This window comes from Hemiscyllium ocellatum (assembly GCF_020745735.1).
Source record: "Hemiscyllium ocellatum isolate sHemOce1 chromosome 27 unlocalized genomic scaffold, sHemOce1.pat.X.cur. SUPER_27_unloc_37, whole genome shotgun sequence".
Classification (NCBI taxonomy): domain Eukaryota; kingdom Metazoa; phylum Chordata; class Chondrichthyes; order Orectolobiformes; family Hemiscylliidae; genus Hemiscyllium; species Hemiscyllium ocellatum.
Genome location: NW_026867506.1, coordinates 247,511 through 313,807, shown reverse-complemented (window position 1 = coordinate 313,807; position 66,297 = coordinate 247,511). Strand labels below are relative to the sequence as shown.

Below are 66,297 nucleotides of genomic sequence, written 5' to 3'. Positions count from 1 at the left end.
CGTGATTGACGATGCCCTCCACCGCATCTCCTCCACTTCCTGCTCCTCCGCCCTTGAGCCCCGCTCCACCAACCACCACCAAAACAGAACCCCACTGGTTCTCTCACCTACCACCCCACAACCAACCTCCGCATACAACGTATCATCCGCCGTCATTTCCCCGCCACCTCCAAACGGACCCCACCACCAGGGATATATTTCCCTCCCCCTCCCCTATCAGCGTTCCGCAAGGACCACTCCCTTCGTGACTCCCTTGTCAGGTCCACACCCCCCACCAACCCAACCTCCCACTCCACTCCGACACCTTCCCCTGCAACCGCAGGAAATGTAAAACGTGCGCCCACACTTCCCTCCAAGGCCCCAAGGGATCCTTCCATATCCGCCACAAGTTCACCTGTACCTCCACACACATCATCTATTGCATCCGCTGCACCCGATTGGCCTCCTCTATATTGGGGAGACAGGCCGCTTACTTGCTGAACGCTTCAGAGAACACCTCTGGGACGCCCGGACCAACCAATCCAACCACCCCTGGCTCAACACTTTTAACTCTCCCTCCACTCCAACGAGGACATGCAGGTCCTTGGACTCCTGCACCGGCAGAACATAACAACACGACGGCTGGAGGAGGAGCGCCTCATTCTTCCGCCTGGGAACCCTCCAACCACAAGGAATGAACTCAGATTTCTCCAGTTTCCTCATTTCCCCTCCTCCCACCTTGTCTCAGTCGGTTCCCTCAACTCAGCACCGCCCTCCTAACCTGCAATCTCCTCCTGACCTCTCCGCCCCACCACCCACTCCGGCCTATCACCCTCACCTTGACCTCCTTCCACCTATCACATCTCCATCGCCCCTCCCCCAAGTCCCTCCTCCCTACCTTTTATCTTAGCCTGCTTGGCAAACTCGCCTCATTCCTGATGAAGGGCTTATGCTCGAAACGTCGAATTTCCTATTCCTTAGATGCTGCCTAACCTGCTGTGCTTTAACCAGCAACACATTTTCAGCAGAGCTCAGAAATACGAAGGGTGCAGTAACAATGTTGGGGCTATACTACAGGCCTCCCAATAGTGAGCGTGAGATAGAGGTACAAATATGTAAACAGATCATGGAAAGATGTAGGATAGGTGGTGGTGAGAGGAGATTTTTAATTTTCCCAACATTGACTGGGATTCACTTACTGTTAGAGGAGCAGAATTTGTAAGGAGAATCCAGGAGGGTTTCCAGAGTAGTATGTAAATAGTTCAACTCGGGAAGGGGCCATATTGGACCTGGTGTTGGGGAATGAACCCGGCCAGGTGGGTGAAGTTTCAGGTGGGGATTACATTGGGGGTAGGGATCACAATTCCGTAAGGTTTAGAATACTCATGGACAAAGACGAGAGTGGTCCGAAAGGAAGAGTGCTTATTGGGGAAAGGCCAACTATACCCAAATTCAGCAGGCGCTGGGGAAGTGTGGATTGCACTTTTTGAAGGAAAATCCATATTCAATATTTGGAATGCTCTTAAAGAGAATTGATTCGAGTTCAGGAGAGAGATGTCTCTGTGAAAATGAGGGATGGAATTGGCAAGATTAAGGAACCATGGATGACAGGTGAAATTGTGAGACTTGCTGAGAGGAAAAAGGAAGCATACATAAGGTCTAGGCGACTGAAGACAGACTAAGCTTTGGAAGAATAACGGGAAAGTAGGACCAATCTGAAATGAGGAATTAAGAGGGTTAAAAGGGGCGATGAGATATCCTTAGCGAGCAAGGTTAAGACAACCCCAAAGCCCTTATTCATATATAAGGAGCAAGAGGGTAACTAGAGAAAGGGTGGGCCCACTCAAGGACGAAGGAGGAAAGATGTGTGTGGAGTCAGAAAAAATGGGCAAGATTCTTAATGAGTACTTTGTGTCAGTATTCACAGAGGAGAGGGACAGGGTGGATGTTGAGGTTAGGGATAGATCTTTGAATACTCTAGGGCAAGTCGGCATGAGGAGGAGGAAGTGATGGGTATTCTAAAAAGGCATTAAGGTGGTCAAAGTCCCCAGGTCCTGATGGGATCTATCCCAGGTTACTGAGGGAAGCAAGAGAGGAAATAGTTTGGGCCTTAACAGATATCTTTGCAGCTTCCTTGAACACAGGTGAGGTCCCAGAGGACTGGAGAATTGATAATGTTTTCCCCTTGTTTCAGAAGGGTCGCAGGATAATCCAGGTAATTACAGACCTGTGAGCTGGATGTCAGTAGTAGGGAAGCTGCTGGAGAATACTGAGGGATAAGATCTGTTTACATTTGGAAGAAAATGAGCTTACGAGTGATAGGCAGCATGTTTTGTTCAGGGAAGGTCATGTCTTAGCAACTCAATACAATTCTACGAGGAAATGACAAAATTGATTGATGAGGGAAGGGCTGCAGATGTCATAGACATGGACTTTATTTGGGCATTTGACAAGGTTCCCCATGGTAGGCTGATGGAAAAGGTGAAATCACATGGGGTCCAGGGTATTCTAGCCAGATGGATAGAGAACTGGTTGGGAAACAGGAGACAGGGAGTAGTATTGGAAGGGAGTTTCTCAAAAACTGAGAAGGTGACCAGTGGTGTTCCACAGGGCTCCGTGCTGGGAGCACTGTTCTTTGTGATATATCTAAATGATTTGGAGGAAGATGTAGGTTGCCTCATTAGCAAGTTTGCAGTTGACACTAAGATTGGTGGAGTAGCAGATAGTGAAGAGGATGTCAGAGAATACAGCAGAATGGAGAATAGACTGGAAAGTTGGGCAGAGAAATGGCAGATGGAGTTCAATCCAGACAAATGTGAGGTGATGCATTTTGGAAGATCCAATTCTAGAGCAAACTATACAGTAAATGGAAAAGTCCTGGGGAAAACTGATGTAGAGAGAGATCTGTGTGTTCAGGCCCATTGTTCCCTGAAGATGGCAATGCAGGTCAGTAGAGTGGTCAAGGCGGCATATGGCACACTTTCCTTCATCAGACAGAGTATTGAGTACAAGAGTTGGCAGGTCATGTTACAGTTATACAAGACTTTGTTTTGGCCAGATTTGGAATACCATGTACAGTTCTGGTCGCCACATTACCAAATGGATGTGGATGCTTTGGACAGGGTGCAGAGGAGGTACACCAGGATGTTACCTGGTATGGAGGATGCTAACTATGAAGAGAGGTTGAATAGATCAGGATTATTTTCATTGGAAAGACAGAGGTTGAGGTGGGACCTGATTGAGGCCAACAAAATCATGAGAGGTATCGACAGGGTGGATAGCAAGAAATGTTTTTCCCCAGAGTGGAGGACTCCGTTACCTGGGGTCATGAGTTCAAAGTGAGAGGGGAAAGATTTAAGATATGTATGCAAAGTTCTTTATGCAGAGGGTGCTGGGTACCTGGAATGTGTTGCCAGCGGAGATGGTAGGGACGGGAACAATGGTGTCATTTAAGATGTATCTCAACAGATACATGAAAGGGCAGGGAGCAGAGGGATACAGATCCTGAGAAAATAGGCAGCAGGTTTAGATAGAGGATCTGGATCGGTGTAGGCTTGGAGGGCCGAAGGGCCTGTTCCTGTGCTGGAATATTCTTTATTCTATCGGGAAAAGACACCTGCCACTCACCTCCTCAATGGCCCTCCTGATTTTACAAAGTGTTATAAAGTGTGCTGGACACTTGATGGAATAGAGGCTATTGTATTTGACTTTGATCTATCTGTGGCCATTGGGAAGATGTTTCCATTGGTAGGAGAGACCAGGAGCCGAGGGCACAGCCTTAGACCTTTTAGAACGGAGATAAGGAGAAACCTCTTCAGACAGAGAGTGGGGAATCTGTGGAATTCACTGCCACAGGAGGCTGGGAGGCCAGGTCACGGAGGGTATTTAAGACTGAAATAGATGGGACAAACATGATTTACCATCCGGTGTGAAAGGAGTGCACTTCCTCAGCTCCTGCAGATCTTTGGCCCGGGGAACGTGCAGTCCCAGCCTCAAACAGCATCGGTCCCACGGGAAGCAAAGGGAGCGAGAGCGGCCAGTCCGGCAGAAAGGAAGCCTCGCTCCCTTCCCGCTTCACCCACTGTCTTCGAACGGGGCACAATCCCCCCACGGGCACGATCCCCCCAGTCCTGGGTGGGATTCGCTGCAGACTTCAACTCCGTGCGATCACGTTGGGAAGGCGCCTGTGCGTCCGCAGGGTCGGCGATCGATTGAAGGCCTTGCCGCACTCGGGGCAGGTGAGAGGCCTCTCCCTGGTGTGTGGAGGCGCCGGTGCGTCTGCAGGTGGGACAGCTGGGTGAAGGGCCTTGCCACACTCGGGCAGGGGTACGGCCTGTCCCCGGTGTGGACCCGCCGGTGCCTCAGCAGCTTGGAGGACCCAATGAAGGCCTTGCCGGACTCGGGGCAGGAGAACGGCCTCTCCCCGGTGTGACCGCGCCGGTGGATCTCCAGCTCAGAGGGGACTCGAAACCCCTTCCCGCATTCCCCACACTTCCACGGTTTCCCCACGGCGCGGGCTCCCTCCAGGTTCGACGCTCCCTCTGACGTCCTACTCTGCTGCGGGTGGCCGGCTGGCTAACTCTCCGCTCCAGTAAAGCTCCCTCCACCCTCGAACAGCGGCATCTCAGTGCTTTACCAGTCAGATCTCTGGAAGCAGGCGGGACAATCCTCCTTCTCCACTCAAAAGATCGATAAAATTCCAGTCCCAATGAGTCAAGCTGGCTGAGGCAATTAGTTCAAGATATGCAGGTAAATCCTCCTGTGAAAGCCTGTCAATTAGAAAGTCATCGCTGTCAGTATCACGTAGAATCTCAGAGTTTAACAGATCGATTTCACGGAATATTCATTCCACGCCCATAACCCAAAACCTGAGAGTCTCCATCCCACACACTCTCCCTACTGCCGTACCTGATACGCTCCCTCCCAATTTTTCTGATTCCTGACATTTGGCAGATCTAGCTCCAAGAAAAGTTAAGAATTAGAACCCCTACAGTGTGGAAACAGGCCCTTCGGCCCAACAAGTCCAGACCGACCCTGTGATGAGTATCCCACCCAGACCCATTCCCCTATATTTACCCCTGACACGTGCACCTAAGCTACACATCCCTGAACACTCTGGGCAATTTAGCACGGCCAACCCACCCTCACCTGCACAAGGTTGGACTGTGGAGGAAACCGGAGCACTCGGGGGAACCCACACGGAGAGTCGCCCGAGGCTGGAATTGAACCCAGGTCCCTGGCACTATGAGGCATCGGTGCTACCTACTGAGCCACCATGCCACCCTCATGCAGTTTGCTAACCTAGTTATCTGCCCCCCCCTCTCTTTCTACCATATTGACAGACCAAGATGGGTGGGGGGGGGAAGAGAATCAGAGCAAGAACTTTGCTTTGGTAACAAGACCTAGAACATGCTCGCTCTGAGGATGACTGTAGTGGAGTCGATCAATACGCAAGTGAGACTGGAGGGATCCTATAGAGGAATACACTTACAGGACTCTGTGGATATAGAGAGGAATGAGTCTGACTAGATTCATCCACAGAGTCAGCATTGAGCCCAGTATTCTCCTGTCCTGTAACGGGTATGACTGGAAATACATGACATGTTGTGGTTCTGTTCGCCGAGCTGGGAGTGTGTATTGCAGACGTTTCGTCCCCTGTCTAGGTGACATCCTCAGTGCTTGGGAGCCTCCTGTGAAGCGCTTCTGTGATCTTTCCTCCGGCGTTTATAGTGGTTTGTCTCTGCCCGCTTCCGGTTGTCAGTTCCAGCTGTCCGCTGCAATGGCCGGTATATTGGGTCCAGGTCGATGTGCTTATTGATTGAATCTGTGGATGAGTGCCATGCCTCTAGGAATTCCCTGGCTGTTCTCGGTTTGGCTTGTCCTATAATAGTAGTGTTGTCCCAGTCGAATTCATGTTGCTTGTCATCTGCGTGTATGGCTACCAAGGATAGCTGGTCGTGTCGTTTCATGGCTAGTTGGTGTTCATGGATGCAGGTCGTTAGCTGTCTTCCTGTTTGTCCTATGTAGTGTTTTGTGCAGGCCTTGCATGGGATTTTGTACACAATAAGGACTGCACAAAACACTACATAGGACAAACAGGAAGACAGCTAATGATCTGCATCCATAACACTACTATTACAGGACAAGCCAAACAGAGAACAGCCAGGGAATTCCTAGAGGCATGGCACTCACCCACAGATTCAATCAATAAACACATCGACCTGGACCCAATATACCGGCCACTGCAGCGGACAGCTGGAACTGACCATCGGAAGCGGCAGAGACAAACCACTATAAATGCCGGAGGAAACAACACAGAAGTGTTTCACAGGCGACTCCCAAGCACTGAGGATGTCACCTAGACAGGGGACGAAATGTCTGCAACACAAATTCCCAGCTCGGCAAACAGAACCACAACAATGATCAGCCGAGCTACAAATATTCTCCCAAACTTGAATACATAACATGGCTATAACACTATGATATAACTAGAAATAATTGTAAATCAAATTTATACAGCCGTAAATAAATACATATTGCATAGTAACACTATGATATATCCCTGTCCAGTATGACTTTTACTGTTCAGTTAAACAAAACTTGAAAGGGTTCAGAAAATGTTTACAAAGATGTTGCCAGGGTTTGAGCTATAGGGAGTGGCTAAATAAGCTGGGGCTGTTTTCCCTGGAGCATCGGAGGCTGAGGAGTGACCTTATTGAGGTTTATAAAATGATGAGGGGCATGGATAGGGTGAATAGACAAGGTCTTTTCCCTGGGTTGGGAGAGTCCAGAACTAGAGGTGAGAGGGGAAAAGACATAAAAAGGACCTATGGGGCAACTTTGTCAGTCAGAGGGTGGTGCGTGTATGGAATGAGCTGCCAGAGGAAGTGGTGGAGGCTGGGACAATTGCAACATTTAAAAGGCATCTGGATGGGAATATGAATGGGAAGGGTTTGGAGGGACGTGCTGGCACATCGGACTAGATTAATTTTGGCTATGTGCTCGGCATGCACCAGTTGCACATAGGGTCTCTTTGTGTGCTATACATCTGTATGACTCTCAATGCTGTCCAGGCGAGTCAGTGATGTTATAACAACAACACTGGACCAGCAATCCAGAGGCCCCAGGCAAATAATCTGGGCTCATGGGTTCAAATACCAGTAAGAAAAAAACCTTGGGGAATTAAATTTATTTTTTTTAAATCTGAATTGAAAACTAGTCTCAGTCATTGAGAGAATGAAACTTTTCTGAAAACCCATTTGATTCAATAACGCTCTTCAGGGAAGGAAACCCGCTAGCATTAACTTGGTGCTGCCTGCATATGATGGCTCACATGCTTGACTTTTAAAATGCCCCCTAAAGTCTGGCAATCTGCTTGTCTGAAGGGCAGTTAGGGACGAAAACATTGTTGGCCTTGCCAAAAAAAAAAGCCCACATTCCCTGAAGGAGTTTATCTCGAATGTGACTTCACATCTGCGAAGGGGTCACATCAGAACATCCAGACAAATTAGCACCAAAATGTCTGGTGCTGCAAGAGTACAGCAGGTCAGCCAGCATCTGAGGAGCAGGAGGTTTGACGTTTTGGGCATAACCCCTTGATTAGGAATGTGGGGTGGGCCCAAATGGACTGAGAGATAAATGGGAGGGAGGTGGGACTGGGGGAAGGGAGCTGAGAATGCTATGGGGAGATGAAAGTGGGGGAAGGTGGTGACAGGTCAGACAGGAGGGTGGAGCAGATAGATGGGAAGGCAGATGGACAGGTGGGACAGTTGAAAAGAACAGTCCCAAGTTCGAGGGTTGTATCTGGGATTGGGCTGGGGGGGGAAAATGAGGAACTGGTGAAATCAATATTGATCCTGTATGGTTGGAGGGTCCCAATGCAGAGGCATTCTTCCTCCAGGTATCAGGTGGCCTAGGACCCTGCAACCACATGGCATCAACATCGATATCATCAGTTTCCTCACATTCCCTCCCCCCTCCCACCCCAGCTCCAACCCTCCAACTCAGCACCACCCTCTTGAACTGTCCCACCTGTCCATCTTCCTTCCCACCAATCTGCTCCACCCTGTCGCCATCACCCCCCACCCAACCTGCATCTACCTTACCCCCAGCCCCACTCCCACCTTCCTATTTATCTCTCAGCACCCTTTCCACCCCCCTCCGCAATTCCTGATGAAGGACACGAGAGAGACAGAGAGAGCGATCCAGCATATGCACCTTTCCTAAGTTCACCTCCTTTCACTTCACTTCCTACAAACCAACAGTTTAATCCCAAAATGAGAAAAGAAATGGAATAGGAGGGGTGAGAAGAGAGGGTGCTGTACTCACAGAGGTTGGTGCAGTCTGGGGTAACACTCAATCTTCATTCAGAGAGAGAGAGCAGCAGGAGCTCATGCTCCAACTTCCGCATTCAGACAATGAGGGGATGCTCTGATTGGTAGGAGGACCAACCTTCCTTCCGGTCCTCCAAGGCTCCCCATTGGTCATGCCTCCCCGTGTCAAGGTGAAGGGAGGGGCGCGTTGGGGGTGGTGGTGGAGGAGAGAGGTCACGTGGGCGTGGGCGTCACAAAGACCAGCGCCGCCGCGTGACGCACGGCGCGGTGGACCAATGGGAAAGGCTGGAACGCCGCACGGGCGGGCACTCATTCCAATCAACGCGCGGCCTTTGTGACGACGGCGGTCCCTCCATTCACGTGACCGGATGCTCCTGCACATGCGCCGTTACGGGGGGGGCGGTTAAGGGGAGCTGATGTTGTGTTGGTCTGGAGGGTCCCTGTGTCCAGGAAGAGGTGAGTGTGGCTCAGTCAATGAGCATCAGTCAGACCCTGCTGGAGCATGGGGGGAGGTGGGATATTAGGTACAGCAAGAGTTAAAGAGTATGTGGGATGGAGATTTACAGCTTTTTTTGGTAATAAGTCCCTTTCTGGACAATACTGGGGGATGGGTAATATCAGAGACAGCAGAGTGAGAATTGAAGAAAAGTGTGTGTGTGTGAGAGAGAGAGAGAGGGGGTGGAGATTTGCAACACTTTTTAAAGTTAAAAATCACACAACTCTAGGTTATAGGAGAAAATGAGGTCTGCAGATGCTGGAGATCAGAACTGAAAATGTGTTGCTGGAAAAGCGCAGCAGGTCAGGCAGCATCCAAGGAACAGGAGATTTGACGTTTCGGGCATGAGCCCTTCTTCAGGAATGAGGAAAGTGTCCTCATTCTTTCCTCATTCCTGATGAAGGGCTTTTGCCCGAAACGTTGATTTTTTTTGTTCCTGCTCCTCGGATGCTGCCTGACCTGCTGAGCTTTTCCAGCACCACTCTGATCTCCAGCATCTGCTGTCTTTTTCGCCTGGAGGTTTTACTAGCTACCTGATGAAGGTGCAGAGCTCTGAAAGCTCGAACTTCTAAACAAATCTAATGGACTACAACCTGGTGATGTGATTTTTTTTTAACTTTGTACACCCCAGCCCAACACTGGCATCTGCATATTGTAACTTGATTGTTTTAGGGAAGTTCTACAGAAACTAGAATGATCTGTTCTGAATTCCTGTCATGTGCAGGCAGCAATGACTTTTGTAATCCCCTTTTCACAGGATATGAGAAGAGCAGCTTTGCAGGTAGAGCTTCCCAACTGAGTACCATGTGAAGGTCTGACAGAGCCCCTTGATTCGTGGGACAGGAGAGACGTCCCTCTTTCAGTCCAGAAGGGGAAAATTCTTTGAACGTTTTTGTCTGCTTCAGTAGGCTCTTAAAGTATCATCTTTACCTGAACCACAGGGGCACGTGCCTGAGCCAGTTTGCCCACTGTGGGGAAAGGAAGTCTCAGGAGGCATTCCGCGCGCCATGGAGAAACCGTGGAAGTGTGGGGATTGCGGGAAAGGATTCCGCTCCCCCTCCGTGCTGGAGATCCACCGCCGTGTCCACACTGGGGAGCGGCCCTTCACCTGCTCCGTTTGCGGCAAGGGCTTCACCCAGTCGTCCCACCTGCTGACCCACCAGCGGGTCCACACCGGGGAGAGGCCCTTCACCTGCTCCGTCTGCGGCAAGGTCTTCTCTGACTCGTCCCACCTGCTGTCCCACCAGCGTGTCCACACCGGGGAGCGGCCCTTCACCTGTTCCGTCTGTGGCAAGGGCTTCACCAAGTCGTCCAACCTGTTCTCGCACCAATGGGTCCACACCGAGGAGAGGCCGTTCAGCTGCTCCGTCTGCGGCAAGGGCTTCTCTCACTCGTCCCACCTGCTGACCCACCAGCGGCTCCACACCGGGGAGAGGCCATTCACCTGCTCGGTGTGCGGCAAGGGCTTCTCTCACTCGTCCTACCTGCTCAAGCACTGGCAGGTCCACACCGGGGAGCGGCCCTTCACCTGCTCCGACTGCGGCAAGGGCTTCTCTCACTCGTCCCACCTGCTCAAGCACTGGCGGGTCCACACCGGGGAGCGGCCCTTCACCTGCTCCGTCTGCGGCAAGGGCTTCACCCAGTCGTCCCACCTGCTGCGGCACCAGCAGGTCCACACCGGCGAGGGGGCCTTCACCTGCTTCGTCTGCGGCAAGGGCTTCACCCAGTCGTCCACCCTGCTGACCCACCAGCAGGTCCACACCGGGGAGCGGCCCTTCACCTGCTCGTTGTGCGGCAAGGGCTTCACTCGCTCGTCCACCCTGCTGCGGCACCAGCGGGTCCACACCGGGGAGCGGCCCTTCACCTGCTCCCTCTGCGGCAAGGGCTTCACCCAGTCGTCCAACCTGCTGCGGCACCAGCAGGTCCACACCGGCGAGGGGGCCTTCACCTGCCTGGTCTGCGGCAAGGGCTTCCCCCACTCGTCCGGCCTCCAGATCCACCAGCAGGTCCACACGGGGGAACATCCTTCCGATAGACCAGAAGTGCACATAATACAGAGGAACTTCGATTATCCAGAATTAGATGAACCAGCACGGTGGCTCAGTGGTTAGCGCTGCTACCTCACAGTACCAGGGACCCGGGTTTCATTCCTGCCTCAAGCGACAGACTGTGTGGAGTTTGCACATTCTCCCCGCGTCTGCGTGGGTTTCCTCCTAGTGCTCCGGTTCCGTCCCACAGTCCAAAGATGTGCAGGTCAGGGTGAATTGGCCATGCTAAATTGCCCGTCGTGTTAGGTACATTAGTCAGAGGGAAATGGGTCTGGGTGGGTTACTCTTCGGAGGCTCAGTGTGGACTGGTTGGGCCTGTTTCCACACTGTAAGGGATCTAATCGTCAAGTGACTGAAATACACCCTGCATGTGTCCTTTGGATAATCGAGGTTCCTGTGTATTCCAAAAGTGGCCGAATCAATGTCCTGTCCAGACCCCAACCCCTATACTCAGTGCTCTGGCCAATAAAGTGATCTGCAGAATCTGCGGGACTTGCTTAATCCTGGAAGGTAAATCACGTGTTTCTCCTTCTCTTGCAGGTGGATCCAAGATTTCACTCTCTGTCCCATTGAGTCTCCAGTCAGGTCCTTCAGCTCAACTGGTCTCTCTCTCTCTATTTCTGACCCATGTGAGCCTCTACGCACCTCCCCTTCACTCGCTCACACTTGATTTCCCTTACAGCAGCATTCCCTTCAGTTCCTTTCTCCCTGACGTCTGTATCCAGCTTCTCTTTAAATGCCGTCCACCTCGACCTGCTACTGTGGGGGTCATTCCCGCTGCAGACAGAGGTCTCTCCTTTGTAACCTCTTCAAAAGATTAACCGCTGACTTCCCCCTTCAGTCTTTTCCATTTCTGGGTCTCCCCGCTGTTGCGAAACTTGGAATGGTTCAGAAAAGATTGACAAGGATGTTGCCAGGGTTGGAGGATCTGAGCTACAGGGAGAGGCTGAACAGGCTGGGGCTGTTTTCCCTGGAGCGTCGGAGGCTGAGGGATGACCTTATAGAGGTTTACAAAATTATGACCGGCATGGATAGGATAAATAGGCAAAGTCTTTTCCCTGGGGTTGGGGAATCCAGAACTAGAGGGCATAGGTTTAGGGTGAGAGGGGAAGATATAAAAGAGACCTACAGGGCAACGTTTTCATACAGAAGGTGGTGTGTGTACGGAATGAGCTGCCAGAGGATGTGGTGGAGGCTGGTACAATTGCAACATTTAAGAGGCATTTGGATGGGTATATGAATAGGAAGGGTTTGGAGGGATATGGGCCGGGTATTGGCAGGTGGGACTAGTTTGAGTTGGGATATTTGGTCGGTACGGACGGGTTAGACCGAAGGGTCTGTTTCCATGCTGTACATCTCTTGACAAAGCCTTGTCTGAGGGTGAAATGTTGTCATTCCCGTTGATGCGGGTGGTCCCCTGTCTGTTGTCCTTTTTGTTTCCTTTCTCGGAAAGGACGTCGCGGACATGGGCAGCGTTCCCGAGCCCCGCTCCGGAACGGGCTGTTCCGTCCTCTTCCAGCCCCCGGGGGGGTGGGGGAAGGGGCAGCTTGAGTGTATTGGGAGAGTGGGCCGTTCACCGGGAAGGTGCCAATGGGACGGGAGAGCGGTACCGGTAATGGGGCGAGGGGGAGATGCCTCAGACCGCCAGAAACACTGGGGCAGCTGCTCGCGTGCTCCTTTTGGATCTCACAGCACAGGGAGGCCTTTCATCTGATTACCTCCCCGTCTCTGGCTCTGTCTCTCTCTCTCTCTGCGTCTGTCTGTCTCTCTGAGGTGACAGCGGATTCCAGCGTATTGCTGCTTGCTGGGTAAACCTGTTTTTCCTCTGTTTTCCTCCTCTCTCTCCTGCTCAAACCCCTGACCTTCAGGCCGCCCCTGACCTTGTCACTATCAGTGAATAGGGAACAGCTTTTCTTCCTCCACCTTATCTGAACCTATCACAATCTTCCCCACTTTCACCAGTTGTATCTGTGTGTGACCCTCTCTTTCTGTGTCTCTTTCTCTCCTAAGCCCCCTCCCTCACCACATCCCATTTACCCACCCCCTCCTGTCATGCTCCCACTTTCAAACGGTCTCGTTGTGTTTTCACTGCCTCTTCCCCATCGTTTCTGTCAAGCACCTCATCTCACGCTTAGAACCCCTGCAGTGTAGGAGTAGGCCCTTCAGCCCATCCAATTCACACCAACCCTCCCTCACCCAGACCTCTGCCCGTAACCCTGCAATTCCCATTGGCTAACCCACCTAGCCTACACATCCCTGGGCACTATGGGTAATTTAGCATGGTCAATGCCCCCTAACCTGCACATCCCCAAACACTATGTAATTTAGCACGGCCAGTCCACCCAAACCTGCACGTTCCCTGGATACTATAGGACAATTTAGCCTGGCCAATCCTACACTAAGGGTGGATTGGCCATGCTAAATTACCCATAGTACCCAGGGATGTGTAGGTTAGGGTAGATTGGCCATGCTAAATTACCCAATCCTACATATCCCTGGGTACTGTTAGGATAAAATAGGTCAAGGGAGGGTGGAGCTATAGCTGCTGTTTGGGGAATCGAAACTGTAGCTGTAGCTGCTGATTGGGAAATTGAAACTGTTGCTTACGTGGCCAGCTCAGCTGCCAATGCCCAAATGAGCTCAATAACAGGAAACGCCTAGCAATCGCGAAATGTCCTAATAAGGCAATGCTTAGTAGCTCCGCGAAGCTCTGCTTAGCAAAGAGTATAGCAGGAGCAGATTTGGGAGGGGAAGGCAGAACGCGCCTTCTCCAGTGAATGCATGGTGATTCACTGTATCAGCTACGATTCTGCAATAAAGTCTGCTTGTGCCAAACAATTGAGCGTCTGTTGTCTCTCCTCCTAAAACGAACATGCAAGGACAAATTCCGTCCTAACAGTACTATGGGTAATTTAGCATGGCCAATCCACCCTCACGTACACATCCCTAGGTACTATGGGTAATTTAGCATAGCCAATCCACCCTCACCTATGCATCTTTGGATTGTGGGAGGAAGCCGGAGCACCGCAGCAGGCGCAGGCTGGAAATGTGTAAACTCCACACGGACAGTTGCCCCTGAGGCTGGAATTGAACCCGGGTCCATTGGCGCTGTGACCACTGAGCAACCCCTTATAATCCGCCTGCGTTAAGTTCCTTTTGTCACCTGGAGGAATGTGACAGGGGGGAGCGGGGTTTAAGTCTTCTCTGAGCTGAGAGAGGACACAGGAGATGCTCCTCATCATGCTTTCATGTGTCACGTTGCATAATTCTTAGATTTTACATGTAAATGTCTAGTTGGGGTTAGAATTCTTGTAAATATAGACAAACGGAAACACTTGTTGAGACATTTCACCAAACCCCAAGTAGGCAATTGACATGCCCGCCCCTGAAAAGAGAACCTTTCGTGGGGTCAGAGTTGACATTGAGAATAGCGAAATGAACACTGTCCCCGTCGTGTTTGTATTTTTGCTGACAGAAGGACAGTTTGCAGTCAGCAGGACCTGTGGGACTAGAGGCTGCGGGCCAGGTCTGCGCTCGGGAGCGTAAATCCCAACGGGAACCAGAGGCGTTGCTAACGTTTAAGCCAGCTGAGCTTAGCAAGAAAAGGCTGCGACCCTGTGCTTGAACTGATCAGCCGAAACTTTGGGCGTAGCCAAGGAGATCTGAAGGCGAAGCTCACGGGAGGGTCTCCTTTCTCAAAAAAACCAGAAAACATGAGGGATACCAGGAAGAATTCCGCTGAATTCCAGAGAGCTGTGGCATGCCGTTGATTTGGTACAATGAGCTTTTAATGTGAACTCTCATGAGGGAGTGCAAACGAACTCAAGTTGAAATGTAGCTCCGTAAAGTGTTGTGTAACAGTCATAGCGTTGACCGTTGTTGAACGTTTTGATGCGGTCCAGTTTTTCTTTTGTTTTTTAAAGATGAGATGATGTTTTGTGGTTTTTGGATGGGTTGGGTACAGAGTGGGAGGTAGGGTGGGCTGGGATCTTCCATGTTGATGGGATTTGACAGTGAATTTTGCTTCGTCAATTATTCAGACTGTGTGCCTGGAGAGAGGGAGGGTCTGACCCTTGGGAAGGGTGCTGGCGGGGTGTGGGCGGGAGGTGAACCTTTGCAATGTCCAATCAGAAGGCTAAGTGTTAAGATAACAAGAGCCGATATTTAGCAGTCGATAAGTGCAACATGTAAGCAGTTTGTTCATATGCAGCTCAAAGGCTGTCCCCAAAGTTAAACTTAGTATGGCGCCTACCCACTCAATCCAGTTACCCACCCCATTTCAGGGTGGATATGTGAACTATCACTAATTTTCTTCTAACGAATAAAACATTTAAACCTAGCTGTTCAGGAAAGCAAACAAGTTTAAAACTACAGCCGTGCTGCAGTTAAACTCAATAGACTTACTCAGAGCAAAATACATGTTCCCTGAACGCAGTTGAAAGTTAACATCGTTGTATCAGATGTCGGAATATCTGTTTAAATGGAGCGGTGAGCTTTCCCAATGTAGACAGGGCTCCTCGAAACGTGGCAGTGTCCCCCCTGCAGCTGCAGAGCGAGACAGGAGAGTTTGTTTTTGTGAATGAGCAGTTGTAGCGCGAGGTGGCTGTTGCTTGGTGACGGTGAGGCTCCCCCGGCCCCGCCCATCCCCCCGTGCAGACGTCACGCGGGGCGAAGGCGGTTGGGAGGAGAAGTCGCTCGAGCGGGGAAGCGGCGGCCGTTAGGAAAATGGCGCCGTGCGGCCCGGGGCAGACCCCCGTCACTGGTCACCGCCGCCTTCCTGGCGCAGCTGCTGTGTCACGGCCACACCGGCCGGCTGTACAGCAGGCAGGAGCCGGTGACCATTCTGGAGGCGGATGGGGTTAAGGGCCTGTTTGGGAACTGGTCGGCCGCCTGGGTGGTGGAGTTCTACTGGTCGTGGGGCGGCCCCTGTGTCAACTATGGGCCACCTGGAAGGTACTGGGCCCGGGAGGTGAAAGGTGAGGCAGGTTGTGGGGGGACGGAGGGGAAGGAATGTGGGGCCTGTCCTGTCATAGTCACATTTTACACTCACTTTCCATCTGCTTTTACTGGCGCTTGTGCTGTTTACCCTCACTGTGTTTTAATCCTTGTGCTGTTTACCCCTCACTGTTACTTGTGCAATTGCTGAGGGTAGTGTGTAAATACTAGTGAAGGATACTATGCACCAGCATGTATATGTTCCTCAGTTATTGAAGGGGCAGGACCTGTTGAGAACGGGTAGTAAAGCAGGTTGTGCACTAAGCCTTGTTAACATGGATATGTTCATTGGAAAAGTTGACTTTTTATTATTTAGAGTCGTAGAGATTTTCAGCACGGAAACAGATCCCCTCAGTCCAACCTGTCCACGCCAACCAGATATCCTACATTAATCTAGTCCCCATTGCCAGCATTATATCCCTCTACACCATTCCTATTCATATACCCATCCAGATACTTTTTAAAGGCTGTAATTATACCGGCCTCCTCCACTTCCTCTGGCAGCTCATTCCATACACACACCACCCTCTGCATGGAAACATTGCCCTTCAGGTATCTTTTATATCTTTGTGGCCTCACCCTAAACCTATGTCCTCTAGTTGTGAAGGTCACCCCAACACAGAGGAAAAGACTTAAAAACATTGAGCAGCCAAACAAATGCAAAAGCAATCAAATATCAAGCCACATGGGGGAAAAATATCGCTCTGCCCTTTTTGATCTCCAGTAGACATTTGGAAACTGAAAATCTGTCAATAACACCAGCATTGCTACAGAGCATATTGTGTACACTCCTCGGTGTCAACAAGCAGGGCACATGTTTGCCAATGTCATCAAAACATTGTGCGTGTTCCTCATTGTCGGCAGAAAAGGGGCAAAACCTACTTTTGATGGACAAATAAGGCTCACCGGAGGACCGGAAGGAGATTTGTCCTCCTGCCATTCGGAGCTCCCCTATTGGTGAACGCGGAAGTTGGGCCATGAGGTTCTGAAGTTCCTGCCCCTCCCCTCTCTCAATGAAGATTGAGCTTCACTCAGACTGCAGCTTCCTTCCTCTGTCCAACATCTGTGAGTACAGCATTCTCTTTTCTCACCCCCTTTTCCATTTACATTTCATTCTGGGGTTCAATTGTTGACTTGGAGCAACTGAAAGGAATGGGAGTGAATCCAGTGAGGGGACAGACTCTGGAAAAATTAGTCCAAGCCTTTGTCTCAATTGACAAAATAGACAGGCAGGAGACTGGACGAATGCAGCAAGCCAGGCAGTATCAGTAGGTGGAAGAGTTGAGGTATCTGGTGGAACCCTTGTTCAGGATTGGGGGTGGGAATAGGGAGAGCTGTGGAACAAGGGTGTGCTGGGGGCAGGGTGATGAAGTGAGGATAGGTGGAGACAGGTAGAAGGTACAATAGATGCAGGAGTCAGCTCTTCTGCCCTTTGAGCCAGCACCACCATTCATTATGATCGTGGCTGATCATCCTCAATCAGTATCCTGTTCCTGCCTTATCCCCATAACCTGGTTGGTGAATGGGAGGAAGGAATCTAGTTGGCAGGGAAGAGTGGAAAGGGCTGGGAAGTGAGTTGGGGGATGGGATGGGAGATTATTTGAAATTGGAGAACTCAGTGTCGAGTCCTCCGGACTGTGGACTGCTCAGACAAGATGAGGTTTTGTTCCTCCAATTTGTCAGAAGGGGAGTGGGAAGGGGCATTAAAATGGGTGGAGACTGGGAAGTCCGCTCAGCCTCTGTGGACCTGGCTGTGATGCTCGGCAAACCATTCCCCAAGTTTACGCTCGGTCTTCCTGACGTAGAGAAGACCATAACTGGCAAAGCACAGTGGGTCGAGCAGTAGGACAGTCGTAGTTTGAGGCACAAGCTCTTCATCAGGAATGATGCGTGGATGTTCAGAGGGGCATCAGCGTCCTTCTGTGCCAGTTGTCAGACAGGTGCAGCAGGCAATGAGCAAGGCAAGTGGCATATTAGCAAGAGGAATTAAGTTCAGAAGTGGGAATGTCTTCCAGCAGTTAGGAGGTCATAGAATATATTCAAGGCTGAGTTCACGTGGATGCTTGTGGGGGAAGGCAAAAAAATGGTTGTAAGACCAGTATCCAGTTTTAAGACAGTTCCAGAGTCAGACAGCACAGAAACAGACCCTTCAGTACAACTAGTCAATGCTGACTATGTTCTCAAACTAAACCAGTCCCACCTGGCAGTGTTTTGGCCCATATCCCTCCAAACCTTTCCTATTCATGACGTTACTGTACCTGCATCCACCACATCCTCTAGACATTTAGTCCTCACGTGAACTACTGTGTAAAAAAAAAATTGTGCCCTTCAAGTCTTTTTAAAATCCTTCTCCTGTCACCGTCAAAGTTTGCTCCCTAATCTTGAAACCCCAACCCTAGGGGAAGGACACCCTTTGTTCACCTCATCTCTCCCCTCATGATTTTATAAACGTTGATAAGGTCACATCTCCACTTCCAATGCTCCAGTGAAAAAGTCCCAGCCCATCCACCTAGATGAAGGTAGAATCCTGTCCCTTAGGATTCCCTCCAACAATGTGCCCACCACTGATGTCAGGCACACTGATCTATAGTTCCCTGGCTTGTCCTTACCACCCTTCTTAAACAGTGGCACCACGTTAGCCAACCTCCAGTCTTCTGGCACCTCACCTGACATGCACAGTATGCTCTATGGAGATGCTGTTTTTGATGGATTTAAAGTGTCCAAATGCCACAATTTCTCCCCCACTCACTTGACATAACCGTGCAGGCTCCTCGCTATTTGATGTTCATGTTACTTAGAACCCTCATGATCATATCAATCTCAATGAGGTCACCCCTCAACCTCCTGTGCTCCAGTGAAGACAGTTTCAGCTTCTCCTTATAACTCAAACCCTCCAGTCCTGGCAACATCCTGGTAAATCTTTACTGGACTCTCTGTAATAGTATTCTTCCTATTACAGGGCCACCAGAAGCCTTCTCAGTACTCTACAAGTGACTTCACCAACATCCTGTACACCTTCAACATGATGTCCCCACTCCTTTGTTCAATGGTGTGAACAATTAAGGTAAGTGTGCTGAATGTTTAACATCAATCTACATTTGTCAATATATCATATCAGTTGCATGACACTGTGACCTTTTGCTCTTAACTCTGCGTCTTCTGATCCTGCTCCACAGCTACCCGATGAAGGAGCAGCGCACTGAAAGCTAGTGCTTCCAAATAAATCTGTTGGACTATAACCCACTGTTGTGATTTTTCAACCTTGTCCCACCTAGTCCAACAGCAGCACCTCCACCTCCTTTCTAATGAACACAGCCCATACCTCCCGGTGCTGCCAGTAAACTGCCGATGAAACGATGCAGTGCCTGCACTCCTGAAAAGTTTATAATTTCTAACGAAACCAGCTACTCATTCACTGCTCCATCTGATACACGACTTTGGAAACTTAGTGCAGGAGGCTGCAAGAAATGAGCAGCTTTAAAACAAAAACCGCTTGGAGCTTTCAATGAGAGCCTGAGCCCAGCAGTACGTTCTGGTTACCTTTATTGTGGCCCAACATTGTTACAGCGGCAGATGCCCCCAGCAAAAGGGCAGAGAAAGAATAGCTGTGTTTTAGACAGCTCAACAACAGGGGGAGGTGCAAGGGGCAGGGCAAGGCCAACAGCAGGCCCCCGCACTACTCCTGCGTTGCCTTGCACAGTTTACAAAAATCCCTTCCCCTTCAGAGACTCCCCACAGTGTAGAAGCAGGCCACTTGACCCAAAGACTACACACCGATCCTCCAAAGGGTAACCCACCATGCAATTCCCCTACCCCATTGCTCAACATTTACCCCTGACTAATGCACCTAACCTGCACATCCCTGGGCACTATGGGTATTTCAGTACTGTCAATCCACCTGAACCTGGACAACTCGTATATGCCAACCAGATATCCCAACCCCATCTAGTCCCACCTGCCAGCACGGGGCCCATATTTCCCCCAGTTGCCTTTTAAATGTTGCAATTGTATCAGCCTCCACCACTTCCTCTGGCAGCTCATTCCATACACGTACCACCCTCTAAATGAGAAGGTTGCCCCTTAGGTCTCTTTCATATCTTTCCCCTCTCACCCTAAACCTATGCCCTGTAGTTCTGGACTCTCCCATCCCATAGAAAAGACTTTGTCTATCTATCCTATCCATGCCCCTCATGATTTTATAAACCTCTATAAGGTCACCCCTCAGCCTCTGACGCTCCAGGGAAAATAGCCCCAGCCTGTTCTGTCTCTCCCTATAGCTCAAATCCTCCAGTCTTGGCGACATCCTTGTAAATCTTTTTAGATTAGATTAGATTACTTAGTGTGGAAACAGGCCCTTCGGCCCAACAAGTCCACACCGACCTGCCGACGCGTATATCACCCAGACCCATACTCCGGGGGTTTGCAAGGACTGCCACAAACGCTACGTAGGACAAACAGGAAGAAAGTTAGCCACCAGGATACACGCACACCAGCTAGCCATAAAAAGACACGATCTTCTATCCCTTGTAGCCCAACATACGGATGAAAGAAAACACCACTTCGACTGGGACAACATCTATCCTGGGACAGGCTAAGCAAAGACATGCCAGAGAATTCCTAGAGGCCTGGCACTCCAATCACAACACCATAAACAAACACATAGATCGAGCTACCATCTATCAACCCCTCAGAAAATGAACAGGAAATGACATCACCACAAACCCCAGGAACCCCATCCAGGCCAAACATATAAATCGAAAGCAGGAGACAACAGCTTCGCTTCACTTGGAGGTCGCCACTGATGATGTTCCCGAACCAGGTAATGAAACGTCTGGATATCAAACCTACAGCTCAGCGAGCAAACCTACACCCTAATCCTCAACCTGAGCTACAAACCTTGCAAAGTTGAATGTATTTGCAAACACCATGCTGCAAATACAAACCCACCCCCATGGATGATCTATCTCGTGTGTGCACGAGATAGAGAAACAGTCTATTTCCATGCTGTTTATTGTTATTTGATAACCGTTGCTTTATTTCTGTTGGTGTAAATGTTGTTGTAATTCATAGCTGGATCCTCATAGGTGTAAGGGTGACAGAATTCCTCAAGTAGGGCATTGGAAGATTCCTGGGAGACCCCTATTTCTGGTTTACTTCCTCATGAACAAACATTAAGCACGTGTATCTATTTATTTACGATTTTGTTTTATTTTTCTTGTTTGATTCCCTGCTATGACTACACCTTGTATTAGGATAGTTGACAGGCTGGGAGATTGTGGCTTGGGTCTTGATTGAATATTTTATCGTTCCAGAAGTTATAAAAGGCGGGGTCAAAGCTTTAGCAGAAATCTAGCAGAGCTGAGAACAGACCAACATCTTAGTCTGTGGGAACAGGGAGATCAACAGAGGATAGAGAAATCAGGTCCTGAAACCAGACCACCCTGTGATCAGTGCTTTGATTAGAGGCATCCTTCTACATCAGTCAATGCCAGTTGTCAGACAGGTGCAGCAAGGCAAGTGGTATATTAGCAGGCTGAACTGAGATTAGAAATGGGGATGTCTTCCTGCAGTTAGGGAGTCATTGAATTTATTCAAGGCTGAGTTCATCTGATTTTTGAACAACAAAGTGTGGATTTTTATGTTGTGTGGATGAGGTGTGTTTTTTTGTGGTTTATGTTTTGGATACAGGAAGAGTAGACATTTTTAAAGTGGAAGGCAAGAAAATGGTTTTAAGACCACGACAGAACAGTTATGGTCAGACAGCACAGAAACAGACCCTTCAGTCCAACTATTCCATGCTGACTATGTTCTCAAACTAAACTAGTGCCACTTGCCAGTATTTGGCCCATATACATCCACACCTTCCCTATTCATGTACTTATCCACATGAATTTTAAACGTTGCATCTGAACATGCATCCACCACTTCCTCTTTACATTCACTCAATACATGAAACACTCTGTTATAAACAAACTTTTCCCAATTCTGTCCATTCCATGGATTCACTCTCTTTCCTTTCAGTTGCTGCAAGTCATAAATTGAAGCCCAGAATGAAATAAATGGAAAAGGAGTTGTGAAGAGAGTACCCTACTCACAGATGGTTGACACAGTAAGGAGGGTGGAGTCTGGAGCAAACCCGAAATGTCGATTTTCCTGCTCCTCGGATGCTGCCTGACCTGCAGTACTTTGCCAGCACCACTCTAATCTTGACCCTGATCTCCAGCATCTGCAGTTCTAACTTTCTCCTGTAAGAAATCAGCAGTTTTAAACCAAAAACCTGTTGCAGTTTAAAGCTCTCATTGAGAGTATGAGCTCAGTGTGAAGTTCAGGTAATCTTTATTGTGACCCAACTTTGTTACAGCTTCAGAATCTCCCAGCAGAAAGGTGTAGAAAAAGTAGCAATTTTTTAAAAAATGCTCAAGGTCAAAGTGCAACTCCTCACTTTCTTCATTATTGGTCACCACTGAGTTGTCCCTTTGTAATTGGATCCTTGATATCGCCTTAACCTGGAGGAAGTATTGCCTCACTCAGCAATTTCAACCTGTATCCAAGTAAGTTGGATGAGCAGCATAGAGTCAACCAGACTATTGTGGGTCTGGAGTCACGTGTAGGCCAGAGCGGGTAAAGGATGCAGCTGGGACGACTGCTCTAATAACTGCTCAAGTCTTCCCTAAAAAAGAACTGAGTGAATCAGAAGGGGTTTTTTTTTTCCACCCCCACCCCACCGACAATAGTTTCACCGTTAGATTCTGAACTCCAGATTTCTGACCAAATTCCAATTCCGCCATCTGTTGTGGGAATCGAACTCGGGAGCCACTGGAACTGGGTTGATAGTCCAGTTGGTAAAGGCACTCGGCCGTCTTTCTTTCAATCCTCCTGCAATGCCACGTGATCCCGCTGGTAGGTCAGCAAGGAGGCGGCCTGGGTAAAGGCCTTCCCGCACTCGGGGCAGCTTAAGGGCCTCTCCCCCATGTGGATCCACTGGTGGGTCTGGAGGTTGGAGGAATCGCTGAAGTCCTTCCTGCAGTCAGGGCAGGGGAACGGCCTCTCCCCAGTGTGACTGCGCCAATGAGTCTCCAGGGCAGACGGGAAACAAGCCTTTCCCACAGTCATCACACTTCCATGGTTTCTCCACGGGGCGGGATTCCTCGGGTTTCTCCATGGCCGAAGCTTCAGCCGCACAAACGCATGTGGAGCTTCTCTCCACCGTGAATTCCTCTTTCCAAACCGTAGAGCTGTTGCACGCTCCTCACTCAGTGCACTGCAATGGTAGGGTCTCTCATCCAGTCCCACTGATGCTGAAAACGTACCCAAACAGGAACCAAACAGCTTTGCTCCTCACAGAATCATAGTTGCAAACTGTTGCGGTCCCGATGGATTGGATTGAATGACTGTCAGACATGGAGGTCAAAGTAAGGACTGCAGACGCTGGAGAGTCAGAGTCAGAAAATGCGGCGCTGGAAAAGCACAGCAGGTCAGGCAGCATCCGAGGAGCAGGAGAGTCAACGTTTTGGGCATTAGGCCTTCGTCTGTTGATTTTGAAACTTCCATCTTCAGATCCTGAAATGTAAAAAGAGATTACAAAAGTCATCACTGTCAGTGCAGGGTAGAAACTCTGAACAAGCAATTCTACTTTCTGCGGAAAGTTCTTTTCTTTTGTTATTTCACAAAATTGAAAGCACCATCCCACTCTCGGGGGGCGGGTGGGGGGGGGGGGGCGGCCAAAGCTTCAACACAAATCCAGCAGAGCTGAGAACAGACCGACATCCATACGCCTTTTAAATGTTGTAATTGTACCAGTCTCCACCACTTCCTCTGGCAGTTCGTGCCATACATGCACCACCCTCTATGTGAAAAGATTGCCCCTCAGACCCCTGTTAAATCATTCTGCTCTCACCTCAAACATATGCCTTCTAGTTTTCTTGGACTCCCCTACCCTGGGGAAAAGACCTTAGGTTTCCCCCCCCCCCTATCCATGCCCATTACAAAGGTCTATAAGTTTACCCCTCAGCCTCTGATGCTCCATGGAAAATGGGAGACCAGAACTGAACGCAGTATTCCAAAATTGGCTTAACCAACATCCTGGACAGCCACAACATGACCTCCCAACTCATCTACTCGATGCTCTGACCAATAAAGGCCATCCTACCAAATGCCTCATTCATTATCCTGTCTACCTGAGACTCCACTTTCAAGGAACTATGGAACCTGCACTCCAAGGTCTCTTTGTTCTGCAACACTCCCCTTATCTCTGTCAGTCCTGCCTGAATTGCTTGACCAAAATGCAACAACTCGAATTTCTCAAAATTTAATTCCATCTACCACACTTTGGCCCATCCGATCAATTCTAAGTTATAGCAAACCCTCTTTTCTCTCTCATTCCCAAGCTGAAAATCTCCAATCCACACACTCTCCCTACATTCTCATTTTGCTGACCCCAATCCCTGCTGTACCTCATCCTGAATGGTCTGGTTCATGCTGATTAAAAGACCCACACTCGGGGGGGGGGTCTAATTGAAACATACATAATCCTGAACAGCCCAGACAGAGTGGATGTCGCGAAGATGTTTCCATTGGTAGGACAGACTCAGACCAGAGGGCAGCGCTTCGAGTAAAGGGAAGTCCTTTTAGAAAGGAGAAACTTCTTCAGCCAGAGAGCGGTGAATCTGTGGAATCTATTTCCATAGAAGGCTGTGGAGGCCAGGTCACTGGGGATATTTAAAACTGAGACAGATAGGTTCTTGAGTATCAAGGGTTAAAGGAGAATGGGGTTGAGAAACCTAGCAGCCACGATTGAATGGGGTGATTAGACCTGATGGACTGAATGGCCTAATTTCTGCTCCTCTGACTTAGGGCCTCTTGCTGTCCTGGACACAGAGTGAGAGAGTTGGGAGCAAGACTAGGCCATTCGGTCTTTCAAGTCAGCACCAGCATTGAACAATTCATAACTGGATATGAATATACCTACAGCTGGGTGGATAGGCTGGGACTTTTTTCACTGGAACACATGAGGTTGAGATGTGACCTTAAAAGGAGGCTCATAAAATCATGGAGGGTAGATGAGGTGAACCGCAGGTGTCCTTTCCCTAGGATGGGGGTTTCAAGATTAGGGAGCAAATGAGGAAGGTGAGTGAAGAAAGATTTTCAAAAGACTGGAGTAGCGCCTTTTTTTTGAGAGTAGTTTGTGTGTGGAATCAATGTCCAGACACGGTGGTGGATGTAGGTACAGTAACAAGGTTTAAAAGACATTTGGATAAGTACGTGAATAGGAAAGGTTCAGAGGGATATGGGCCAAATACACACAGATGGGACTAGTTTAGTTTGTGAACACAGCACGGTTTAGTTGGACTGAAGGGTCTGTTTCTGTGTTGTCTGACTCTGGAACTGTTCTAAACTGGGCTTAAAACCATTTTCTTGCCTTCCGCAATAAACATTCACTTCTTTCTTGTTCAAAAATCAGATTAACTCAACCTTGAATTTATTCAAATGACCCCCTAACTGCAGGATGACATTCCCATCTCTGAACTCCATTCCTCTTGCTAACACACCACTTGCCATGCTCATTGCCTGCTGCACCTGTCTGACAACTGGCACAGAAGGACGCTGATGCCCCTCTGAACATCCATGTATCATTCCTGATGAAGGGCTTGTGCCCGAAACTTCGACTGTCCTACTGCTTGGATGCACCTTGAATGAATCTACCGTCCCTACCTCTGCTGGCAATGCGTTACAGGCACCTATCACCCTCGGAGTAACGTACTTTCTGTGTGCATCTCCAACATGATGTCCCAACTCCTGAACTCAGCATGTGAACCATGAAGGCAAGTGTGCTGAACACCTTCTTCACCCCCCTCTACCAGTGATGTAACTTTCAAGAACAATGAACCTGAACACCTCCATGTCTCTGTTCTACAACATGACCCAGGGCCCTACCATTACCTGTACAACTCTTGCCCTCCTTTATTTTAGCAAATGCAACCCCTCACTTATATCCATTCCTCTCTCATACACACACGCTCTCTCTCAGACATACACACACACCACCCCCTCAAAACTCTCACCCTCTCGCAGACTCATACTCCATCACAATCACACTTTATCAAGCAGGCACACATGCAAAAACACACTCACAGCGCACAAACACACACACACTTCCCTGAAGGGAGTTTCCCTGAAACGTCAATTTTCCTGCTCCTCGGATGCTGCCTGACTTGCTGCTGCACCACACACTCGATCCTAAGCTTATTATCCTCTACTTCTGGACTGCCCCATCCAAAGGAAAATACCATGTTTATTTACCCTATCCATGCCCCTCATGATGATATAAAAGTGTATAAGGTCACTCCTCAGACTCTGGCAAGCTATGGAAAAAAGTCCCAACCTGAACTTCTGTCTCTCCTCACCCAGGTAACCAAGACACATACCTGAGGTCCCAAAGTCTGCTCCCTCGCTGGATTCACTCCAGTTGCTACAAGTGAGCCTGCTCCGTCATTCATTAAGATCATGGCTGATCTATCCATCGTTTCATCTTCTCCTCCCTGCACTGTCACAAGGAACCCCTTAACTCCCCAACCAGGCCAAATCCCACCCAACTGTATCTTGAATATACTTAATGAAGCTGCCTCTATTGCTTCCTTAGCCAGTGTATTCCCTAGATTTTGATGAAGGGTTTTGCCCGAAACATCGATTTTCCTACTCTCCTGATGCTGCCTGACCTGCCTAGCTTTTCCAGCACCACTCTAATCTAGACTATTCCATAGATTCACGACCCTCTGGGAAAAGCAGTTCCTCCTCATCTCTTTCTGAAAGCTACTCCCTCTAACCTTGAGGCCTAGTCTCACCCACCAGAAATTACTGGACAGGCTAGGGCTTCATCCCCACAGTGCAATGACATTGGGAAGATGTTTCCATTGGTAGGAGAGACTAGGACCAGAGGACACAGCTTTAAGAATAAAGGGAAGACCTTTAGGAACAGAGATAAGCGATGTCTCCTTTTCTGCCGACAGCGAGGAGCATGGACAATGTACTGGTGACACCAGCGAGCAGGTGCGCTGTTGTTCACACCGAGGAGCAGACACAATGTGCTCTGTGGCGATGCTGGTGTTATTGACAGATGTTAAATGTTCAAATGCCAAGAGGAGAAATAAAGGGTAGAGCCACAGTTCTTTTTCCCCATGTGGCTTAACATTTTATCGCTTTTGTCTGGCTGCTCAACATTTTTTTTAATGTCTTTTCCCCAGAATAGGGGTGAGGTTCACAACTACAGGGCATAGGTTTAGGGTGAGAGCAGAAAGATATTAAAGGTACCTAAGGGGCAACTTTTCCATGCAGAGGATGGTGCACGTATGGAATGAGCTGCGAGAGGAAGTAGTGGAGGCCGTATAATTACAGCATTTAAAAGGCATCAGGATGGGTATATGAACCAAGTGCTGACAAATGGGACTAGATTAATTTAGGATATCTGGTTGGCATGGACAGGTTGGACCAAATGGGTGTGTTCATGTGCTGTACATCTTTATGATTCTAAATAATAAAAAGTATATTTTTCCAAATACCAAACTATCTCCATGTTAACAAGGCTTAGTGCACCACATACTTTACTAACCATTCTCAACAGGTCCTGCCCCTTCAATAACTGAGGAACATATACATGCTGGTGCATAGTATCCTTCACTAGTATTTACACACTACCCTCAGCAATTGCACAAGTAACAGTGAGGGGTAAACAGCACAAGGATTAAAAAACAGTGAGGGGTAAACAGCACAAGCGCCAGTAAAAGCAGATGGAAAGTGAGTGTAAAATGTGACTATGACAGGACAGGCCCCACATTCCTTCCCCTCCGTCCCCCCCACAACCTGCCTCACCTTTCACCTCCCGGGCCCAGTACCTTCCAGGTGGCCCCATAGTTGACACAGGGGCCGCCCCACGACCAGTAGAACTCCACCACCCAGGCGCCCGACCAGTTCCCAAACAGGCCCTTAACCCCATCCGCCTCCAGAATGGTCACCGGCTCCTGCCTGCTGTACAGCCGGCCGGTGTGGCCGTGACACAGCAGCTGCGCCAGGAAGGCGGCGGTGACCAGTGACGGGGGTCTGCCCCGGGCCGCACGGCGCCATTTTCCTAACGGCCGCCGCTTCCCCGCTCGAGCGACTTCTCCTCCCAACCGCCTTCACCCCCGCGTGACGTCTGCACGGGGGGATGGGCGGGGCCGGGGGAGCCTCACCGTCACCAAGCAACAGCCACCTCGCGCTACAACTGCTCATTCACAAAAACAAACTCTCCTGTCTCGCTCTGCAGCTGCAGGGGGGACACTGCCACGTTTCGAGGAGCCCTGTCTACATTGGGAAAGCTCACGGCTCCATTTAAACAGATATTCCGACATCTAACGGAACGGCCTCATATCTAAAAGAGGCAATCTGCATTTTAAAGGGACATGGACCTTTTCACGGGCTATTTCTGCAAATAAAGAGATTTAATGGACAAGAGCTCGTGGGTCTACAGTTAAAATGCTTTAAACAACTGTTTTTTATTTCACTGCCTCCCCAGGATATAGAATTTCTCCCATCTGAAATTGTTTGCCCTGAAAAGAATCCAGCAGGAATATGATATTGGAACTATCAATAAAATGTCTAATTTGGGTCACCCAGCGTTATTAATGTAAGAATATTATCTCTTCAAGGTTCGATTTGCCCATCAAAATTCCTTGAATTTAAGGTGTTCCATTGTTGTTTCAGTTATGATCCATTAAAAAGCAATATCCAGTCTCATCTGAGTGCAGGATCACAAAATGGTAAAAACAATGACTGCAGATGCTGGAAACCAGATTCTGGATTAGTGGTGCTGGAAGAGCACAGCAGTTCAGGTAGCATCCAAAGTGTAGAGAAAGCAACGTTTCGGGCAAAAGTCCTTCATCAGGATCACAAAATAACAACTGTTACCAGCCCACAACTCATGAGTTTCCCATGGACAAAGTTAAAAATCACACAACACCAGATTGGAATCCAACAGGTTTATTTGGAAGCACTAGCTTTCGGAGCGCCGCTCCTTCATCAGGTGGTTGTGGAGAATTAGATCGTGATCCCGGAATTTGTAGCAAAAACAGTCCAGTGTCATGAAAATGTGATACATTAAACAATTTTAGATTAAATCTTCCATCTTTTAGAATGGGTTTCTGCTCTGTGATATGTTAATCCCTGAACTTGTTTTTAATTACCTTCTCAAGAATGTCATTTAAATGCAGAGTTTTTCTAATAACAGTGTGAATTCTGTCTGGGTCCCAATGTTGAGTCAGACTGACATTTTTCTTAGAAAAGCTCTGCATTTAAATTATACTCTTGAGAAGGTAATTTATAGATTAGGGTGCAAATTAGGGTGGATTGGCTGTGCTAAATTACCTATAGTGCCCAGGGATGTGCAAATTAGGGTGGATTATCCATGGGAAATATAGAGTAAGTGGGTAGGTATGGGTGGGATGTTCTTCAGAGGGCCAGTGTGGAATGGATGGGCTGAATGGCCTACTTCCACATTTTCGGGATTCTATGACTCCCTAACCACACCCCTAACCAAAGGAGCATTTTATCTGTACCTATCCTGTCAAGCCCCTTTCAGAATTCTACTGATTTCAATGAGGTCACTTTTGGTTCATAGAGGTATACAACACAGAAACAACTCGTCCATGCCGAGCAGGATTCCGAAACTAAACTAGTCCCACTCACCTGCATTTGGCCCATATCCCTCTAAACCTTTCCATTCATGTACCCACCCAAATGTCTTTAAAGGTTGTAACTGTACCTGCATCTACCAGTTCCTCAGCAAGTTCAGTCCACGTGCAAACCATTCTCTGTCAAACCATTACCTGTCAGGTTCCTTTTAAATCTCTCTCCTCTCACCTTAAGGAAATATGTCACCTAGCCTCGAGCTCATTTTTAATAACCCCTAGTTTTATGCTAAGGAAGAACCCTTTGCTATTCACCTTACCGCCACTCCTCATGATTTTATAAATCTCAATGAGGTCACCCCTCAGCCTCCTTCACTCCAGTGAAAAAAGTCCCAGCCTCTCTAAAAAAGTACATGATCCCTCACCACCCTCCCCTCCCCATGTCTCTCTGTTTTACAACATAACCCAGGGCCCTACCATTAACTGTACATGTCCTGCCCTTCCTGGTTTTCACAAAATGCAAGCCCTTGCTTTTATCCATACCTCTCTCATACACACGTGCTCTCTCTCAGACACACAGACATACTCCCCCCAACACATTCACAGGCTTATACTCCATCACACTCACAATTTACCTGCACGCACACAATCTTACATGCACACACTCACATTCTCTCATGAATGCACACACATATCTCTTTGGGGTGAATTTGTATTGGCAGGATTATTCTTGCAGATACATTCAATTTTGCTCAAAGAGCACGTAAACTGCAGGCAGTCAATCCATGTAATATTTTATACATTCCTACTTTGGAAATAGAACCGGTCTGATTCAAGATTGGGATACTGATAGACTCGAACCTCACACCTTTAAAGCATTGTCTGGACTGAGATGTCACCTATTTTTTATAAAACCTTAAGTCATCTCGAGAATGTGGTTTAAAAGATTTATATTAATGAACCAAAACCTGCAACCCATTCTAAAAGATGAAAGAGGTAACAGCAATCTCGGCTTGTTCAATATCTCCTATCAGTTGCATGACACTGTGATCTTTTGCTATGAAATCTGTGTCTCATTACCCTGGTCCACAGCTACCCGATGAAGGAGCTGCACTCCAAAAGTGGGTGCTTCCAAATAAATCTGTGGGCTATAACTGGTGATGTGAGATTTTTAACTCTATCCACCCCACTCCAATACCGGCTCCTCCATATTGTATCTTGTGAACACAGCCCACACCTCCCGGTGCTGCCATTACACTTTACAATGTCAATGAAATGATTCAGTCTGCACTCCTGAAAAATTCCCAATTTTTCAAGATACTAGCTACTCATTCACTGCTCCATTTGATACGCGACATTGGAAACTTAGTGCAGCAGGCTGAAAGAAATGAGCAGCTTTAATACTAAAAACTCTTGGAGTTCAAAGCTTTCAATGAGAATCTGAGCCCGGTAGTAAGTTCAGGTAACCTTTATTGTGACCCAACTTTGTTACAGCTTCAGAACCACCCCCCCTCCCCCAGCAAAAAAGCGTAGAAAAAGCACACACACTCTCCACCCATCCCACCTCACCTTCTTTACTGTTTGTCACCACCAAGCTGTCCTTTTGTAACTGGATCCTTGGTACAGCGTAACTCGAAGGAAGTATTGCCTCACTCAGCAAAAAAAAATGTCAATTCAGGGTGCAATGCAGCTTCTTGATGAACAACCTGTTAACATCTCCAGGAAGGTGGGAGCAAAATGGAACATCAAGACATTAACACCAACACACTTCAGTCAAACATTTCTGCTCCCAGTAAGGGCAAAACATCCTGAAACTCCAGTCTTCACCATCAGATTTCTGCTTTCACAGAAGACGATGAAAGTCATACAGCAGTCGGTCCAATTTGTCTGTGCCAAACAGGTATCCTAAATTAACCTACTCCAATTTGCCTGCATGTGGTCCATATCCCTCTAAATCCTTTCTATTCATGTGCCCAACCAGAAGAATTTTAAAATTCCCCTCTCACCTCAACCATACGCCCCTCTAGTTTTGGACTTCCCTACCCTGGGGTAATGACCTTGGGTATTCACCCTATCCATGCTCCTTATGAATGTCGACATGGTCATCCTTCAGCCTTCGATGTTCCAGGGAAAATATCCCCAGTGTATTCAGCCTCTCCCTGTAGTTTAAACCCTCCAACTCTGGCTACAGGTTGTCAATCTTTTCTGACCCCTTTCAAAGTTACACAATATCTTTCCAATAGCAGGGAGACCAGAAACAAATGCAGTCTCCCAAACATGGCCTGTACAGCTGCAGCATGACCTCCCAACTCCTATACTCAATGGTCTGACCAATAAAGGAAAGCATACCAAATGCCTTCTTCACTATCCTGTCTACCAGTGACTCAATCTACAACGAACTATGAACTTGCACTCCAAGGTCTCTTTGTTCTGCAACACTCCTCTGAAGTGTGTCAGTCTTTCCTGCATTGCTTGACCAAAATGCAAACCACGCATTTTCATCTGCCACTCCTTGGCCCTTCAGCCCATCCAATCAATTCTAATTTATAGTGAACTCTATTTCTCCTCTCTTGTTCCCTAGAATTTGAAAATCTCCATCCCACACACTCTCCCTCTATTCTCAGTTTGCTCAACCTAATCCTTCCTGTACCACAACCTGAAGGGTCTGGTTCATGCTGGTTAACAGGCCCACACTTTGGGGGGGAGAGGGGTGTTCTAATTGAAACAAACAATACTGAATCCTGAACAGCCTGAACAGAGTGGACGTTGGGAAGATGTTTCCATTGGTTGGAGAGACTAGAACCAGTGGGCACAGCCTTAGAGTAAAGGAAAGAATTTTCAGAATAGCGGTGAGTGGTGAATCTATGGAATTCACTGCCACAGAAGGCTGTGGAGGCCTGGTCATTGAGGATATTTAAGACTGAGATGGAGACTTTGAATATCAAGGGGATAGAGGGTTACGGGGACAAAGTGAGAGAATGGGGTTGAGAAACCTATCAGCCATATTAAATGGTGGAACAGGCCTGATGGGCTGAATGGCCTAATTTCTGCTCCTCTGTCCTATGGTCTCTTGCTGTCCTGGACACAGACTGTGAGAATTGGAAGCAGGAATAAGCTATTTGGTCTTTCAAGCCTGCACCAGCATTCACCAAATCATAACTGGATATGAATCTGCCAACATCTACGTGGATAGGCTGGGACATTTTCGCTGCAACATAGAAGGCTGAGAGTTGACCTTACAGAAGTTTATAACATCACAAGAGACATAGCCGAGTTGACCGATGGGTATCCTTTCCCTTGGGTGGGGGTTTCAAGATAAGGCAGCCAATTTGAAGGTGAGAGGAGAAAGCTTTTAAAAAAGCATGAAGGGTACCTTTTGTTTTATACTCAGAGAGTAGTTTGTGTGTGGATGAATATCCAGAGGAAGTGGTGGATGCAGGTACAGTAACAATGTTTAAAAGGCATTTGGATAAGTACATGAATAGGAAAGGTTCGGAGGGGCATGGGCCAAACACAGGCAGCTGTGACTAGTTTAGTTTGTGAATATAGTCAGCATGGACTAGTTGGTCTGAAGGGTCTGTTTCTGTGCTGTATGACTCTGTAACTGTCCTATACTGGTCTTAAAATCATTTTCTTGCCTTTCCCCATAAACATTCACTTATTTGATGTTCAAAAATCAGATGGATGCAGCCTTGGATATATTCAATGACCCCTAACTGCACGAAGATATCCCCACTTCTGACCTCAACTCCTCTTGCTAATATAACACTTGCCTTGCCGATTGCTTGCTGCACCTGTCTGACAACTGGCAGTGACTGGTGTAGAAGGACACTGAGCTCCCTTTCTACATCCACACATCATTCCTGATGAAGGGCTCGTGCCCGAAACGTTGACTCTTCTGTTCCTTGGATGCTGCCTTACCTGCTGTGCTTTTCCAATGCCACACTTTGACTCAGATCTCCAGCATCTGCAGTTCTCCCTTTCACAGCTTCCCAATACATCATGGTTTAAACAATACACCTCCTTTCTGCCTTTTTTCACAGCAAAGGCTATAACTTCACATTACAGCACTGTATTTACCATGTGTTGGAAATTGTGGTATTCTCTACATCGGGGAGACAGAGCATAAACATGGGAATGGTTCGCTGAGCATTGTAGCCGGGTTCGCAGAGGCTGACCATACCTCCCCAGGAGAGAAAGTGAGGACTGCAGATGCTGGAGATCAGAGCTGAAAGTGTGTTGCTGGAAAAGCGCAGCAAGTCAAGCAGCATCCAAGGAGCAGGAAAGTCGACGTTTCAGGCCTGAGCCCTTCTTCAGGAATGGCCCCCTAAATGCAGGAAGATATCCCCACTTCTGAACTCAATTCCTCTTGCTAATATACCACTTGCCTTGCTGATTGCTTGCTGCACCTGTCTGACAACTGGCATTGACTGGTGTTGAAGGACGCTGAGACCCCTTTGTACATCCACACATCATTCCTGAAGAAGAGCTCAGGCCCGAAACGTCAACTCGCCTGCTCCTTGGATGCTGCATGACCTGCTTTTCCAGCAACACACTTTCAGCTCATACCTCCCCAGTCACCAATCCATTTTAATTCCTGTTCCTACGCCCTTTCTGACATGACCATCTTTGGTCTCTTGCATTGTCACAACAAACTAAACTGCAACCTGGAGGAACGACTCCCCATCTTCCACCTGGGCAGCCTACAGCCCAGAGGACTCAACATAGAGTACCCCATTTTCAAATAACTTCATTTCCTATCCACAATTCCCTTCTCAGCCTTGACCCTTCCTTTCCACTCCTCTCTGCCACCAACCAGATTCCTTCCTCCTATTGACCCATCAGGTCGTACCCTCCACCCGTCTTCACCTATCCCCACCTCACCATTGTGTCCCCAGCACACCCTGTCTCTGTATCTCTCCCTACATCCACCCCCAGTTATGAACAAAGGTTACACCCAAGATGTCGACTTCTCCACCTCCTGATGTTGCCTGGCTTGCTGTGTTCTTGCAGCCTCCTGCCTGTCTATTTTTCCGATTATGACACAGACCTGGACTAACATTTTCAGAGTCTTTCCCCTCCCGGATTCACTCCCTTTCCTTCAGTTGCTGCAAGTCAACTCCAGAATGAAAAAGAATTGGAAAAGGGGGTGAGAAAAGAAAATACCGCACTCGCAGATATTGGACAGAGGAAAGAATTTGCAATCTGGGTGAAGCTCAATCTTCATTGTGGCTCGACATTTTATTGCTTTTGCATTTTGTCTCGCTGCTCAACTTTTGTCCATCTTTTCCCAATGTTGAGAGAGTGTGTGCCCCAGTGAGCTGACTGTGGGAAGGAGCTGTAACCCGTTACACAGATTGAAGAAACGTTACACTATTCGCAGCAGAGAGTAACTGTGCACGTTTCCTGAGTGTGATCACAGTTTCACTTGCTGATCAGAAACAAGGAGCCAAAAGGACACCACAACTGCGGAGAAGTCGTGGAAATGTGGGGACTGGGGAAAGGGATACCATTCTCTGTTGGCACCGGAGATTCATGAGCTCAGTCGCATTGGGAAGAGGCAGTTCTTCAAAACATTATTACAACATTATTTCCCATTGACAAAAATACATTCACACTGCCTGATTACCTTGAACGTATACAAGTGCCCTGTCATAACATCTTTATTTATAGCTTTCGACATTTTCCCTATGACATATGGTAAGGGAAATGGTCTGCAGTTTCCCATTCTCTGTCTCCCTTTTTGAAGAAAAGAGTTTACACAATTTAAAGAAACCTTCCCTGAAACTAATGACGTTGTGGAAAATTAAAACCAATGCGTTAACTATTTCACTGGTTAGTGTTTCTTTAAGAGTCTTAGATGAAATCTTTCAGGTACCCGGAAGTTGTCAAATCATAGTTCCAACAGTTTACTCAGTACTACTTCCCTGGTAATTGTAATTTTCTTCAGTTACTTCCTCCCTTTCAATTCCTGATTTACAGCTAGTTCCAGGGTGTTACTTGTATCCTCCCTAGTGAAAACAGATTCAAGCTCTTTTTTAATTCATTTGCCATCTCTTTATCCTCCGTTATTGAATCCACAGACTAATTTTCTATAGAACCAACACTTACTTTGTTAACTTTTTAAAAGAAAGCTGAAGAAACTTTCCTACCTGTTTTTGTATTTTTGGCTAACTTTCTAACCCTAATTGCTGTGCTACTGCCTGCATTATTTCAGCTGTTTTGCCCCAGCTCTCAACTCGAGCATCAACCTCTCTGCTTCTTCTATTAAACTTACCTTGATTAAGTGTTGCAAAACACACAAGGACAAGTTTTTCCTCTCCAGAATGTCTTGGTACTTAAAATGATAAAATTCACTTTGAAATATTGTTCATTCAAACTTTACTAAGCACATCCTACAGATTCAAAATTCAACAATGAGATGCACTTTTGTTACAATCATTCAGTTTGAAGAAAAAAACTATTAACTTTGAAGAGAAGTTTGAAAACCCAGTCATTAACTGGAAGAACAGCTCTTTTTTTTGTTTAAAAATGTGAAAACCTAATCAACAGGAGTAACTTAGCAGAATAGTGTGTATGGCATTAAATTGTAAATCTAGTTTTCTTTCCTTCCCTGCCATAGTTCCCACAAATCTTTATATGAATCTTGATAGTTCATTCACTTTTTGGGAATAGTCTAAGACAGGCAATATCTTTCTAGGATTCACTTGAATTCTTCTCAGGATTCCAAGAACATCTGGTAATTTTATGAGGATGCCTCCATTAGCTTTTGGCTAAGTGAACTTCTAGATTTCGTTTGAGACTTCAAGGTTTAGACTGATCAGTTTGAATGTTGGTTGGAAAAACCTCTGGTTCCTCATGGCTCTTTGTACTTTTAATCTCACAGCACCTAGTGTGTGAGTGACTAAGCTGCTGCAGAACACAAACTGCTTTCTGTCAGCAATGCAAACTCCACGGTGGGTTGTTTGAGTGTTCTTACCATCTGGAAAAATGATGGGGCAATCTCAGTCAGGATAGCACAACAACACTCCTTCTCAGGAGGCTCACGCAATTCGGTATATCAATAATGACCCTCACCAACTTTTACAGATGCACTATAGAAAGTGTTTTATCTGGATGTGTAACGACCTAGTCCAGCTACTGCTTTGCTCAGAATGGTAAGATACTACAGAAGGTTGTATGCACATTGCAGACCATCATGGAAGTCAACCTACCCTCCACGGTCACCACCTACACTTCACTTTGCCGCAGAAATGCTGCCAAAATCATCAAATTCTCCTCCAACCCCCTAATGCTCTCTCACAACATCTTTGGTCAGGCAGAAGATACAGAATCTGGAAACACATGCACCAACAGGTTCAGAAAGAGCTCCTTCCCTGCCATTGTTAGACTGATGAATGGACTCTCTTTGTACGTATGGAATGATCTGCAGATAAAGTGGTGGAGGCTGATACAATTACAATATTTATAGGGGATCTAGATGGGTGAATGAATTAGGAAGGGTTTACAGGGATGTGGGCAAATGTTGGTAAATGGGACTAGATTTATCCAGGTTAACTGGTCAGCATGAACGAGTTAGACTGAGGGGTCTGTTCCCATGCTGGACATCTCTATGTCTCTTTGTCCAGTGCCCACTTACCGTCCCCTTCGATAACAGCATAATTGGAAGTATATGACATAGCTGCAACACACAATTACGACAATTAATTATAATCGAATGTGAGAAAACCACGAAAAGCACGTTGAATGTTTAACAATTTAATAACACTGGACAAATCTCTGACCCTTTTCACGTTCTAGTTCTGATAAATGCCATGAGGATCAGAAAGCCTTATGAGAGAGCGAATCTGAAACCCCTTCGCTTGCATTCTACACTCTCCGCCGCCAATTGGTACAAGTGTACAGTGCCTTCCCTCTTCTCTCTCCTTCCCAGGATGAGGAATAGAAAGTGGGGGGATATTGCTTTGCTCCCAGATGTTGCTCAGAGTTGGGGGTATCAGTTTGAAACTGATCGGGCTACTTCCGCATTGTGACGTTCACGTACGAAGGCGGGACGTCCGGAGGTAGCCGGCCGATGACAATCCCGTGTTCCAAGATGGTTCTCTCCTATTGGCCACATGTCATGACATCACACAGGTCAATTGTGAGCCAATTGGAATGCCTGGATGGCTGGAAGGCGATTGTTCCGCGTGTCAATCAGAGCCGCCGTATTGACTGACTGCGGAAGTTTGACCAGGAGCCTCTGAAGCTGATGTTACTCCTCTCCCCGCTTCCCCCCGAATTAAGGTTGAGCTTCAACTCGGACTGCAACTTCCTTTCTCTGTCCACCATCTGTGAGTACGGCACTTTCTTTTTTCACCCCCCCTTTCCATTCTGGGGTTAAACTGCTCCGTTTCTGACTCTTTATTCCATCCAGTCCATGCTGAACATGATTCTAAACTAACTAGTCTCCACCTGCCTGGAAGTGGTCTCCCATTTCAGGGAGAAATTAGGAATGTATTCCTTTCTTGTTAGTCTATGGAATGCTCCCCCACAGATAGTAATGGAGACTGGCTCATGGAATATATTCAAGGCTTAATTGAAGAGAATTTTAAATGGCAGGGATATGAAAGGTTACTGAGAACAGCAGGAAATGGAGTGAAGGCCAAAGCAGTACTGACATGGTCTTTGGAACAGCAGAGCAAACCCCAGGAGCTGAATGGCTCACTCCTGGTTCAATCTGTGACAAGCTGTGTCCAGGGCAGGAAGAGGCGAGCATAGATCCATCAGTCAATATTTTTCAGCATTTATGGAGAATTTGGAACATGGGGCAATAATACCTAGTGAGGATGGAGGGAGACTGTGGTATTTAGATTCAAATTCTGGGGGGAGGGAGAGCAGAAAGAATGTTCCACAGGAACCAAAACTGTCTGTTTGGAGTTTCTATCCTGCGTAGACAGTGATGTCTTCTGTAATCTCCATTTTGCAGGATATGAGAACGGATGGAATTGCAGCCAGTAATCTCAAAACAAGATCTGATCGAGCCAATCGATTCACTGGCACAGGAATGTTATCAGCCTTTTGAATCTCACTGGATATTTTATTTGTCTTCTGTCCTGCCTGCTTTGAAAGGTTTCAAACTTCAGTGAGACCGAAGTACACAGACCTCAGTGAGCGTGTACCAGTGAACTGACTGTAGGAAGAGCTTTAAGCGGGTACAAAGACTGAAATAGCAACACCTCATTCGCAGCAGCAAGACATAGAACATGTTCTATTTGTGAGTGGTCCTTCAACTGGTTGTTGACACTAGAGGGCGGTGGGGATTCCCACGTGATGGAGAAACAGTGGAAATGTGGGGACTGCGGGAAGGAATTCAACTTCCAGAGTTTGCGAAAGCCATCGCCACCATCACACTAGGGAGAGGCCATTCACCTGCTCAGTGTGTGGGAAGGGGTTCACCCATTCATCTGCCCTGGTGACCCCCCAGCGGGTCCAGACGGGAGGACAAGGCCTTTCACATGCAACGTGTGTAGGAAGGCGTTCGTTCAGTTATCCACTCTGCATAGTCACCAGCGGGTCCACTCTAGGGAGAGGCCTTTCACCTGCTGTGTATGTGGGAAAGCATTCAACCGGTCTTCCAACTTCCAGAGTCACCAGTGGGTCCACACAAGGGAGAGGCCGTACACCTGCTCTGTCTGATGGAAGGCGTTCGTTCAGTTATGCACCCTGGTTACCCACCAGCGGGTCCACACCAGGGAGAGGCCGTTCACCTCTGTGTGTGGTAAGCACTTTCAGCGCTTCATCCACCCTGCAGTGTCACCGGGGAGAGACTATTCACCTGCTCCATGTGCGGGGAGGGCTTCAATGATTCATCTTCTCTGCAGAGACACCACGGGTCCACACCGGGGAGAGGCCGTTTACATGCTCCATTGGCGGGAAGGCATTCATTCAGTCCTCCAACCTGCAGAGTCACCAACAGGTCCACACCGGGGAGAGACCATTCGCCTGCTCAGTGTGTGGGAAGGGGTTCATTGATTGGTCTTCCCTGCGGAGACACCAGCCTATCTACAAGTGCGGGAAGGGATTCAGTCAGTCATACCATCTGGTCAGACACCAATCCAGTCACACTGAGTAGCAAACGTTTGGATGCTTTGTGGGTGTTACTTGTATTAATATTCAAGAGGGCATACATTGCCTGGTGAGTTGAGCAACTGTTAAGACACACTTACTGATTTGGAACATGGACTGAAGTCAGGAGGTGTATATCTGTCATGTTTGACGCTGAAGAAACCTGCCCTGTGTAAAGATTGGCTCCGGTTTCTCCGACCCCACAAGGCTGGCAGGACGATGACGTGGTGTGAGATATTGTATTGTAGGTCTCTTTACTAACCCACTCTCAAACTCTTTCTATTAAGTCATTCATAAGTCTTTTCTAACTTGCTCACAGGAGCCCTGTATCTAATAATATTGCATTCCCATTTCATTCACCCATAACTCTTTCCTGTAACATAGCTTGCTTCATTCATTCATTCACTCACTCACTCACAGTTTTGTAGTATATTTTACTATTACAAAATAGAATAAGCTAAAACACTCATTACTGCTTTTTCACACCTTCATCCCTTACCAGCTCTTGCTACAAGCAGTGTTTAGGCCTATTTCTGCATCAAATGCTACCTCTCAATAACTGTCAACATGTTTTCAGAACAATACCTCCCTGCCATCTTATCACCATGAAAGAATACGATATTAATCAGCCCTTGCCAACCATCTATCAGGACCTGAATAAATACATCAATACATAAATACATCAGTTTCCCTGACTCGCAGCCACTGTCCCCTTTAAGAAGCTGACTATCGAGACTGCGCTTCCATGAAATTGCAGGAATGAATGAAACTCTCACTGGCAAATACTAAACAAGTCTCCCAACCCAGCTGCAGTAAACAGTTTAATTCCGTTTATTCTTTTATTCAGTGCAGGTACAATGGCTAATTTATTTAGAGCACACAGGCCGAGTAATTTTACTAACATTTGCTGACTTAAAAGACAAAAGGACTGTCACCTCTTAGTTCTGCAAGCAGACCACACAGACAATCTCAATCCCATCGGGAGTAGCAGCCAACGTTTGTGTACAATAGATAAAACAATGGGACACCATAGTGATGGAGTGTTAATCTCTATAAGAACTGTGTGTAAAGAGGCTGCTGTAAGGATGGTATTTCGGGTTTCCATCACCACCTCAAACTTGTACAACTTGTGGTTGCTGAATAAAGAGGCTGTTTTCACCAGTTGCTGATTTTGGTCGCTATTTGAACACGATCCCACAACGGGAACAGAGAATTCTTGCCCAGTGCTGAAGGATGGATAAAAAGGAAAACTAAAGTTTCTGATGGCGGCTGACAATCCGAGTGGTGTTTGTGAGAAATGCCCAGAGCTATGTGGAAATTGTCAGGGTCTGGGTGACCCAACGATATTCCCAGGCTCTGAGCCTCACAACGAGTGGCAAGGTAGAGGACAGAATGTGGACATGGGTTATGACCCCACTATAGAGCTGGACAGCACAGAAACTGACCTTTCCATCCAACGTGGCCATGATGGCCAGATATCTGAAATTAATCTCATCCCATTTGCGTGCAATTGACCCATATCTCTCTGAATTCACCTCTCCATCCAGATGCCTTTGAAATGTTGTAATTGTACCAGTCCCACCACTCCCTCTGGTAACTCATTTTGTACGTGCACCACCTTCTGTGTGAAAAGGTTGCCACTTAGATCCCCTTCTCTCTCTTTTCCCTCCTTCCCCCCCACCTTAAACCTATGTCCTCTAGTTTTAAACACCAATGAGTCTGATTCCTTGCTGTACAGCTCTATGACTCTTGTGTAAGTGATAATATATTGGTGGTACACACTTGATGGGCCACAGGGCCTTTTCTGTACTGTATGATTCTGTGATCAGAAAACTCCCGTAGGGTTCCACAAAAGCATGTCTCTCTGTGCCTTTCTGAAACAGACACCATTTATAACAGATTAATGCAATAATAACCTTAACATGGAATTTAAGAACAGACATTCCATTTGAGCACGTTCCTTCTGTGCTGAAACCATTCTGTTGTTTGTGGGAGATCAGGCTGAGGAGCTTTAACTATTTAGGTTTAGATGTTACGCATATAAGTCTGGAATAACAGTAGATTAGGAATCGTGTTCAGAGAGAATAGTACTCCAAGCCTTTCTAATCCTGTTGTGTTAACGAGAGAGAGAGAGGATGTCGCGTCTACAGATCCGACAGAAGAGTTGTGCAGCTTGTTCGGTCAGTTGAGTTGGTTCTGCTCTCAGACAAGACTGGATGTTAATTTTGATGGATTCCTATTAAACACTACATCAGAACACTCCAAATCCAAGGAATGTGTCATGAGCAGATCAAAGATAACATTTGGAGAAATAGGTCCTGACATTTCTATCCTTGTGTGGGCTGGGGGGGGGGGGGGGGAGAAGTCTTCACATCAGGAAACATGCATGGAATGAGAAACAGTTCATGTCCAAAGTCTGTTTTCACTCTTGTTCAGAACTGAATGGTGCTGGAAAATGCTCGTTTTTATGTCCTTGCCAGAGGGGAGAGTAAGAGCGAGGGTAACATGGTGAGAGTACCTAGAGCCAAAGGCAGAGATTGGTAATGATGGTGAAGAAGCGATTGAGGTATCATATAGGTGTTAATGGAAGGGAGAAAGCATCCACACTACTCAGAACAAAGTCAACAAGACCCACCTGTGTGGGCAAATGGAACAAAATTGGAGAAGACTAAGCAGGGCAGATTGATACAGTGAATGTATCAGCTGCTAAACAAATAGTCCCAGGAATGCAGCACATAATTCCTTGAAAGTGGAGTTGGAGGAAGACAGGATTGTGAAGAAAATGCTTGCTTTCGTTGATCACAGCATTGAGGAGAGGCGTTGGGACGTCCTGTTGTGGCTGTACAGGACATTGGGATGATTACTTTTAGGACACGGCATGGCAGTCTGGTCACCATTCATTTGGAACGACCCTGTTAAACTTGAGAGGCTGCAGAAAAGATTTACAGGGATGTTGCCAGGACTGGAGGTTTTGACTTCTAGGAAGATGCTGGGGCATTTTTACCCTGAGCATCGGAGTTGGAGGGGTGACCTTATAGAGGTTTATAAAATCATGAGGGGCAAGGATATGGCAAATTGCCAAGGTCCTTTTCCCAGGGATGGGGAGTCCAGAGCTAGAGGGTATAAGTTGAAGGTGAGAGGGGGAAAAATTTACAAAGGTGCAACTTTTTCCTGCACAGGGTGGTGTGTGTGTGAAACAATCTGCCAGAGAAAGTAGTGCAGGTGGGTACAATTACAACATTTAAAACCAAAATATTCCTCCAGTCACCTTTTAAAGGGATATGGACCAAATCCTGGAACTTGGGACTGGCTCAGATTGGGATATCTGGTCAGCATGGATGAGTTGAACCAAAGGGTCTGTTTCCGTGCAGAGTGACTCTATAAGTCTATAACTCTATTACCAAAACCAGACCTTTTTACTGATGATCTTCCTGCTGGGTTTTTAGTGTACCCAATTTCAGGAGATTTGTGGTGGGTAAAAGTGGCACATATCCCTGATCCTGGGAATCCTGGAAAATATTAAGGGGCTGTTAAATGTACTCCAACTTTGGGAACACTGGGTCTTGTGGAAGCTGTGCATTTGTCAAATATTTTCAGAAATTCTCTTCAACTGGCAGACTACAAACAATTTTCCCATGGAATGTTACACAGATATTAAGAATGTTACCTTGTAAAACGTTTTCCTGAAAATGAAGAATTCAACTTGCTGACATGAAACAAATGTTGGAGAGAAAGGAAACTGCCAAGATCAAAAAAGTTGATGAAAGTCAACACTTGGATCTAGAAACACCCAGAAGAGGGGTGTCTCATACCTATTCCTTCAATTAGTTTTGAAATATTGTTTGTGTGACTTAATAATTAAGTCATACCCAGCACATAGAAAGATGGCTATGGGTATTGGAGGTCAGTCATCTCAGCTCCAGGACGTCTCTGCAGGAGTTCAGAGGGTAGTGTCCTTGGCCCAACCATCTTCATCAATGACCTTCCTCCATCATCAGAAGTGAAGATGTTTGCCAATAATTGCACAATGTTCAGCACGATTTACAACTCCTCCCAAATTGAAGGAGTTCAGTTTGAAATGTGACAAGATCTTAATAATATCCAATGGGTTGGTGAGTGGCAAGTAACATGTGCCATGCAAATGCCGAGCAATGACTCATCCACAAAAGAGAGTTTGACCACTGCCCCGTGATATTCAACAGTATTACAGTCACTAAGTACCCCACTATCAACATCCTCGGGGTTTACTATTTACCAGAAACGCAACTCGACTAGCCACATATATATAGTGGCTAGAAGAGCAGGTCAGAGGTCAGGAATACTGCAGTGAGTAAGTCCACTCCTGACTCCCAAAACCTGTTTATCTTCGACAAGGCACAAGTCAGCAGTGTAATGGAATACTCTCCCACCAGTTTGGATGGGTGCAGCTTCAACAACATTCAAAAAACTTGATACCATCTAGGATTACATCAATGCACATTGCTGACTATAAACTGAGAGTTTAAAACAATTCATTTTAACAAGATTACTATAGATGTATGCTGGAGATATGGTGAATTATAAATGGAGTCTATGCCGAGCAATCTGCCTCTTGTTAATTATTGGTTAGTTGTTTTCTGTGTAAATAGCAATTTCAATTATCCATTGATTTGATTTAAGGGATGAAAACAGCATAGGATTTTATTACTTTTAAAAATAATATCTAATAATTAGAAAGATGTGACGTTGAATTTCTCAATGCTGGATTCTAATGGAAATGGGTCTCACTGAACTGGGAAAAAAAACAACTCTGCAATCCACTTAGAATAAATGAAGATTAGAAACTTCATAGATCAAGTGAAGATTTTTTTGAACTATTTTAGAAAAGTTGAATTAGCAATTTATGAAAGATGTTCCAGAGCTACTAGTAGCAGCTCAAGGCATTGGACATTGAGTTTTAATCTGTAAACCGGACATTCAATTGATGAAATTCAGTTTTGAAACCTGTACTGAGTATCTCACACTTTAATTGCTTACACAGCCCCTAGTGGTCACAATCTATCATTCCATGTTAAGGTTTGAACCCAGCAAAAGCATTTACTTTTGCTTTTATTGGGTGTAAGACTACCCTAGCTCCATGGGAAATCAAACTAAGAATTTGGTTCAAAAATAAGAAAAAGTGCAATTGGGAAGAATTGGGTTGAGACTGAGGGAATGGTGTTGAGTGGAATGCTAAGGCCATTAGATGTTTGTTGCTTCTGATCTTTAAATAACCTAGGAATCAAACCAATTGCAGCTTTTATCAAATTTCCATAAAACTACAATAGACAGCATTACGTACTCTACGTGCTAAAGATATACAGGCAATTTAAATGAGTTATGGGAAAGAAAACGAGTGAAAACTAAAATTTAAACTGAGATTAAAAGTTATTCGCATGAGTCAAATGATAGTACACTGTTTGTACTGTTTAATAAGAGACATAGTTTTGAAGTATTGAAATATAACCAGAACACTGGGACAAGAGCATTTTTGCCTTGTTTAAATATTGCTGCTTATCTGGGACAGTATGTTCAGTTTAGTTACAATGCCACAAAAATGGATAAATATTTTTTGGGAAATTTGGAAATAAGAGCAGCAAATGTGAAGGGGAAGGATGTGCTATGGGGAATTTTGGACAAGTATAACTTTTATAGCAGTAAAAAGGAGTCATCGACACACAAGTTTAGATTGCTAAGGAAGGTTGATCAGTTGAACTGCAGCTTGCATTTGACAAATAGGAAGCAAATATGCCAATACACAAATCTAGGAAACTGAGGTATGTGTTAGCTGAAGCCAAGTTTTTTTAATACTGTTAGGTTGGTTGAACACGTCACTGTTTAGGCCGCTTTTGGAACATTGCGTGCAGTTCTGGTCTCCTTCCTATCGGAAGGATGTTGTGAAACTTGAAAGGGTTCAGAAAAGGTTGACAAGGATATTGCCAGGGTTGGAGGATTTGAGCTATAGGGAGAGGTTGAATAGACTCTGGGTGTATTCCTGGGGCATTTGAGGCTGAGGGGTGAACATTATAGAGCTTGATAAAATCATGAGGGGCATGGATAGGGCGAATAGACAAGATCTTTTCCCTGGGATGGGCAAGTTCAGAATGAGGGCAGAGGTTTACGGTAAGAGGGAAAAGATATAAAAAAGACCTAAAGGGCAACTTTTTCACTCACAGGGTAATGCGTGGTTGGAATGTGCTACCATTGGAAGTGTTGGAAGCTAGTACAATTGCAACATTTTAAAAGTCATCTGGAAGGGTATATGAATAGGAAAGATTTGGAGGGATTTGGGCTGGTGCAGGCAGGTGGGATGAGATTAGGTTGGGATATCTGGTCAGCATGAACGAGTTGGACCGAAGGGTCTGTTTTCATGCTGTACATCTCTATGACTCCATGACAAAGTAGCCTGCTTGATTGGCACCATATCCACATACATCCACTCCCTCTGTCCCACTGTTCAGAAGCAATAGTATCCACTATCTACAAGATGCACCACAGAAATTCACCAAAGATCCTTGGAAAATGTCTTCCAAATCAACAACCATCTCTATCTAGAAGTGATTTGGAGATGCCGGTGTTGGACTGAGGTGTACAAAGTTGAAAATCTCACAACACCAGTTTATAGTCCAACAGGTTTATTTGGAAGCACTAGCTTTATGTGTGCTTCTCCTTCATACTCCACAACCACCTGATGAAGGAGCAGCGCTCCAAAAGCTAGTGCTTCCACATATACCTGTTGGACTCTAATCTGGTATTGTGTAATGTTTAACCCCATCTAGAAGGACCAGAACAACACATACTTGGGAACACAACCTTTTGCAAATAACTTCCTAGCCACTCACCATCTTGACTTGGAAACCTATTGCTGTTCCTTCAGTGTTGCTGGGTCCATGTCCTGGAATTTACCTCCCTAAAGGCATTGTGGGTCACTGTACAGTGTGTGGACCACAGCAGTTGGAGAAGGCAGGCCACCACCATCTTTTCAAGGGGAACTAAATGCTGGCTAGCCAGTGATGCCCATGTACCACGAGTAATGTTTAATAAATGATCGAAACAGAGGGTTGGAATCTGCAACCTAAAGAAAACACTAGAAAAGAGAGATAGATGGAGGGCACTGTTTCGGTCTTTACTTGAGGACAGAGAAAGTGATATACTGACACTGAATTGGAAACAGAGTTTAGAATTAAACACTTGTAGTGTTTAACTCAGTGCATAAATCGAAACTCGATTAAAGATTGGCTCTTGACATATACTTCACCAACACATCAATAGGACGTTAAGAAAGCATAAGGAACACTGGATTTCACCACGTTAATGGCGGCTGTAGCTCCCACAATCCTATGCGGTCCAGAAATCACTATCTGCCGGCAGTGCGGATGCATGCAGTAATGGAGGTGCTGGTGCGCATGTGTGAGATCGACATAAGGCCCCGCCCCTCATTGTTTTGATGGACGGGGAATCGACCTTTGGTCAACCCTGGAGGACCGGAAGGAGATTGGTCCTCCTGCCAATCAGAGCCCCGCCCCCCATGCTGCTCTTTTTCTGAATGAAGAATAAGCTTTATCCCAGCCTTCTTCTGTCCAACATTTGTGAGCACAATGCTCTGTTTTCTCACCCTCCCCTTTCTTTTCCATTTTTTTCTCTCCCTGGGGTTTAACTGTTGGTTTGCAGGAGCTGGAGGGAAAGCAAGTCAATCCGGAGAAGCGGATAGACGCTGGAAAATGTTGGTCCAGATCTGTGTGACAGGCTGTGTTTCCTCAACTTGACACATTTAATTGTCTCTTGATCTGCCATAAGGACAGATGCAAGTATACTGAATCTATATGAGAAATAAAGTGCTGGCCAGGAGTCAGATTCCCACTGAGGGCTGTTTGTGAGAGCATTTTGATTTGATTTAATTTGATTTATTGCCACGTGTACCACGTTCAGTTGGTAGAGTTGTGGATTGTGTGCAGGGCTGTTGTAGGTTGCAATGAGACATTGACAAGATGCATAACTGGGCTGATAAGTGGCAGATGGAGATCAACCTGGAAAAGTGTGAAGTCATTCACTGTGAAAGGTCAAATTTGAATGCAGAATACAGAGTTAAAGGCAGAATTCTTGGCAGTATGGAGGAACAGAGGGATGTATGGACCCATGTCCACAAATCCCTCAAAATTGCCACCCAAGTTGATAGGGTTGTTAAGAAGGTGTATGTTGTGTTTGCTTTCATTAGCGAGATATTGAGTTTAAGAGGTGCAAGGTTATGTTGCAGCTCCATAGAATCCTGGTGAGACCACACTTGGAATAATGTGTTCCATTCTGGTCGCCTCATTATTGGAAAGATGTGGAAACTTAGAAAAGGTGCAGAGGAGATTTACTTGCATGCTGCCTGGGCTGGAGGGTTGAGGCAGCCAAGGCTTTTCTCACTGGAGTGAAGAAGAATGAGAGGTGACTTGATAGAGGTGTGCAAGATATTGGGGATGGGGTGTGTGTGGCGGTGCAGTGCCATCAGGTAGAGGGCTACTTCAAGGGTAGCAAGGGCTTATCTGCTGCATGTCATGGGCTTTAGGAAGGGAGGGGACTGGGAGTGATAGATGAATGATACCGCCTACCTGACATAGCAGCTCCCAGTCCAGGATAACAGCAACCAGGGGTAGACTTTGTGGGCACAGATAAAATAGGTGCCATTGTAAGTTCGGAGATGGAGTGTCTGGGTCCCTGTCCAGCTGGTGAGGAAGGTGGTATTCTGGGTGATCCTGTCAGTTTAAAATGCTGCCATCTGCAGCAGATCGGCGTGTGTGGGAGTTAGGAGCAGGGAGTCAATGCACTGGCTGCAGCCAGCCTCCCATCCGGATGGCTGTGTGTGTTTCAAACAGATGGATCCCGCAGGTGGCCCGTGTGGGCTGGTGTCAGCAATGGTCAGGGCTGGGGGCTCATGGGAGGGCTTGTAGGCCGGGTAAAACCACTCTTTCAATTTGTCCAGGTGGTAACCCGCAGACATACAGCAGGCTGGGCTCTTGTCTCCATATTTGGTCGTTGCTGGTGGTATTTTGAGTGTGGTAACCTCCGGGGACCTGTCTGATTCCAGCCACCATTCCGCCTTGTCAGAGATGTTAAAAGGGATTGGGGCTAAGGGAATGCCCCCATGAGAGTGGACAGGGACTCTAGTGCAGACCCAACAGTGGGTCTGGTTGAATCTCTGGGCATACTGATGGGCCATTCTCAGGAAGGTGTTAGCCCACAAGTCACACCGGATTATTAAATATCTCGCGCTTTGTCCCTGTTTACCAGCAAGTCACAGTGTGATGGTCAGGCCGTGGGTGCTGATGCTGAGGCGAGCAGCTGGATCCATCCTCGGTGGGTGGAGTAGTGTCTTCTTCTCTCTCTGGTCCGTGTTCATTGGGTTGTGGAGCCCTCTTGCAGCGGGTGGCATGTGTCCATTTGAGCCGTCCTTCCAGTTTCACAGCTGTCCAGGTTGTCAGCAGGATGAGGTACGGGCCTTTCCAACTCGGGAAGAGGGAGTCCTTTTCAAGTGATGTTATCATGATGTAGTCCCTGAGTTGGAACGGATGAATGGGCACTGATTGGGATGTGGGCAATGCAGCCCTGACCTGATCATGCGTAACACTAATGCTCCTGCTAAGGGCCTGGACACACTGCAGGGTCTCTTGTGTCAGTATCTGTGGAGAGTTTAGGAGGCCTGGTATCGGTGGGCATAGGTCACCCCATAAGCATCTCAAAACGGGTGAGCCCAGTCATGTGGTTTGCCTGCACAGGTATAGTATACAGGGCAAGTGGCAAGGCGTCTGGCCTGGTCAGTCCTGTGTCCTGGGTGATCTTGGTCAGTGTGGTTTTAAGGGTGCTATTCATCCGCTCGACCATTCCTGATGACTGAGGTTGGTAGGGGGTGTAGTGTCGCCACGGTATCCCTAGTGCCTCGCTAATGCTAGTCGTGAGCCTAGCAGTGAAGTGAGTCCCCCTGTCAATCTCTATGCTACCAGGAACTCCAAATCTGGGAATGACATCATTTAGGAGGCATTATACTACCGTGTGTGCATTGTCCTTTTCTTGTGGGAAATGCTTCCACCCATTTGGAGAACAAGTCTATGATGACCAGGATGTACTTGTAACCCTGTTTTTGGGGCATGTGTGTGAAGTTAACCTGTAAGAGGCTGAACGGTCCTTCAAGAACTGGCAGATGGTCATACTTGGCAACTGGCTTCCCTGCATTGTTCTGCAGGCAGATGAGGCACTGTGATAGCAGGGCTTGGGCAGCAGCAGTGAATCCTGGTGCATACCAGGACTGAATCAGTATGCATCATACCTTCTTGCCAGTGTGGTCAATGCCGTGGGCTGCTAGGGCCAGTGTGTGCTCTTGGACAAATGATGTGGCCATCAGGGTGTATTAGCAGGTTAAGCGAAGGAGATTGTGTGGCCCCACTGTGGGCCCAACTGTCCTTTCCCTGCTGTGGAGAAGTTTCTTGAGTAGCTCGCACTGCCTCCATGGGCTCAGGGAATACTGGGGTCTTCGCTATTCTGGGATCCTGCAGGATGTAGATGGTGGGGTGCAGTGCGACTTCCGGGCTGCTGTGTCAGCTGAGGCATTCCGGAGGGTGACCGGGTCAGTGGCAGAGGTATGGGCACGGCATTTGATAATTACTAGGGCTGAGGGTAACAGGACTGCTACCAGGAGGTTAGATATCAATGCAGCGTGTTGTAGTGGCCTCCCTGCTGAAATGATGAAGTCTGCCTGTTTCCAGAATGTGCCGAAATCGTGAATGACTCCGAAGGCATATCTGGAGTCAGGATCAATGTTTGCTGTGTGTCCTTTAGCAATGACACAAGCCCGAATGAGCACAAACAGCACCACAGCTTGTGCAGATGTGCCCCATCTGGCAGTGCAGCTAACTCTAGGACTGAGAAAGGAGTGCAGATGGCATACCCTGCCGGTGTGCAGTGTTCTGAGGGCCTGAAGGAGGAGCCATCTGTATCGAGTATGAGGTCAGGGTTGTCTAGAGGTGTTTCAGAGCGGTCAAGGTGCGGGGTGACGACCTGCTGGACAAGGTCTAAACAGTCGTGGTCATCCGTAATGGTGGTCAGAGTTAGTGGGAGTAGGGTGGCGGGGTTCGGGGCAGGGGCACATTGTAGGGACAGGTTGGCTTTAGGTAGTAAAGTGACCCCACAGCCAGTTCTCTGTATGGCAATGGAATGTTGCTGCTGGAAATCGAGTAATATGGTTACAATGATGTTAATTGGAAAACAGTTATCAGAGGAATGTCCTAATTCTCTACACAAAGCAACATTCTGACAGTATCGATGGATCATTTCTCTTTGCAGGGAGGTGCTAATGTCTCCTCTGAAGTGGTGAGTTGCTTCCATTATCCTGTCCTGGGAGTAGTGCTCTTGCTGGTGCCTCTCTGTCTGACCTGTCCTTTGTGTGGCTTTGGTGTTGCTGGGTTGTGAAGCTGCCCTCGGGGCTTTGGGATAGCGGTGGTGCTCTGTCATTGTTAGTGGGTGCTTGAAGTGTACAGGTATTCCCTTGTCTGCGAGTCCTGCCTAGTTTCACTTGTCAGCCTGCTTGGTCCCTGCTGAGGCATTCTGGGTGTTTTGGTACAGTTTGGCCAATTGTGGGCCTATTGTGGGTTGCCAGGGTGGCAGAACTTTTCTCACATACAATTACCAGGAATATTTGGAATCCTAGAGAGATGTTGCATGCCTTGGACTATTCCCAGAAAGTGAATGAACTATCAAGATTCATGTAGATATTCGTGGGAACTCTTGCAGGGATGTAAAGAAACATAGATTTACAATTAAGGCTATACATCCCATTCTGCTAAGTTAATCCAGTTAATTGGTAATTTTTAGATGTTTCAAAATGTGAAAAATTAACGAAGAGTTCTCTCAGTTAATCACTGGGTATTCAAATGTCTCTTCAGAATTAAAGATCATAACAAAACTGGGTGTCATTGTGGGATGTTGAATCTGTAGTATGTGTTTGGTAAAATTTGGATGAACAATATTTCAAAGTGAATTTTATCATGTTAAGCACTAACACTTTCTGGAGAGGACAGATTTGCCCTTGTGTGTTTTGCAACACTTATCCAAGCTTAGTTCTCTCGACTAAGCAGACAGGTTGATGCTAGAGTTGAGAGCTGTGGCAAAACGTCAGAAATAATGTAGGCAGGAACACAACAATTAGGGTTAGAAAGTTAGCCAAAACAATAAAAACAGGTAGGAAAGTTTTGTCAGCTTTTCTTAAAAAACGTTAACAAGTAAGTGTTGGTTCTGCAGAAAATGAGTCTGGGGATTCAGTAACGGAGGATAAAGAGATGGCAGATGAATTGGAAAGAGCTAGAATTTGACTTCACTCGAGAGGATAAAAGTAACACCCTGGAACTAGCTGTAAATCAGGAATTGAAAGGAGGGAGGAACTGAAAAAATTACAATTACTAGGGAAGTAGTACTGAGTAAATTGTTGAAACTACGAGCTGACAAGTCTGATTTCATCCTCGACACTGAAAGACAAACTAGCCAGTGAAATATTTAATGTATTGGTTTTAATTTTCCAAATCTCATTAGTTTCAGGGTCGTTTCTTTAGATTAGAAAAGTCCTTTCGTGAGACCGAGAACAGGAAACTGCAGACCGTTTAACTTAACATATGTCGTAGGGAAAATGTTCAAAGCTATTATTAAAGATATTATGATAGGGCACTTGTATAAGTTCAAGGTAATCAGGCAGCGTAAATGTGTTTTTGTCAATGAGAAATAATGTTGTAATAATTTTTTTGAAGAACGGCCTCTCCGCACTGCGACTGAGCTGATGAACCTCCAGTGCCGACAGGGAATGGAATCCCTTCCCTCAGTGTCGACATTTCCACAACTTCTCCGCAGTTCTGGTGACTTTTTGACTCTGTGTTTCAAATGAACAATTGAAAGTGTGATCACACTCAGGAAACGTGTACAGTCACTCCCTCCTGCGAATAGTGTAATGTTTCTTCAGTCTGTGTAACTGGTTAAAGCTCCTTCCCACAGTCAGCTCACGGGGAGACCCTCTCAGTCAGTGTAACTGGTTAAAGCTCTGCCCAGTCAGCTCACGGGGAGACTGTCTCAACAAGGAGAAAAGACATACAAAAGTTGAGCAGCGAGACAAAATGCAAAAGCAATAAAATGTCGAACCACAGGGGAAAAAATATTGTGACTCTACTCCTTTTCTTCTTTTTGGCATTTGGACACTTAAAATCTGTCAGTAACACCAGCATCTTAAAAGAACATACTGCGCATGTTTTCTGGTGTCAGCAAAACACCAGGTATGCTCATCGCAGTCCGCCAAAATAGGCACGCGATCTTCTTTTGATTGGCCAATAGGAAGTACTGGAGGACCGGAAAGAGTCTAGTCCTCCCGCCAATCAGAGTCACCCCATTGTCTGAATGCGGAAGTTTGACCATGAGCTTCTGAAGCTGCTGCTGTTTCTCTGAAAGAAGATCGAGCTTCACCCCAGAACCCTACTTCCTTCCTCTGTCCAATATCTGTGAGTACAGGTCGCTGTTTTCTCGCCGCCTTTTCCATTTTTTAAAAAATTCAGGGTTTCAATTGACTTGCAGCAACTTAAAGGAAAGGGAATGAATCGGAGTGGGAACAGACTCTGGAAACGTTGCTGCACGTCTGTGTCGCAATTGACGAAATAGACAGGCAGGAGGCTGGAAGAACAGAACAAGCCTGGTAACATCAGGAGGTGGAGAAGTCGACGTTTCACGTGTAACCCTTCTTCAGGATTGGGGATGGGTGTAGCGGTGTCCTGGGGGCTGGGTGGTGAAGTGGGGATAGGTGAAGACAGGTGGAGGGTCCGACCTGGTGGGTCAATGGGAGGAATAAATCTGGTTGATGACAGGGAGGAGTAGAAATGATGGGGATGGGAAGTGAGATTATTTGAGACTGGAGAACTCAATGTTGAGTCCTCTGGGCTATGGGCTGCCCAGACGGAGGATGAGGTGTTGTTACTTCAATTTGCTGTTTGGTTCATTGTGGCAATGGAGGAGGCCTAAGATAGTCTTTTCAGAAAGGGAGTGGGAAGGGGAATTAAAATGTGTGGTGACTGGGAGGTCCCGTCAACCTCTGTGAACCTGTCTGCGAAGCTTGGCAAACCGTTCCCAACTTTATGCTCGGTCTCCCCAACGTAGAGAAGATCACAATTGGAAAATACGTGAGAAATAGAATACAACAATGTGAAGTTGTAGCCTTTGCTGTGGGGCGGGGGGGGGGGGGGGGGAAGCAGAAAGGAATTGTATTATTTAAATGGTGATATACTGAGATGTGGAGAAAGTGAGATCTGCAGATGCTGGAGATTAAAGTCAGTAAGTGTGGCGCTGGAAAAGCACAGCAGGCCAGACAGCATCCGAGAGGCAGGATAGTCGATGTTTTGGGCCCAAGGGAATAGGGAATGATATGTGAATGTAGAAAGGGGGCTCAGTGTCTTTCTACACCAGTCACTGCCAGTTGTCAGACAGGTGCAGCAAGCAATCAGCAAGGCAAGTGGTATATTAACAAGAGGAATTGAGTTCAGAAGTGGGGATGCCTTCCTGCAGTTAGGGGTCATTGAATATATTCAAGGCTGAGTTCATCTGATTTTTTGAGCAACAATGAAGTGGATGTTTATGGGGGAAAGCAAGAAAATGTTTTTAAGACCAGTAGAGAACAGTTACAGTCACACAGCACATGAACAGACCTTTCAGTCCAACTAGTCCATGCTGACTATATTCACAAACTAATCTAGTCCTACTTGCCAGTGTTTGGCCCATATCCCTCCGAACCTTTCCTATTCATGTACTTAACCAAATGTCTTTTAAAAGTAACTATACCGGCATCCACCTTCCTCTGGACATTCATCCCACACATGAACCATGTATTTTTTTTAAAAAGTTGCCCCTCAAGTCTTTTCAAAACCTTTCTCCTCTCACTTTTCACAATTTGCTGCGTAATACTGAAACTCCCACCTGCGGGAAATGACACCTGCCATTCACCTCATGTATACCTCTCATGATTTTATAAACCTCTGTACGGTCACCTCTCAACTTCCTGTGCTCCAGTGAAGAAAGTCCCAGCTTATCCACCTAGATTTGGGTAGATTCATATCCAGTTATGGTCTGTTCAATGCTGGTCCAGGTTTAAAAGACCAATTGGGCAACTCCTGCTCCCAATTCTCACGCTCTGTGTCCAAAGTTAAAAATCATACAACACAGGGTTATAGTCCAACAGGTTTATTTGGGAGCACTAGCTTTTAGAGCGCTGCTCCTTCATCAAATGGTTGTGGAGAATAAGATTGTAAGACACAGAATTTATAGCAAAGGTTTACAGTGTGATGTAACTGAAATTATATATTAAAAAAGACCTGGATTGTTTGTTAAGTCTCTCATCTTTGAGAACTGAAACCAACATGGTCATTCTTTCTTTCATATGTGAATAGCAAAATTTTTTTTTAAAAGTTACATTCCCAATTGGTGTCACATCGTCCCAGATAATGTATTGAAGGTGTGAGTTTCCCTGTGTGAGGCTGTCTGTACCACAATGGTCAGACTGATTCTAATTTGAAAAAATGGATTAACAGAATCTTACCTGGATTCATACAGTTTTGTGTCCAGGACAGCAAGAGACCATCAGATATAGGAGCAGAAATTAGGCCTTTTGGCCCATTGGGTCTGCTCATACCATTCGATCGTGGCTATTAAGTTTCTTATCTGCGTTCTCCTGCTTTTTCCCCATAACCCTCAATCCCCTTGATACTCAAGGACCTATCTATCTCAGTCTTAAATATCCTCAGTGGCCTGGCCTCCACAGCCTTCTGTGGCAGTTAATTCTATAGATTCATTACTCTCTGGCTGAAGACATTTCTCCTTATGTTCAATGTAAAGGGTCTTCCCTTTACTCTAAGACTGTGCCTTGAGCCTTAGTCTCTCCTCCCAATGGAAAGATCTTCCCAACGTCCACTCTGTCCAGGCCGTTCAGTATTCCGTATGTTTCAATTAGATCTCCCCTGAGTATAGGCCTGTTAATCAGCATCACCTAGACCCTTCAGGATGAGATACAACAGGGATTAGGCTCAACAAAGTGAGAAGGGAAGGAGAGTGTGTGGGATGGAGACTTTTAGCTTTGAGGGAATAAGAGAGGAAGCAGAATTGACTATAAATTAGAATTGATTGGATGGACCAGTGGGCTGAGGAGTGGCAGATGGAGTTTAATTTAGAGAAATGTGAGGTTTTGCATTTTGGTCAAGCAATCCAGACAGGACTGGTACAGTGAAGGGGAGTGTTGCAGAACAAAGAGACCTCGGAGTGCATGTTCATAGTTCCTTGAATGTGGAGTCGCAGGTAGACAGGATAGTGAAGAAGGTGTTTGGTATGCTTTCCTTTATTGGTCAGAGCATTGAGTATAGGCGTTGGGAAGTCATGTTGTGGCTGTACGTTGGTTAGGCCTCTTTTGGAATAGTACGTCCAGTTCTGGTCTCCCTGCTTGAGGAAAGAACTTTCAAACTTTGAGAGGGGTCGGAAAAGATTTACAAGGCTGTTGTGAGGCTTGGAGGGTTTGAACTACAGGGAAAGGCTGATTAGGTCAGGGATATTTTTCCCGGAGCATCAGAGGCTGAGGGCAGCCTTATAGAGGTTTATAACAGGCATGGATAGGATGCATATCCAAGGTCTTTTCCCCAGGGTCAGGGAGGCCAAAACTAGAGGGCATATGTTTGAGGTGAGAGGGGAATGATTTGAATGGGACCTGAGGAGCAATTGTTTTCACGCAGAGGGTGGTGCATGTATGGAATGAACTGCCAGAGGAAGTGGTGAGGCTGATATAATTATATTTAAAATGCACCTAGTTGGATACATGAACAGGAACCATAAGAGCCACATGCTGGCAAATGGGACTAGATTAATTTTGGATAGCTGTTTGGCACAGTCGAGTTTGACCAAAGGGTCTGTTTCCGTTCTGTATGACTCTAATTGTCTTGGTGAAAGCAGAAGTGTGATTGTGAAGACTGAACTTTCAAAGCAGCTTTTGTGATTAGATTAGATTACTTACAGTGTGGAAACAGGCCCTTTGGCCCAACAAGTCCGCATCGACCCGCCGAAGTGCACGCAACCAGACCCGTTCCCCTGCACCTAGCACTATGGGCAATTTAGCATTTTGAATTCACCTAACCTGCACATTTTTGGACTGTGGGAGGAAACCGGAGCACCTGGAGGAAACCCACGCAGACATGGGGAGAATATGCAAACTCCACAGTCAGTCGCCTGAGGCGGGAATTGAATCTGGGTCTCTGGCGCTGTGAGGCAGCAGTGCTAACCACTGTGCCACCATGCCACCCATAGATGTTTTGCTCTTCCTAGGAGCAGAAGAAATTTTGCATTTGTGAGAGAGCAACTGAGTGAGTGTGGACATTTGGGATTTTGGTGGAAAGTGGGAATTCATTGCACTGTGGGGATCAAGCCCTCCCTATCCAGTCATTTCAGCTGGTGAATGAGACTCAGCAGTTCATGCAGGCAGTCAATCCAGGTAATATTTTTTAAATTCCTGCTTTGGAAATAGAACCAGTCTGACTCCAGATTAGGATACTGACAAACTCTAGCCTCATCCCTTTAATGCATGGTCTGAGCTGAGATGTCACCTTTTGTTATAAAGCCTTATGTTAGCTTGAGAGGGTGCCTTACAGGAAGTTCTGTGATTTACATATTTATGATACCTGTAATCCATTGTAAAAGATGAAAGACTTAACAATCCAGGTTTGTTCAATATATCATTTCAGTGGCAGGACACAAATGTCTTTCCATAAATTCTGTGCCTTATGGTCTTATTCTCCACGACCACCTGATGAAGGAGCAGTGGGATGATGCTTTCAATTTTGTGAACTAACAAAAGAAAAGGGTGTTCCACAGAAAGTAGAATAGCTTGTTCTGAATTTCTACCCTGCACTGACAGTAATGATTTTTGTAATCTCTTTTTCCAGAGTATTTGAAGATCTGAAGATGCAAGTCTCAATGAACAGATGAAGGCCTGATGCCTGAAATGTTGACTCTCCTGCTTCTCATGCTGCCTGACCCACTGTGCTTTTACAGCGCAACACTTTTTGACACTGACTCTTCCGCGTCTGCAGTCCTTATTTTCACGTCAATATCTGACAGTCACTCAATTGATCAGGACAGCCACGATTTTTGACTATAATTCTGTGAGAAGGAGCAAACCTTTTTGGTTCCTGTTTGAGTAAGTTTTCGTTATCAGTGGGCCTGGATGAGAGACCCAACTGTTGCTGCCCACTGAATGTGGAGACTGAAACTGTTATACGGCCTGGAAAGAGGAATTCCCAGCAGTGAGGGTAAGTACATGCGTTTGATTGTAGCTGAAGCTTCGGACATGGAGAAACCGTGGAAGTGTGATAACTGTGGGAAAGGCTTCCGTACTCCGTCTGACCTGGAGATTCATCAGCGCGTCCACATGGGGGAGAGGCCGTTCTCCTGTCCTAAGTGCGGGAAGGGCTTTACCCAGGTCCCTGCCCTGCTTAGGCACCAGCGGATCCACACGGGGGAGAGGCCTTTCAGTTGCCCCGAGTGTGGGAAGGCCTTCAGCAATTCCTCCACCTTGCAGACCCACCGGCGACTCCATACGGGAGAGAGGCCCTTCAGTTGTCCTGAGTGCGGGAAGGCCTTCAGCAATTCCTCCACCTTGCTGACCCACCGGCGAGTCCATACGGGAGAAGGGCCCTTCAACTGTCCCGAGTGTGGGAAGGCCTTCAGCTATTCCTCCCACCTGCTGAGGCACCAGCGGATCCACACGGGGGAGAGGCCTTTCAGTTGCCCCGAGTGTGGGAAGGCCTTCAGCAATTCCTTCACCTTGCTGACCCACCGGCGAGTCCATACGGGAGAGAGGCCCTTCAGTTGTCCTGAGTGCGGGAAGGCCTTCAGCTATTCCTCCGCCCTGCTGAGGCACCAGCGGGTCCACACAGGGGAGAAGCCCTTCAGCTGACCTGAGTGTGGGAAGGCCTTCACCCGCTCCTCCAACCTCCGGAACCACCAGCGACTTCATGTGCCATCGCAGGGAGACTGACAGCGACTGCCGAGTGCCATTATCGACTGGACTATCAACCCAGTTCTGGGATCTGTTGGGTTTGAATCTCACCGTGGCAGATGGTGGAATTGGAATTCGGTCAGAATCTAATGATGAAACCATTTTCTGGTATTGGGTGGGGGAGAAAACCCTAATCTGATTCACTCACGCCCTTTTTAGGGAAGGAAACTGCCGTTGTGGGAAAGGATTCACTCAGTCGTCCCAGCTGCATCCTTTACCCGGTCTGGCCTACACATGACTCCAGACCCACAGCAGTCTGTTTCACTCCACACTGCCCCCGTTCCTCGCCCCACGGGTTAAGGCTGTACCAAGGATCCAATTACCAAGAATAAAGAGTGCTGACCAAAAGTAAAGAAAATGGGGTGGGGTGGAGGGAGGGGGAGTTTGTGCGCTTTGACCTTGAGTTGTTTAAAAATCAGCTGCTTTCTCTCCCCCTTTTTGCTGGGGGAGATGTGAAGCTGTAACAAAATTGGGTCACAATAAAGATTACCTGAACTTACTGTCAGGCTCAGACTCTCATTGAAAGCTTTGAGCTCCAGATGGTCTTTGATTTAAAGCTGCTCATTTCTTCCAGCCTCCTGCACTAAGTTTCTAATGTCGTGTAGCAGATGGAGCAGTGAATGATTTGCTCATATCATTAGAACTTGTAAATTTTTAAGGAGTACCAGTACTGCATCGTTTCATCAACATTGTAAAGGTTACTGGCAGCACTGGGCAGTTTGCACTGTGTTCACTAGTAACTCATCTTTAAAATTTGAGAATAGCTAAGATTATATATTCCGAAACATTATTGAAGTCTCAACGCATTTCAATTTTTAAAAAGAGCTGCTGAAATCTTTCTGAAACTTGCACTGGAATATGTGCAGTAAGGCCACAGCTCAGGACAGGTTGGAAGGGGTGAATGACCTATTCCTCATTTTGTGAAATTGGTTTCGACTAAGTAGACGTAGAGTCCTAGAGTTGTAGAGCCGGAAACAAACCCCTCAGTCCATATCTTAAATGAATCTAGTGACCCATTTGCCTGCATTTGGCCTATGTTCATCTGTACCCTTCCTATTCATATCCCCTTCCAGATGCCTTTTAAATGTTGTAATTGTACCAGTCTCCACCACTTCTGCTGGCAGTACATTCCATACACGCACCACCCCCTGCGTGAAAATATTGCCCCTCAGGTCCCTTTCCCCACTCACCTTCAACCTATGCCCCTTCAGTGCTGGACTCCCCTACCTGGGGAAAGACCTTGGACGTTCACCCTATCCATGCCCCTTACAAATGTCTATAATTTTGAGGAGGAGAAAATGAGGACTGCATATACTAGACATCATTTTCCACCCCCCACCCCAACTTTATCCAAGTCCCATGCCTTCAACTCAGCACCACCGTCCTGACCTGTCCATCAACTTTTCAATCTATCAGCTCCACCCACTTCTCCAACCTATCCATCGCCAAACCGTTACTACCCGATGCCTGGAGGAGGAACGCCTCATATTCTGCCTTGCGACCCTGCAACCACACAGGATAAATTGTGGATTTCAACAGTTTCCTCACCTCCCCCACTTTATCCCAGTCCCAAGCCTCCAACTCTGCACTGCCCTTCTGACATGTCCATCATTTTTCCTATCTATCTGCACCATAACCCCCTCCGAACTATCATTTTGCCCCCCTCCTCCCCCCCACCACCATCTCACATATACACACACCTTCATGTACCTATGGCATTCTCAGCTACCTTCTCCCCCAACCCCACCCACTTCCCATTTATCTCTCAGCACCCCCGCCCACAAACTTCGTTCCTGATGAAGGGCTGATGCCAAAACGTCAATTCGTCTGCTCCATGGCTGCTGCCTGACCTGATATGGTTTTTCCAGCACCCCACACTCTCGGCATAATTTTAAGGTAATTGGAGGAAGGTTTCGGGGAGATGTCAGAATAGGTTCTTACTCAGATAGTGGTGGCTATGTGAAATGCACTGTCAACAGTGGTAGTAGAGTCAGATACATTAGGGACATTTAATCGACTCTTGGATAGGTACATGAAAGTTAGTACAATAAGTGGTATGTAGGTCAGTCTGATTTTAGACTAGGATAAAGGGCCGGTACTGTGCTATGTACCTAAGTGGAGTCAAAAGTTTTGTTTTATCAGCAGTACAGTCAGATCCGAGCAAACGAGGACATGCAGGTCATACTGCGCTTAGACAGAGTGAGGCGTACAGGGTTACAGCTGCACAGTAGGTGCACAGAAGCAAGGTCAACATTAGATTTCAAATTGAAGAGCTCCATTCAGCAGTCTAATAATGGCAGGGAAGAAGCTATTCTTGAACCTGTTGGTGCGTGTGTTCAAGCTTCTGTATCTTCTGCCCGACAGAAGATGGTGCAGGAGATCATTCCTGGGATGGGAGGGGTCTTTGAGGTTGGCAGCCTTTCCACGACAACGAGAAGTGTAGATGGATTTCATGGATGGTAGGTTGGCTTCCGTGATGGATTGTGCTGTGCACACAACCTTCTGTAGTTTCTTCTGGTCCTGGGCAGAGCAGTTGCCGTAGCAAGGCGTGATGCACCCAGATTCAATACTTTCTGTGGTGCATCTGTAAATGTTGGTGAGTGTCATTATGGACATGCCGAATTTCTTAAGCATCTTGAGGAAGAAAAGGCGTTGTTGTGCCTTCTTGACCATTGCATGGGTGGGTTTAGATATTTAGCTGCTCATTTCTCATTCTTACTAATTCCTTTACTTGATGCAGTCACACAGTCCGTTTCATAACTTGTGCTAATCTTTTTAGAAGGTCTTTTTCAGAAGGATAAAATATTACGAGGGGCAAAGGCAGTGTACATACATAATATGAAATCTTTAAACTTGAATTCATTTTTAAGAGCAGAACAATGCATTTATGGTAAAAATGGGTAAATTTAACAGGTTTTATGAAGGGTGAGAGTGAGAAGTATGTAGAGGTGCATGGTAAAACAGGACCGAGTCTGCATGGCTTTGACAAGAGGAGGTCATGTCTGACAAATCTATTAGGATTCTTTAAGCAGGTAATGAGTAAGTTAGACAAAGGGAGAGACAGTGGACGTGAGCGATTTGGATTTCCAGAAGGCCTTTGACAAGGTGCTGTGCGGGAGGTTGCTAAGTAAGGTAAGAGTCCCTGGTGTAGGAGCAAGGTACTGGCACGGATCGAGGATTGACTGACTGGCAGAAGGTAGAGAGTTGGCATAAACGGGTCTTTGGAGTTCCAAAGGGGTCCATGCTGAGAGTGCTGGGACAGGCCAGGAGAATGGTCAGAGAAGAGGCAGATGGAATACAATGTGGTAAAGTCTGAGGTTATGCACTTTGGTGGGAAGACCAGAAACAGAGACTGTTTTCAAAATGGGAAAGGCTTCGGAAACGTGAAACAGAAAGGGATTGGGGAATCCCAGCTCAGGGGGAGAATTGTACCATTCATTCGGGGTGGTGTGGAAAGGATCGTACCATTGAGACTTGGGAGAATTGTACCCTTAATGGCTGTGGGGGAGTAAAGGATTATACCATTCAGAGGGGGACGATTGCATCATTCGAAGGTGGAGGGGCAAAAGGAAAGGGGAGGATTGTACCATTCACATCACGGCGTGTGGATTGTACCATTCACAGGGAGAATTATTTATTTTTATATTTCAGAATTTCCAGGATACAGGACGTATGCCAATTTTACCCACCAGAAATCGACTGAAACTAGGTACACTAAAAAAATCCAGCAGGAAGATTATCAGTAAAAAGGTCTAGTTTCGGTCATAGCAGTTATAGCCTTCTAGAGTCACACCACACAGAAACAGACACTTCAGTTCAATTCATCCATGCCGGCCAGATGTTCCAATCTGGCCCAGTCCCAAGTTCCAGCATTTGCTCCTTATTCCTCTAAATCCGAACTATTCATCTAGACACCTTTTAAATGTTGTAATTGTACCCACCTCCACCACTACCTCTGGCTGCTCATTCCATACACGCTCTACCTTCTGCGTGAAAACGTTGCCCCTTAGTTCCTTTTTAAATCTTTCCCCCTCTCATCTTAAACTTATACCTTCTAGTTTTGGACTCCTCCACCTTGGGGGAACATACCTTGGCTATTCGCCCTATCCGTGATTTTCATGATTTTATAAACCCCTCAGGTCACCTCTCAGCCACCTCCACTCCAGGGAGAACAGCCCCAGCCTAGTCAACCTCTCTCTGTAGCTCAAATCCTCCAACCCTGGCAACATCTTTGTAAATCTTTTCTGAACCCTTTCAAGTTTCACAACATCATTCCAAGAGGAAGGATGCCAGAATTGTACACTTCTTCCACAAGTGGCCGAAACATTCTCCTGTACAGCCACAACATGACCTCTCAAATCCTATACTCAATACTCTGACCAATAAAAAAAAGTATATCAAACACCTTCTTCACTATCTTATCTACCTGCAACTCCACTTTCAAAGAGCTGTGAACCTGCACTCCAAGGTCTCTTTTGTTCAACAACACTCCCTCGAACCTTACCATTAAGTGTAGATGTGCTGCTCTGAGTTGTTTTTCCAAAATGCAGCACCTCGCATTCATCAAAATTAAACTCCATCTGCCACTCCTCAGCCCATTGGTACATCTGATCAAGATCCCATTGTAATCTGAGGTAACCTTCCTCATTGTTCACTGCACCTCCAATTTTGGTGTCATCAGCAAACCTACTAACTACACATCCTATGTTCACATCCAAGTCATTTGCATAAAAAATACAAAAAGTAGTGGACCTAGCACCGATCGTTGTGGCACTCCACTGGTCATAAGCCTCCAGTTTAAAAAATAAACCTCCACCACCTTCTTCTAACTTTGAGCCAGTTCTGTATCCAAATGTCTAGTTCTCTCTGTATTCCATAAGATCTAACCTTGCTAACATGTCTCCCTCGGGGAACCTTGTCAAACACCTTACTGAAGTCCATATAGATCACGTCCATTGCTGCCCTCATCAATCTTCTTTGTTACTTCTTCAAAGCACTCAATCAAGTTTGTGAGACATGATTTCCCATGCACAAAGCCATGCCGCCTATCCCGAATCAGTCCTTGCCTTTCCAAATATGTGTAAATCCTGTCTCTCAGGTTTCACTCCAACAACCTGCCCACCACCGATGTCAGGTTCCCTGGCTTTTCCTTATCAACGTTCTTAAATAGTGGTACCAACGTTAACCAACCTCCAGTTTTCCAACACCTCTCCTGTGACTATCAATGATACAAATATTTTAGCAAGGGGCCCAACAATCACTTCCCGTAGCCTCCCACAGAGTTCTCGGGTACATCTGATCAGGTCCTGGAGATTTATCCATCTTCATGTTTCAAGATATCCAGCACCACTTCCTCTGTAATATGGACATTTTTCAAGATGTTATAATCTATTTCCCTACATTTTATATTTTTCATGTCCTTCTTCAGAGTAAACATTGATGCAAAATACTCGCTTTGTATCTCCCCATCTCCTGTAGTTCCACACATTGACAGCCTTGCTCATCTTTGGTGTGCCCTATTCTCTCCCTAGTGGCCCTTTTGTCCTTAATGTATTTGTAAAAACCCTTTGGGTTCTCCTTAACCCTATTTGTCAAAGTTATCTCATATCCAGTTTTTGTCCTCCTGACTTCCCTTTTAAGTATACTCATACTACCTTTATACTCTTCTAAGGATTCACACAATGTATCCTGTCTATCCCTGACATATGCTTCCTTCTTTTTCTTCACCAAATACTCAATTTCTCCAGTCATCCAACATTCCCTACACCTACCAGACATTCCTTTCACCCTAACAGGAATATACTGTCTCTGGACTCTCTTTATCTCATTTCTGAAGGCTTCCCATTTTCCAGCCGTCTCTTTACCTGCAAACATCTGCCACCAAACAGCTTTGGAAAGTTCTTGCCTATTACGTTAAAACGAGACATTCGCCAATTTAGAATTTCAACTTTTAGATCTGGTCTATCCTTTTCCATCACTATTTTAAAATTAATGTAATTATGGTCGCTGGCCCCAAAGTGCACCCCCACTGACACCTCAGTCAGCTGTCCTGCCTTATTTCCCAAGAGTAGGTCAAGTTTTGCACCTTCTCCATAGGTATATCCACATACTAAATCAGAAATCTTTATTGAACACGCTTAACAAATTCGTCTCCATCTAAACCCTTAAACCTAGGGCAGTCCTGTTGGAAAGTTAAATCCCCTACCATAACCATATAAGGGGAAATGAGTTTAAAACTGGGCACAATCCTCCAGGTGCAGTTTCAGCAATGCTATGTTTGGTTGCAGCAACACTTCCTTCCCTTTATGTTCTATTTCTTTAGCAATAAAAGCAAATGCTGCATTCACTTTCTTTCTTATCTACTGTACCTGCATGCTAGTTTTCTGTGACTCATTAATGAGGATACCCAGATCCCTCTGCACCAGATCATCCCAAACCCTCTATTAGATAATAGGTTGCTTTGCTGTTTTTTTTGACCAAAATGCATGACCTCACACTTATCCACCTTAAACTCCATATGCCACATTTTGACCCGCTCTCCTAACCTATCTAGATCCATTTGAAAGGTTTGTATTTCCTCATTGCAACTTACCATCCTGTCTATTTATGTGTCATCCACAAATTTGGCAAATGAGCCTTTTATCCCTGTATCCATGTCACTAATGTAGATTGTAAATAGCTGGGGTCCAAGGACCCAACCCTGTGCACCTCACTAGTTACATCTTGCCATCCAGAAAAAAAGTCATCAATTCAGACTCTCTGTCTTCTGCCCATCAGCCAGTCACCTATCCAAGCTGATAAATCACCCCATGTCCCACATGATCTAACCTTGCGAATTAATGCTTTGAGTGGCACTTTAGCAAATGCCTTCTGAAAAGCCAGATATATTACATCTACATGATCCCTATTATCCACTTGTTACATCTATGAAGAACTTAGTCAAATCTGATTTGCCCATCATAAAACCACGCTGACTCTGATGGATAGAGTTTTGACTTTTCAAACGTCCTGATATTGCTTCCTTGATAATTGACGCTAACACCTTCCCAACAACAGATGTTAAACTAACTGGTCTGCAACTTTTCACATATTGCCTGTCTCCCTTTCTGAATACAGGCATTACATTAGCATTTTTCCAATCCACTGGAACCATAATATCCTAAGATATAGGAGCAGAAACTAAGCCATTCAATCATGGCTGAAACGTTTCTAACTCCATTCTCCCGCTTTCTCCCCATGTCCTTTGATCACCTTGACAATCAAGAACCTACCTATCTCTGTATTAAATAAACTCAATGAATCTTTCTCATGTCCAGGGAATTTTGGAATATTGTAACTAATGAATTCACAATCTCCGCCGTCACTTCCTTTAGTATCCTAGGAGGTAGGCCATCAGGCCCAGGGGATTTGTTTGCCCTCAATCCTAATAGTGTACCTATCGACGTTGATTGTTTTAAGTTCGAGCCTTTGACTTGCTCGTTCCAATACGAACGGTACTGCTGTCCTCCAACGTGAAAACTGAGGGAAAGTATTGATTTAGCAGCTCTGCCATTTCAATGTTCCCCTTATTAAC

The 66,297-nt window shown here is 46.6% G+C and overlaps 2 protein-coding genes, 2 long non-coding RNA genes and 1 pseudogene across 7 annotated transcripts in view; 4 read left to right on the top strand and 1 right to left on the bottom strand.

Moving 5' to 3' along the window:
* Positions 1-8,704: 8,704 nt before the first annotated feature.
* Positions 8,705-30,619, top strand: LOC132808222 (gastrula zinc finger protein XlCGF8.2DB-like). Of its 4 annotated transcripts, none has more exons than XR_009642048.1 (3): positions 8,714-8,768; positions 18,811-18,915; positions 19,028-20,744. XR_009642048.1 is itself a non-coding variant. In XM_060822050.1 (2 exons), exon 2 carries the CDS (start codon positions 9,816-9,818, stop codon positions 10,917-10,919), a length of 1,104 nt encoding a protein of 367 aa, XP_060678033.1. In that variant the 5' UTR covers positions 8,705-8,768; positions 9,566-9,815; the 3' UTR covers positions 10,920-13,810. The 4 variants fall into 4 exon arrangements, 1 of the variants encoding a protein (XP_060678033.1); XR_009642049.1 differs by lacking the exons at positions 8,714-8,768; positions 19,028-20,744 and adding exons at positions 16,631-16,916; positions 30,602-30,619; XR_009642047.1 differs by lacking the exon at positions 8,714-8,768 and adding an exon at positions 16,631-16,916.
* Positions 22,573-27,978, bottom strand: LOC132808224 (uncharacterized). Its single transcript, XR_009642051.1, has 2 exons — positions 27,717-27,978; positions 22,573-23,411 (listed from the first exon to the last, which is right to left on the bottom strand). It is a non-coding gene; the product is annotated as an uncharacterized LOC132808224 (long non-coding RNA).
* A 7,072-nt stretch (positions 30,620-37,691) lies between the features above and the next one.
* On the top strand, positions 37,692-40,777 carry LOC132808223 (uncharacterized). The gene is made up of 2 exons (XR_009642050.1): positions 37,692-37,842; positions 38,478-40,777. It is a non-coding gene; the product is annotated as an uncharacterized LOC132808223 (long non-coding RNA).
* Positions 40,778-57,920: 17,143 nt separating this feature from the next.
* Positions 57,921-59,210, top strand: LOC132808221 (gastrula zinc finger protein XlCGF49.1-like; annotated as a pseudogene).
* Positions 59,211-61,167: 1,957 nt separating this feature from the next.
* LOC132808219 (gastrula zinc finger protein XlCGF67.1-like) overlaps positions 61,168-66,297 on the top strand; it is an 8,848-nt gene continuing 3,718 nt past the window's right edge. Inside the window, exon 1 of the mRNA XM_060822049.1 lies at positions 61,168-61,183. Coding sequence (XP_060678032.1) covers positions 61,168-61,183 — 16 coding nt within the window. The remainder of the gene's footprint in view (positions 61,184-66,297) is intronic.

What these genes read in the sequence shown, in the direction of transcription:
- LOC132808222 (XM_060822050.1), top strand. Translation starts at nt 9,816, where the DNA reads ATGGAGAAACCGTGGAAGTGTGGGGATTGCGGGAAAGGATTCCGCTCC.